Source organism: Lonchura striata, chromosome 4, assembly GCF_050655825.1.
Source record: "Lonchura striata isolate lonStrDom1 chromosome 4, ASM5065582v1, whole genome shotgun sequence".
Taxonomy (NCBI): domain Eukaryota; kingdom Metazoa; phylum Chordata; class Aves; order Passeriformes; family Estrildidae; genus Lonchura; species Lonchura striata.
Genome location: NC_140706.1, coordinates 7,737,551 through 7,807,679, shown reverse-complemented (window position 1 = coordinate 7,807,679; position 70,129 = coordinate 7,737,551). Strand labels below are relative to the sequence as shown.

Here is a 70,129-nt window from a genome sequence, read left to right as displayed (position 1 = left end):
TCCAGTGTTCTAAAAACACCCACCCAGTTCAGATGCACAGTTCTTCCATGCTCCTGGGCAGGCAGGGGTGCTCTGCAGTGCTTCCAAGGACCACTCAAGGGGCAAACTTATATCCTGCAGCAGAACACCTTGGGAAATCACTCTGATGTGCCAGTGGAAGAGAGCTGGAGAAACACAGGTCTCTGGGCCATTCACTTAAGAGTTGGGCTCCATGATCCTTGTGGGTGCCCTCCAACTCAGAATATTCTGTGAAATTCGATAGGAATGGATTTGTAAGACAAAGCTGTGAGATAATGCTGGCAAGCAGAGCATGCCCCATGCTCACAGAGGAGAGCAAAAGTGAGAAAATGCTTCTTACATCTACCTTCTAATCTGAAGGAAAGCCTGCCTCAAAACCCATCACTTCAAATTCCCTGGGCTGGCCTCTGTAGGATTTAGATGGACAGGGAACCCAGTACCCTAGACATGAGTGTGGACTAGTGTGTGCTTCTCCAGAACAATCTGGAAATGTCATTTCCTCAAATCTGGGTTAGCCAGACGCTGAGGTTTGTATAGGAAAGGATGGTCCTGCATGGCCCCAGTGCTAAAGCCACCACTGAGGAGGTTACAGCAGCTGTGCACATCTGCACTGTGGTACACGCAGAAATGTGGGAGGAAGAGCTGGGTGCACCAAAAAAAAAGGAACAAACTGTCCTAACCTAGCCTGTTTTTGCAATAAATCTGTGTTTTGTTTTGCTGCTACAGGAGCCATGGACTAGTGAACACAAGGAACAGATAGATTTCTCCCTCTCCTCTGCAGAGAGCAGGACCTGCTGTACTGGCAGCAGCTGAGCCAGACCCTACCAGCATTCATTAGACAGAGGTCTTGGAGAACAGATTGCACCTTATGGCTACATCCATACTAGAATCCTAAATGGAAAAATACCCAGTTTATGGTCCCATGAGTGTCCTTGGCGTCCCACAAGATGCTGGGGCATAACAAAGCAGCATGAGCCAGGAACTGTTTTTCCAATAGGTAGTGTGGATGGAAACCTTTACTCCTCCTGAGGAATTGTTATGAGCACTTTAGGGAAAGTGGTTATATGCAGTAGAACACCACAGTTTTGGGTATCCAGAAGCAGCAAGACACAAGTCCCAAAGCCATAACTGCAAAAATCCCTGGCAGGAGGGAGCAGAGATTTCCCAGGAGATGCTGAAGTGCCAGGACCACGTGTCTTTGATCTCGTTCACTGCCTCGCTCCCTGAGTAACAAAGGGCTGTATGGGAATAAATCAACATATTCATGGAAATGCTAATTGCAGCTGAATCTGGGATGGACTAAAATTTACACCTTCTTTTAAATTATTAATTCTACAACCCAGTTTGAACTGCACTTGGAAAAATTAATGAGAACAACTACTATTTTAAAGATCAACCATCCTTTCAGTGGCTTTGATATTTAGATTAAAATAAAAAGTCAGCTAACTGGACAGAGCCCCATTTCAACATCACAGCATAAAGCATTTTAAAATGTGCCTTTTTAAAAAGAGGCAGAAATGCACTTCTATTCCTATTTCTCCCTAGCTGAACAACTTGCAGGAATGTGTAATTGGCATTTCAATGCCCATGTGCAGTGACCACGTTCTTGAAGTGTCTGTAACTATACATAGATAGATAGATAGATATATTGATTGATTGATTGATTGATTGATTGATTGATAGATGTGTGTGTGTGTGTATATGCTGATTTCTTAGCACTCCTCCCTGTGCAGAGGAGTCAGGGTGTTACCTGTTATCCCATTCCAATTTCCCCAGCCCAGGATGGCTTCACAATGGATTTTAAACCTCTTCAGCTCTTTCTTTTCTTTTTAGATGGCTTAATGAAGCCTAAGGTAACTGAAGCATTCCCTCACACCCACAGAGCCCTCAGCCTTGCCTTGCCTCTGCCCCCACTGAAGCCAGCATGAGTTAACCAGTGTCAAAGACCACTCCCTTATGGGAGTCTGTCTCAGGAGGGGATGATCTTCAGGCACAGTCATGAAGGTTAAATGTGTCTTACAGGACTCTCCTGAGGGCAAGAGGAGAGGTGAGAAACCAGGTTCTGGATCTTCCCCACCTGATTCCAAGTTCTGCTCATTTTCTTCCTCAGAATAAGTTCCCAGTCCCCACGGTGTCCTGCAGCAGTGGGTTCCAAATGCCACACCAGCACTTGTCACTCAGTCCAATACCTTGTACGAATTACTCCCAGGCTTTGGTTACCTAATGTAGCCTAGTTGTCCAGTCTGCCTTCTCTTGTCAGGCCATTCTCCTGACAGGAGGTTTTTCCTCCCCTTTATTTTATTTATGGTTATAGTCACATTCTCCAGAGTGACGGTGTACCCCACTGGAGACCACTCAAGCCATCCGAGTCACATCTGCATTACACCCATGCATGGTCTAAATCTGCATTAGCTGAGTAGTTCTTGAGCTGGAGATATTTCCAGTGATAGAGAACTTGTGATAGCCCTTGGAAATAATTTTAAATATTCACTATTTCCTATTTTTCTATTGTCTTTCCTTTAAACATTCTGTAGGACTCAAAAGCACCCCAGTTGGGTCATTTCAGCCTTTGGCTGCCTGAGGTCCCAGCCCCAAATGGTTGTTTGTCACAAACACTTCATACCTTCATCCACTCCAAAATGTTTGCCTGGAAATTAAGACATTTGCCAATTTCTCCATTACAGCCTATTCTCATTTCTTTACATGTCTTTGTTCAGGATAAAGTGAATCTGTCTCAGGTGACAGCTCAAACCTGAAGGTGATTTAATTGTGGCAAAGCCCAGAGCTATTATAACATCTTAATCTAGAATATAGCTCTACTAACAGAAAAGGCTCAGAGACTAGGGCCAGGAATGCATACACTTCTATACTGAATTGAACTTTTGGTGTGTTGTCATATAAAGAACTGTTTAAGTGGAATGCTAATCTTCTTTAAGGTTGAGCTGTAATAACACTGGGATACCAAGAGGCTGCTGCACATGAACCACCTAAGTCAGATCTCTGCAGACCTTCTGCCCTGCAAGAGAGCCAGGGAAATTATAGCACTGCTGGTGTCAGAGTATGAAAATATATTGATTTCTGATTATTCTGAATATCCTGATAGCTCTGATTATCTATGCATGCATATGAAAATTAGCTCTGCAGCTTCATGTTACACAGGTATAGGCAGAGACTGGCTTTGTTTCTCTTGTAGGAACCTTGTGGCCGAAGCTTCCAGGTGGGACCAGAGAGGCCCCAGGGACAGTGGTCCTAAGTGACACTGGTGCAGGCACATGGCATACAGCCCCACGGGGATGGAAGAAGGAAAAGGCCAGAGGATAAGTGGTGCTGGGATGGCTCTGGATTTACCACCACCAAAAGGAGGTCTAACCTCTTTCAATAACTCCTTGTGGGCATATTCCAGACAATTATGGAAATCAGCCATGCCTTACAGCATGGGAATGCAAAAACCAGCTCTGAGCTCCCCTCGGCCCTTCTGGGGTTTTGACCCACCCCATCCTAAGGATAGGATGTTGAGAAGGTTGAATCCCCCTCCAGAAATGCCTTTCCCTCCCCAGGGACCAGGCAAAGGGAAGACAACAAACTCATGTCAAGCACGTCCCCACTTTTAAAGAGCTGCAGCCATCAAGAGTAACCCCCCTCATCCTCTGTGAGTGTGAAAGAGCCCTCTAGGAGAGATGTCCAAGGAGGGGGAAGATGCCAAATTCTGGCTGAGGACACGAGCCCACAGAGGGTTTTCAGCCCCAGGAAGGATCTCCAGCTGTAAGCCCCAGGCCCAGCAGTCCCCACACAGCTGTGGGAAGATGCTCACATCACTGCTGGAGGTCAGCAGGCTTCTCCATGCTTCAGCTTCACCATGCCTGAAGAGCATCTGGTTCTGAATATCTCACCAAATAAAAACTTCAGTTGCTTAAAAATAATTAAGCAGAAGGACCTCACCTCTAACCATGGCTTCACGAGCTCGCCCTGCACAGGCATGGCTGGAGTGAGTGGCCAGTGGTTGAACTGGGTAAACATGCTATAAAGTAAACACCAAAAGTATCAAAGTAAATAGTATGTTTTATAGTTGTTATATTTATTCTGCTGAGGTGTTTTGATACCGGATTCAAGGGGTAGAAGTTCAATTCACTTAATGGGAACTGGCTCCAGTATAAATAATACCCTTTCAAGCTTTGTCAGCCACTGCTATAAAAGGGATGGCAGGGTGGGTAAACACACCAGCTCTTCAGTCTTGCATGTTTATATTCAGTTTCGCAGCCACACTGATTCCAGCTCTCTCTAGATCAACATGCCCTTGGTGTGGGGCTCTGCTCCTCAAGCTGCAAGCCCTGCAGTCAAGTGCATAGGTGAGCTTCTCAGGTTCTCAGCTGCTGACAAAGAGTATAAGCTCTCCCTCTGTCATAGAACATCTCAATAGGGCAGAAATACTAGAGAAAAAAAATGCATAGTAAGCAAGAACATTAAGATTGGAAAAGGCCTCTAAGACCATCAGGTCAAACCAGTGGTGGACACTGCCAAGTCCACCACTAAACCATGTCTCCAAGTGCCCCATCCACACATTTTTTTGGACACTTCCAGGGATGATGACTTTCCTAGACAGCCCATTTCAATGTTTGGCCACCCTTCCGGTGAATAATTTTTTCTTAATACCCAATCTAAACCTCCCCTAGCACAACTGGAGTCCATTTCAAACACTAACATAAAAAAGTCACATAAGCCTTTGCTGCTGAAGCTTTCCTCATGCCTATTGGCTTTTCTGCAAGAGAAAATACCAGGAATACAAACAGGCTCCCATTTCATTTACTGCAAAAACAGAGCTTTTAACCAATGGTATTATGCAGCATACAAAAAAAATTAAAAGAGCTGAAGACCCTAAAAAAACTTAGCCAGGCCCAAGCCTACACAGCAAAGCACCATGGGATTTTAGGTCCGTATAAACCTTTACCAAAGAAGCATAGAAGCAAGTGCCTAAATTACAGCACAGGCCAAGAGAAATAAGACAAAAATATGTGAAAGTCAATGGAAATGCACTGGGGGTTGGAGGGCTCATTGGCTGCTCCCTAAGAAATGGTTTCCTGTGTTTTTAAACGTGCTAAAGAAGCAGCCAAAGAAAACCTGTGGGTTTTCATAAAGAAAACCAATGAGAGTAAATGTCTCTCCTTGGTGCTATCACACAAAGAATTTCACATTCAATGCCTTGGGATAAATTTTTCACATCAGGTGTGTCCTTCACCCTTGGGCTGGCAGATATCCAGCCAGGCTGCCCACAGGAACTGGCAGGACCCTCCTGCCAGGTCGTGTCCAAAGAATTCCAAGGTGAAGGTTTTCTCCTGCCAGGTCGTGTCCAAACAAATCCAAGGTGAAGGTTTTCTCCTGCCAGGTCGTGTCCAAACAATTCCAAGGTGAAGGTTTTAAAGAAGCTGCTGCTGGGCACAGGAGCAATAGGTTTCTACTGGGCCATAAATACTCACCCCAGTTCCTCTGCTCTCCTGGCCAGAGCTATCCTGGACCTGTGCTGGCAGCTCTCACTCCACTTGCGTGGATATTGGGCATTCTCTGACTTCTTCCAGGCACATCAGCCTATGTGTCTGTGATTTATAATGATGTGGGTCAGACCAGAGGTGCTCTGGAGCAGTGTGTTGGCAACAAAGCAAACCAGTGCCAGAGCTTCTGGAAGGGATGGATTTCTGGAGAAAAAACAAACCAAACAACTTTCAGGCCAATGTGGAAGCAAGCACATTGTATGTAATGGGCAGATGATGGGATAAAGGGGAGAAAAACAAAAATACAATGGATTTTACTTCCTCACTGTGATAAAAAGCATGTGAATTGAGAATGATGTCCCCAGGAGTGCAAAAGCTAAAGAGTCATTTGATGAACACTGAAACTCCATCAATGGGAAGAATGAAAAAAGACTGGAATGCTTTGGAATTTGGTTTCTGTTGTTGGGGCTTAGGTTTTTTGGCTTTTTTCATTTGAAACCAAAGAATGGAGGACAGAATAGAGATTTCTGCTCCACAGCTGAGAACTTTGGCATCTGCATACAAACCAGGAAGCACAAATGCTTCCTGACTCGAGAGAGACCTCTCTGTGGGACCAGGATTTTCAGGAGGAATTACTGCAGGCAAAAAGTAAGACCTGCAAACAGGAAGGCCATTAGAAATATCCAGGGTGAGGATGTCATCAACAAACGTTGGAGCTGAGCAAGGTCACAGCTTCAAGTGAAGGGAGACTGGGAATGGGGAAATCATCTACTGCAGGGCAGTGCAGGGATGTAGAAAAGTAAAAATGAACTTACATTTTGGACACCAGAGCAGGGGAAGGAATTGTACTTTGTGTCCCAGCTAGTTCTACTTGCCAGAAGTCAGGCAAGGAAAAAGTAGATTTTGTGAGTCCTTGGAACCTCCAATACTATGGCAGATGTTCAAGCAGGTCTCAAGGCCAGGTGGAATTGGACAGGGTTAGAGGATTTTTCCCCTCCAGTCCTCTCTCCTCCATGTAAATATTCTTTTACTCCAGGACAGGATAAGTCAGGGGAGAGGCTGTCCTGAGCTGTGGCTCTGAGGATGTGCTGCCTCCCCATGGAGCAGAGCAGAGCAGGACAGGCTGAGCTGATGTCTCTGGCATCCCAGACACTGACAGAAGAGCCTGCACCCTAAAGAAAAAGCAAATGTGAAGTACCTGAAAGCTGGCATCTCCCTGAACATATCCTTAGAGGTAAATCTCAAAGAGGAGTCACAGAGACAGACCCAGCTGAGGATGAGGCCAGCCCTAAACTACTGAAACAGAGCTGAGCAGCCAAGGCCCAGCGTGGGGAAAAGGCATAAGGATTAAACAGCCAGCAGCCCCCATGGACTCAGGTGAGGGAAGAACCCTTGAAGGTTCCAGTCCTTTAGCTTCATGAATGTGGATCCATCATAACTCCTCACCATTCCAAACTCCAGTTATGAGCCTGACCAACACAAGGAGCCCAATGTCCCAGGAGCTGCTCCTCAAGTCTCCTCCTCCCCTTCCCAGAGGTGTCTTCTCCAGGAGACCTCCCAGACCCCACATTTCACAGCACAGAAGCCCAAACCAGCAGGTGCCATTTCCCCAGGGCCCCAGACTGAGCAGCAGCACTGCTGTGCTCGCCCTGCAGAGGAGCCTGGCTGTGCCCTCACCCCTTGCCCCTCGTGGCACACGTCAGCCCCAGCCCCATGGCCCTGGCAGTGCCCAGCACTCGCTGGCAGACCTAGGGCAGCCTCCCTGCTGGATGGCTCAGAGTGTTTTAAAGCATATTCAGCTTTTATATTTGACGTGGCTTGCTATGCACATTACAGCATAAAGGATTTTATTCGTTCCCATTGTTGCAATGTTTATTCCCCAAACTCTTTTTAATAGTGGGCTTTTGACAAAGTGTTTCCCCAGCACTGGGAACTACATACACAGCCCAAAGCAAACACTTGCAAGATAAACATCCTTCACATCTCAGGCTGGTCCTAACCCCTTGGAGCTTGCCATTACCTCCCTTGGAGCAATTCAGCACAACTTAATCAAAGTTAAAAATGATATTGTGTGATTTTATTTTTTGTACTTGCTCAGAGAGCTTTTATTGGCAGCTGCTGCCAGGATCTGGGACTCTGCCAAATTCCCTGGATATATTGCTCCAGTGTGGACAAACAAAGAAGGCCTATTTAAAAGTTTCTTGGACACAAATAAGGTAAAAAACAACAAAATAAAAAACAATGTGTAATTATTTATTTCCTTTATGAAGGGCCTCCTTCAGAGTCCTTTGAAATCAGTTCTGGTTTCCACCTACTAAAGTCACCCAAGTGAATTATTTAATATTAATAGACATTCCTGAACCAGAATGCTACAACCAGAGGCACAAAATCCAGGGGGAAAAGGCCATCTACCTTTCCCTTTCATATTACACTTCCTGAGCCAAAATACTAATTTTAGCTCCTTGCCTTTCCCAGTAACATTTGCTGCTTCTAAACACAACCCAAAAACTTTGTAAATTTGTATTTAAATTATTTAAGCAAAACTGCATTAATTCAAAATTTTATAGTAATTAAATATTAAGGCCCCTGTCAACAACACATGTCTTTAGGAGCCTGGGTTGATCTCCCCACCTTTGGCATTTCTGCACGAGTGCTGCCACATTCCCATGTCCTTTTGCAGGTAATGATTGCTCCTGTGTGTGACACTGTGGGCCCTGTCACCTTGCTAAGGTCACTGCCATGGCAGTGGCTCCTTCAGCAGTTAAAATGTCAGAAACACAAAGGCACTGCTGAATCCACAGCCTGAAATTCACCCCTTTGCACAGCACAGCCCCTCACCCCATGTGCTCTACAAGAGGAAGAGGTGGAGAGAGGGAAAAGTAGGGAGAGGGACAGAGAGAGAGGAGAGAAGGAGAAAGGAGAGGAAAAAAATATCTCAATTCAACAAGGCTATTTGGCAGTATTTTGGAGACAAAGTGCCTCCTGTCAACAACACACACAATGTGCTTTTGAAAAAAATGAACATGTACATGTAGTTCCTTGGCAATTGGAAACAATAGTCAATATACAGACAAACAGATTTTGGAACATATGTTTTTGAACTCCCTAGAAACTGCAGCTTTTCCATTTTTTTTTTTTTTCAGGTCACCAATTTATTATGCAGAGGCAGTCACTTGCTAGTGTGCACAGTCCTGAGTCACAATAAAGAATAAGGGAAAAAACCACCCCTCTCTCCCAGCAGAAAAGTCTGAGAGCAATAGAGGGCTTAAAAACAAGCTTCTTGTTTCCTCACCAGTGGCTTCAAAAAAGAGATTAGGGAGTAAATAAAATCCCTGTTTTGCTTCTCCCTCTCAATCAGCAAGTTTGTGTCTGAGAGAGCATCTTAAAACTCATTTAAGAAGTTCCAAGTTTGAAAATTCCAAGTCAGAGTAAAATTCAGGTCATTTGCAAGAATTTCTTGGTCTCTGAAAACACCTGAATTCTCACCTGTAATAAATAGAAAGAAGGAGGTGAGGCATCTGCCTTCTGTGCTAGACCATCTTCCCCACCTTGACTCCAGCCTGGCTCAGCAGGTCCTTGTGTTGCCTGTGCCCATCAGACACGTCAGCCTGCTCCCAGCTGGGACCTGCCAGAAGCTGCCTCTGCCCATGGACACACTGCACTTTGGGCAGCCTCAGGGACATGGGCACAAGGGCTGGAAACCCTTCCAGCTGTAATTTGGCTTCCTCCACTCCTGGAGACAGAGACAGCCCAGCACCTGCAGTGTCTGTGCCAGGGACAGGCACCAGAACACCCAGGGACTTGTTCTGTGCCTCACAAAGATGCTGCTGTCTTACTCTAGCAAGGTGGGTTTGATTCCCCTTATTTCTGTGCAAGAAGATGTTGGCTCTTGGTCACTTTTGTCAGGATGGATGTGACTTGGGCTAGGGTGGAGGGGAAGAATTGAGACTTCACCTCACTGAGATGATGTTGGTTTCTGTTGGTGCTAACCCAGTCGCCCAGGTTTTGCAGTGGGAATAAAGCAAGCTGACAGTGCACAGTTTAACAGTGAAGGCAAAACCCCCTGACTCCTTCACACAGCCAGCTGCAGATGGTGTGGAATGCTGCCTTGAACTTTGCTCTGTCTTCTCTTGATTGTCACAAATTCCCAGCTCAGATCCCTCTAGGCACTTGTGTGGATGTGGAGACACACTCACTGCTAATCCAGGGACCCACAGCCCTGCCTGGGCCACATCAGAGGACCTTGAACCCAAATTGGCCCATCCAGTTAATTTCTCCTACAATCTTTATAATCTTTAAAGCCCTTACCTTTATATTCTACTCATTGTTAATCAAACCAAAACACAAGATGCTGTTGGTTTTACTTGCAAGATTGCAACTGTAAATCCCTTTTATCCATTTCTTTGACACCTTCTGAATTTCACAGCCACAAATCACAGCAAAACACAATTGAAAGATGCAGTCTGAAGTAATTACTTTGTTGGTTGCCAGGAGGATAAAGTTCCTATAAATAATATTCTTTACAATGCTGAGAAAGTGAACATTACTGTGAGCACAGCAAGTAATCAAGCACACAGTAATGTCACACTTGGACAGGCAGTACAGCCAGCCTTGTCCAAAACAATCAACCTGCTTTGCTCCCTGTCCATCCATGCAAATCAGCTGAAAAACACCTGGCACACATGCAAAGTGGTTTCCTGTCAGTGGATCAGGTGTTCTGGTCAGTGGTGTGTGCTGGTTTTGGCTGGGCTAGGGTCAAGTTTCTTCACAGAATCTGCACTGGGGCCGTGTGTGGTGCTGGAAGCAGTGTTGATAAGCCAGGGGGGTTTTGTTCTTGCTGCCCAGGACTCACACACAGCCAAGGCCTCTCCTGCTCCTCACCCCAGCCCAGCAGCAAGGAGGCTGGGGGTGCACAAGGAGCTGGGAGGGGACACAGCTGGGGCAGCACCCCAAATGACCCAAGGATATTCCACACCATAGATATGGCATCAGGCTCAGTATATAAAGCTGGGGGAAGGAGGAGGAAGGGGGGTTGGTCGGAGTGGTGGCATTTGTCTTCCCAAGTGACCATGAGGTGTGATGGAGCCTGGCTGTCCTGGGCATGGCTGAACACCTGCCTGGGGAAGTGCTGAATTTATTCCCTGCTCTGCTTTGTTGCACACACAGTTTTTGCTTGATCCATTAAACTGGCAGTATCCCAGCCCATGAATTGTCCCACTTTCACTCTTCTGAGTCTTTCCCCAAAACCCACTTGAGGGGTGAGGGAACAGCTGCATAGGGCTGAGTAGCCAGCTGGGCTAAACACCACAGCAGATTTTGGGGAGCTGGTGAACCCCAGTGGGGCTGTGAGGGGCAATTCACATCCCTGGCAGTGCAGGGCATGGGGGGCTAAGACTAGGCTGCCTGACAAGACCACTGCTGGTTTGTAGTGGGATCTCTGAAATAAACTTATCATCACCTGCCTGTGAACCTCTCTCCTCCACAGCACATGAAGATTTTGGGATATCACCTGTATGGTCAAGTACCTTGGCTACTTGTACTCAGGAGACAGTCAGGCCTTGACTAAAAGTTGTAAACCTATTTTTTACAGAGGGCTTTGAAACTTTCTTCTTGTGCAAAGGGGAGAAGTCAATTCTCTGCAGCCAGGTTCAAGCTCAGAGATCCCCAACAACACCAGAGACCAGCAGCTCCAGTCTGATTGCACTTGCCACAAGTGGCATTTTACCCACCCAGTGCTGGGATAAAAATGAATAGATGGATTTTAAAAACATGCTTAACTTCCTAGCAGAGAGATGCACACTTCATCTGCTTCTGATGTCCTAGGAAGCTGTGGTAAAACAGCAAGGAGTGAAACCTACAGATATGTGCATATACATATGGACACATGTACATCTATACATATAGATATGTATCAGAGATGAGCAGAAAAAAGACAAATATGCTGCCAATATTTCCAGCTGCAGTTCTTTTCCTGACCAGGTTATCATAGATGCTCAGATTAGATCTAATCCTAGAAATTAGGATTAGGTACTGCTAACCCCCAAGGTCTCTGGGAGACTCATTTCTTTCCAGATGGGATTCTTCCTCTCTCAGGAGCCAGCCAAACAAAACCAATGTTTACTCTCAAGTATACACAGATACTTCCTAATTTATTTTTTTGTGTGTGTGGTCTGAATGGACATAATCTTCTCAGTCCAGACCAAGGACAGCTCATGGTACATTCACACCTGGTATAGATATTTATCACACACACATTTCTCTGTCCCTCATTCGAGATCACCAACTGGTGTCACCACCAGCATCCTCCCTCTGCCTCTGAGCTCTGTCATTATCCAAGTGCTTTCCCAGGGCTCCTCAAATGGGTTTTATGGTAAAACAGGACAACAGCACTTGGAAGAATGAATTACAGATCCCTGCCAGACAAACAGACTCCAGGCTGCACTTTGCATAATTGTCACTTCAGGGACCTCAGGCTCCAGAAGGAAGTTAATAACTCTCACTGCTTGTGAAGAGCCACTCCAAATCCTGAGCTGGAGTAATGGATTTGTTAGTACCAGCTGCCCTGGGCTCTGTAAAGGGATGCCCATGAGGTGCTTCTGCCTTTCTCAGGGTCCTAACAGCAGCCACACCTTAGAAACTCCTTAAAAGCACTCATTTTACAGAAAATACGGAGCTGCTTCCATTTAATTTTGAAACATCACATTTTGCTCATTATAAGACTGTGATGTTTTACCACATGCTCTAAAAATAGACACAGCTATTACATGGCTTGTCGCAGGTAATGCAAAAAGCACCCAAAAAATTTAGCTCAGGTTTCTTTTTGGAAAGGGCATCACCTACATTAAAGAGTTAAATCCACAGCAAATCTACCAGCCCTGCTGTCAGAGATTCCAGTGATACTAGATCTGGTCTGGAGACTTCAGATTTGGGACCCAGATATGAGTTCTATTGTTTGGAAACCAACTGCTAATCAAAACACTCTTTTGGAAAGGATTTTATTTATTTACAGAAATCTCCATAGAAACTACAGCAGAGAGTTTTCAACCAGATGTGATGCTTCATTGTTAATTAGTTCATCTATTGGAACAACAGCTTTCCTATCATGAGATCTGGGCAGCTAAAATGTGAAGTACTAGCTCCAGGCTGCCCCTCAGATGGAAAATATTAGCAACACACTCAGCTTTTGGAACTGAAAACCTCAAGAGTGTGGTGTAAAAGCAGCAGACACTGTTAATCCCCTGACACCTCCATGGAAAAGAGAGGTACAGAGTACTAGAAGTGGTTTCTCCAAGAGTTTGTTACTACTCAACCCAGATTCCTCTGCTCAAATTCCCCTCCTATCACCTAGGTCATTACACCCTGAAATGAACTAAACCCCATCTTCGCTGCAACATCCAATAAACAACATTATTTACTGATATTATGGATTATATTTGGTGACTTTCTGCGTGTAAACTCTGGGGGCCAGGGTGAATACCATGAAAAAAGATCAGAGTGGCAGCAGATGATGCCGTGATTGGGAAAACAAAGCAGTCATTGCATTGAGTCTCCTCAGCTTAGGAGCCAGGCTGGGTGTGTTTTTAGACCAACATTTACCTCTCTTCCAACCCAAACATAGTTCTCCATGTAACACCAACAATGCCTTCAAACAGAACAGTGAAGCGTGGTGCTGTGATCATAAATACATTATCAGCTGTCAGGCACAGGCTCTCACAAAACTCCTCAGTGTAAGCCAGGGTAGCTCTTGTCACTCGCCTCCCAAGCACAGGCCAGTTGGCTTTGCCAATGGAAAAAAAGCATGGAATGGTGTTTAAAATGCCAAGAGACAGACAACCAATGGAACTTCCTGCATATTGAAATGTTGCATAACTTACTTCCCCAAAAATGTTCAATTCCTGGATTTACCATCCACTGTTGGTTTGTTTCATTAATGGTACCTGTCCATTAAGTTGGAGACAAATCCCAGACATGGAATTCATGGGAAATATTTGAATTTACTCTCCACCTTGACTGGCACCTTCCTGAGCTCCAGGAAGCCCAGTCTGTTCATACTGACTACTATGGGCTGCTTGATCCCCAAAGCTTTCAGTCAGCTTTGTTCTCTTTTTAGCTGGTGCATTCTCCAGGGGAAATAATGGATAACTGCTCTGAAGAACTTATTCAAAAGGAAATGGGTTCATTGAATTTGACACACACATTTACTTGTGGTGGGAGGGGGTGATATAGGCTCTTGATTTAGGGAAAGAAATTATAAGACACTGGAGAGAAGGTATTAGAAGAAATTAAAAAGAAAAAAGTAAATCAGTTAACTGGGCTTCAGGATACTATGTTGCTTAGCAAGCCTGGAAAACAGAGATTTAAAAAACCCTTAAATTACTCATTAGCTAATTCAGTGCCATCCTGTACCATTTCCTCCAGAAGAATCTGAAGTCAACCCTGGCACTGTACAAAAGTCATCAAGTTTGGGGCTGAAGTGATACAGAAGTTAGTCCTAAAGGGTTTGATCTTCCCCACATAGTCTTAAACTGCAAGTAGAATTAAAGAGAGGAAGATTCACCACATTTTTATCCCCAATGGCTCTTTCCTCAAGCCAAACAACACCAGTGAGCACACTGGTGCCACAGCCTGTGTCAGCCCCACTGAACAGCCACAGCTGGGCCACTGAGACCATCACACACACAGCCAGGCACGCTGGTCCCCAGCTCCAGCAGTGCTCTGACAGGGGCACTACCAAGGGATGTCTCCTTACACACCCCGAGCCAGGAGAGGCTCCACAGAGATGAATAAAGTTACACCACAAACCTCTTGAGGGCAGCAGAACTTCATTGTGAAACCCTCTCACAACAAGGAGAAAAAAAACCAAAAAAAAAATCAGGACATCACCAAGCAAGACAGCACCAGCAAAAGTCTGGTAGCAGGAGCTGAAAAGCAAATAGTTAATGTAAATTGCTGTTAATCTTACATGCACCATGATCAAAAATAGGATAAAATTCACAAGGAACTTCCTTCCCCGTGACCAATACAGAGGATTTACTTTGTCTGTATTAGATGTGCTGGAGAGGAAAAGAAATCTATAAGAAAGTAGTTGCTGTGACTGATCCATTTGTCAAAGTCAAACCATACAGATCTCTCAAAACCATAAAAGGATTAGTCATGTCATGATCTAATGACTTTTAAAGAGATGGAGAGCTCCTCATACAGCCAAAGATAGCATGCTGAAATTAAATGCTTTTAGCGTTTGTTTTCTAATGGAAACTAGAACTAATTCCCCTTTTCTGCTTTAAGATATTCTGTTGGATTTTGTTCAGGTAATTAATTCGTCCTCCAAACTGAGTAAAAAAAGGAGACTGTTCATTATTTCTCTGACTTGCTTGTTTTAATTTTTACAACAGGGAGGAAAAAAATACTTGATTTGGAGGTGTAACTTGCAACCTAAGAAGTAGAGCTGCATGTTTAGAAGTCCAGCTGAAGTCTGAGTTTGATTCAGCCCTTGCCCAGTTTTAATTTCACACCAAGGTGACTCCTGAAATTCCCTCCTGTCAAGCTGTAACATTTCTTTACATACTCTGTGCTGTCAAAACTGCACAACAGGACTAGAAAATTGGTCAACATATAACCCACTGACTCTAGAATCAATCTGGAGAGATTCCCTGACTCCAAAGATATTTAAACCACAATATCTGAACACAAGTATTTAATTATGCAAGAGACTAAAGTCTGTGCTTGGACCATGATGAATGTTCTGCTGAAAATTGGTTTTGGTGGAACAGGAATGGAAATGGCTGGGAAGAAGGTTCAGTACCTTTGCTCCACCTTATCCAGCTCTGAGATAAAAACATCCTCCCAAGTACTTCAGCTGCAAACAGGCTGTCTGGAGCAGGAACTGTCACCCTCTGTTTGTACAGCACCTAACAATTTTTCATGTAAGTAATAAATAAAACTAAGCAGGCAGAGACACCAAGTAGCATAACTTTTCTGTCCTATAACCTGCTTGCAGAGCAGGGAGTTCATCAGTAGCAATAATGCAAAAAACAAGACAGCTTAATTTTTATCTTAATAAGCAAAGACTAACTAATCCTACTGAAACCTGTTCCACAAAACAGTTCACACAAATTGACTAATATGTATTAGGCACCTCCCTTGTACACCATAAATGTGAGTTCTGAGGGGACTATCCAGCATTAGGATAGTAACAATTCTTTAACTAAGGAAGGCAACACTTAAATGATGCTTTCAGGTAGGAATTACACAACACCAAATTCTTACAGATGGTGTGTGTGTTAAGTTGGAAGTACACATTGCATCTGCAGAGAAAAATCAACCATTCTCTCTGAGCAGTTTAAAATGCAGAGGCCTTGCCTGGCCCCCAGCCTTTGGCAAGGAAAATAGTTATCCAAGGCAATGCATTGAAGTTAAGCCTCAGGGGCTCATACATACAAAAGCTGCTCACTCATCCTGCTCAGTGCCCTGGCATTTTATAGCCATCTCCATTCAATCTTGCTTTCCATGTACTGTCAGTTTTCTTGTAGGTACTGACACAAGCAGAAAACAAGAGAGCCCCCAGCAGATTTCCCAGGCAGGGGTCACAGATTACAGTAGGAATGTGGCAATTTCTGGTATTTAATATCAACAGGCAGTAAATAGTCAGACAAGGTGTAATTCTTAATAAAACTTTTGATATCAGACAATTTTCATGTAGCAAAACAACCCTTGCACCTGTATCTGGCATCCTTGTCTCTACCGGCTTTCTGTACTCATTGCCATCAACACACTGGGGGTGGTGGTGTCTGTACAGCTGCTGTATGCAAGAAACAACAAAATCCATTTTAAGTCTCGTCTCTCTTCACTCAGTAAACTGGACCAGAGATATGCTGCATAAATAGAAACCCAGGGGGAAGAGTAGAAAGTCATTTTACCCTGAATGAATACAGGAAGAGCCCAGTGCTCCCTGATGCAGCAGTTTCCTAAAGGTGCACACAGGTGGTGTAATGCTTTGGCACCTGTAGTACAAAAACTCCAGAGAGCATTGTCACTATTTATAGTTTACTATCTATCCTACATCCCTGTGTGGGTCTTTAGCCATTCTTACAGAAATCCAAAAAAAAAAAACCAATTGTCTTTCTAGCTTTAAGCACAACTCAAGAAGAGGGACAACCTCCAGTTCTGCAACGTGCTGAAGCACCAGCCCATAAAGCCCTTATTTCAAAGAGCAGCAGCTACATCTTGTGGAAAAATTTAGGATTGCAGGCTTATCCCTAATATCCATTTATCTCTGAAATGCTCTGCCCTTTGCTGCCCTCTTTTTATGCACAATGTACAAAGTGAACCTGCACCACACATTGATCAATTGTAGAACAGCAGCTTCAGCCAACCAATCAATCCCCCAGAACAGTCTGGCTCATCACAGCACAGCAGTGATGCAGCACCAGGGAGCAAAGCACAGGTCTGGTCTCTGGGACTGAATGCTGAACCTTTGCTAATTGCAGCCTAATAGTAGCAGCAACTCCAGTGCCAGCCTTGTGTGCTGCCCAGAGAATTTGTGGCCACCCCTGGAGGTGTTCAAGGCAAGGCTGGATGGGCAACCTGGTCTCATGGTGGGTGTCCCTGCCCATAACTGGGGGTTGGAATGAGATGATCTTAATGTCCCTTTCAAACCATTTTATTGCAAATCTGTGTCTATAACTAAGGCATTTCCCAAATTAGACCAAGTACAGTATTTCTCATCAGTATGGTAGTCTATTTACAAAGGAACATCCCAAGCGAGTCCTACAACCTGGAGTTGTAGGAGAGTATCCTCTGCCTCTTTTGTGTACTCTTCTATAGCTATTTCTTTCTCTTCCATCTGCCACTTTCCTAAGCTGCAAGTTAAAAAATACAGCACAACTTCAAGAGCTAGGCATTTAATATCATTGCTCACCCTCTCACATGAATGCAGAAATCACAAAGCCTCACAGATCACAAACCTGAAGCATGCTGATTAACTAGCTTTGATCTCTAAGGTGCTCCTGCTACCTGCACTGAGCAGTAATCGCCTCACAGAGTTGACTCTGGACTTGAAGGCACTGCTGCTCATTTTCCACCTGCCCAGGCAGACCACCCTGATTTAAGGGAAGGGCTCCAAGCACAGCCCAGCACACTCAGCAGCAACAGCCCTTCTGAGGAAGATGCACCTACAAGTGAGGGAATAATCCCCCAGGTAATTTTAAGAAGCCAGAAGCTGTAGCTTGCACTGAGACAATCCTGCTGCTATCTGTCAGATAATAACAGCTTATCCAAGACATCTGCTATTGCTTAGAGTTGACTTCATCATGGCCTGTGACCTGCAGCCTCACAGTACTCAAGGCTCTCCACTACAGGCAGGGTCAGGGAGATTGAAGATTTTGTAATCCATAGTGCCAGACAGACTAATGACATGGAAAACCCCAAAGGAGAGCAGCAATCAGCCCTGCCAATAAACCCTCTGCTTAGCTTATCTGCAAAACCATAATCACTCCAGCTCCTCTTAATAAAAACCCAAACCCACAAACCAAAGCCAAAGTTAAGTTACAAATCTTTTTACATTACTAAATACTTGATAGCATTTGTGCAGGTTCAGTTTTACTTCAGTCTTGTAACTCTGGAATGTCTTGATTTAAGTGAGAGAGCAACAAGTGTAAAATAGAGAAAATAGCCATGGCAACCCTTCCCAGCAAAGCCAGGTCAAGAGTATAGCACTCTGAAGTTCTTACACAGGGAACAGACTGAAGGTACACTGATTAAAAGTTTTTCCTTTGAGCAATGTGTGAAAATGCTATGAAAGACATTTTTACTTACTGGAAGCAGCAATTGAACTTCAGTTAATAGATGTTTCCTACAAAAGATACAGCCAATAATGTGGAAGACAAGTGTGAATCAAGAATTTTATTTTTTCCCCACATACATAAAAAAAGTGAGTGAACACACAAGACAGCAAGTTAGAGAAGATTAACATATTTACAAGACAGTTAAGAGATCAATTTTTTTCCATCTTCAAGATCAAGTCATCACAGATTTTCGTTAATTCATCATTTTCTTTAGTCTGTGGAAGAAAGAAAAACATGAGTTTCACGTATGTACAAACTATGCTCAACCTTGTAGTGAGCTGGTTGCCTAAGTCCTGTTTGCCAGTATATGCAATAAAAAGTCCAATTACATGATCGTGGCTCATGCAAATTTAATGCAAAGGACTAGGCCTAAGGTCACATGGCATCCTTAGGAGCCTCAGGAAATGAGCCAGAATCCACTATACTATTCCTGCTTCTTCCACAAACATTCCCATAATACATAGAGATCAACTGATCCAGGGAAACAAGACTTTTGGGGCTCAGCCTTTGTTAGGTACACCAAAATTCAGGACATGGACAATTTAGATTTTAATCTTCACAAGAAAAACTCTTTAAAATGATGCCTTGATACTTTTACTGACATGTGACAATTTCCAGTTTGCAGAATTTCTTATGGAACAGTTAAACCATTTTAATAAGAATTTATAGTGTTACTGTATTTATGACAAGACCAAACCTAGTTCTGTGTTAAATGGTTTATCTCTCCAGTTACAGGCCTACTGTTTCCTCTGCTGTGCAAACTTCAGCCATAAACCTTAAGACTCACAAATATGGGTTTTTTCCATAATAGGAATCTGTCAGCATTATCAATTTTTGAGTTGTCAATACCAGCACCAAAAACAATGCAGTAAAAACTAACAGCATACACTTCCAGCAGTGACTTTTAATCTTCAAAAAGCTTATTCCTTTGAAGGGTTGCAACAAAGAATGTCTTGTAAAGGCATATCCTAAGACGTTATCTATGAAACACTATAGAGTACAAGGACTAATGGCCTGAACAATATCAAAAACTTGAGTCATATACACTCAAATACATGCAAGCAGTGTACAAGTCATGCTCATGAACAAGCTGAGCCAGACAGTTATTCAAATTTACTCCCAGATCCTGCTCTGCATCATGTGTAACTGTTAATCACCACCTCCTGCAGAAGTTCCAGTAACCTCTTGACACAGGAGCCCAGACTGTTTTGGAAGCAAACCTTGTGCTCCAAAAAAAAAAAAAGAAGTATACAGACAAGTCCTGATATGACAGTTGTGTCTTAGGTCTCAATGCCAATTTCCCAAAGCCTGCAAGTACAACAGCTATCAAAACCTCCCAGCCCTGATACAAGGGAGTTCTTCACTTAGTCTAAGGCAATAGCTTGAAGAGACTCACCCACAGCACTGTGACTGACCTTTTGTTCAAGGCTCCTCTCTAAAGACTGGATCCTCATCTGCTCTTTGCGCAGAGTGGCTTGAAGCGCTGCAATCTCTGATTTAGCTTTGCTGCGAACCTGAGCAATTTCCTCATTGGCTCTGAAAGAGGTGCAAGATGATGTTTACATCCCCTTCAGACAGCACAGCAGAACTCTCACAGAATCACACTAGATGCTTGTACTTCAGATTAATTGCTAAATTAATATGTTTAAGCCAACCTTTGGCACTATTGAAGCACAGCCACTGTGAAAAGTATGTATGCCACTCCTGCTACCTGGCTTCTTGACATGGTACTTACTGCTGCAGCTTTTCTTCAGCATGTGCTTTGAGTGCCTGGTATCTCTGCTCCTCTTTTTTAATTCTAGCCAAGTAATCTTCTGCACATTTCTTCAGAACTTCTTCATTCTGTCCCAAAAACCCAAAGAAGTTCAGTCAGCTGTTTAAGCTAGTAGATGGAGGAGTCTCCCTACCTGACAAATGGGTTATTTAACTACACCTGAGGGGCAGTATTTGCTCACTGGAGTAACGGGAACAACTATGAAATCCCACAGGCCTATATGGACTAAACTTTCTTTCAACTATCTTAACTTTGCAAGCATTTTATTCACCCTATTTCTCCCCAGTACATTATTTAGTAGCAAACTCCAGTAGAGAAGGCCACTAAAACAACAGTCACTAATTGGTTTTGTTTGTTTTGCTCCAAATTATTTTTGAAGCAGCTTTGTACTAAGTTGCAATTGTCACAAGGATAGCTAGAAATCCAACTTCTCCAAAGAACCCACGGAAAGATTCAGGCTTTGGACCCTGATGTAAACAAATATAACACTAATAGCAAGAACATTACCTTGGTAGTCACACTATGAACATATTTTATTAGCCATTGTAGGAAGTTGGAACTGTTGAAACAATTGCTAAGACTCTACTAATTGCAGGTCTTGAATTTAGTTCTTCCAAGTGATGTTTATTTCTGTGCTGAGGGAAGGGTTTCTAAATTTAGGGTGGAGATGGAAGGGATACAAGAGAAAGGAAGCCTGACAGGTTAGCAAAGAAACTGAAGTTGTAACAGACACTATGCCTGTTTCTAAAACCTAGACTAACATGAAACTTCTAAGGGGCTAGTTTCTTAGTTTTAGTAAACAGGGACATTAAAAGATAAATGAATGAAAAAAAATCTGAAGGCACTTCTTAAAGCACCAAATCAATTTTTCTGCATTGCATGGAGTAAGAAACCATAACTTATACTCATTAGCTTCCTTCCTCCAGCCTCTGAAGAAGCTGCAGAACAAAGGCTTGACTTTAGCTTTAGAAAAATCCCACAAGCATCTTAGTAGGGAGCACCTAATAACCTATTTTTCTGACTTGCAATTGCACATCCTCTTCAACATTTATTCAATGTGATGTAGGAGAAACAAGCTGCTCTTATGCAGCAGTTACCACATGAGAGTATCTCTATGATTAGCAAAAAAGATGTGCTACAGCAAGAAACAGCTCACTCCTATTTGAAGAAACTCTGCCTTCTAGAATATTATCTTACTTTAAATCAGTCACTAAATACAATAAATAAGTAGGTATTTTCACTCTTTAAACAACTTAGCACCTGAGTTTACAAGTAGTCCCTATACTACCTAATTAATGGCTGCTCTAGAAATCTCACATCTCTTCACCAAATCTCATTTATTTTGGAAGGGTATTATTTGCATTAAATCATCTTACTTTGTGGTAACCCTCTAATGCATCTTTCTGTTTCTCAAGTCGTTTGAAGAGCTCAGAGAAAGACTTCTCCATAGAGTTCAGATCTGAAACAGCTTGCTGCTTTTCTTCCGTCAGCTTCTGTATTTCTTTCCTTGATGCTTCCTTCTGCTTCTGAGCATCCTCTAGAGAAAGTGGAGTCAACCCATGACAGTTACTGCTTTAGCATAGAACCAGTTCCATAGTACAGACAGATAACCCCCACACCTTCAATTCTTCCCCTTACAAAGGTTTCATAATATGGCCTCCCACCTGTAAAGACTCCACATCTGTGTTTTTTAAGAAGTCTTTTTATCTTTGTTACATATTACCTCACACCAAACTTAAGGCAATTAACACCATGACAGACAATGTGCTTGCCTAAAGCAATTTTCTCCTGCACTGTAGTCAAAAAACTCAAGTTTCCTGTAACAGGAGCCTCAAATGTTGTGATAGAAGCAAAGAATCCAAAAATATTTTTCATTAAACATACACAACAGCTGGAAGATCTGGCGGAGACTGGGACAACAAGTCAGACTAGCCTAGCAGACTTCCAGAAGAGGTTTGGGTTAGCACACCCAAGCTATGTTTCCCACAGACTCAGAGGAGCACAGAAGAGCTGGTAGTGTCTTTCCTAGTTTTGAAGCCACAAACTTGACTAAAGGAAAAGGCAAGATCTGTCCAGCAAGAACTTCTAGTGATACCTTGCTACTTAAATGATGTCAGAGAGTAAACAATTAAACACAAAGTGCTGACAACTGGATCTGCCAGTTTTAATTAACCAACAGCTCCAGTGAAGAATAAAGTTGTGTTTGTGCCTCATTCAAAAAGTTGTTACCTATCAAGTGATATGTCTGTATTAACATGCATAAAATTGTTAGCCTATCTTGTCTTAAGCCTTACATTTATCCTGGAAGTACCTGAAATATTAATGTCAGAGGTGAAAGAGTACTACCCTCATTTAGTAGCTCTGGGCTAAGCATGCCTCAGCCCCCCAAGGCACTCAAAGTGTAAATATGGAACTTACCCATAATTTGTGTTATTGTCTGTTCAAATTCAGCAACTATTTTTCTAAAAACCACAAAAAAGAAAAGTTGAACATAAGTTAGAAAAAGCATCTGGAATAACTAAGTAGATATAAAAGTCAGAACAGATTCATACCCCATTTCTTTGTATTCCATATGAAGCTTATTATACTTCTTATTCCATTCCTCAATCTCCAGCTCTTTCTCTTGAACCTTTGAGGGTGAAAAGGTAAGACTTTACTTGTTGCACAAAAAGAGATAAAAGATTTGATACTAAAAACAGTCTGAAGGGTAACTTGGGTATACTTTTAACTTAATACAGAGAGAGAAATAAGTTCCAATTGCTTAACAGAATCAGAATTGTTTTATTACAAACTTGACTCAAAATTTAGATTAATACATAGATTTTGCATATATGATTCCCAGCACTTTGCCAGTATCTCTTCAAGTGGCAAGATCAGAGTCAACTCAGCCAACCAACCTCTTGGCTACTCTTACTCAGTGTCTGTGTAGACTGTAACTTCTGAGAGAACACAATGGGCCAAGGAACATTCTCTCAAGTGGCACACATTTCCCTCTTATTTACAGGGCAGAGAAAAAAAAAAAAAAAAAAGCACTTCAGTAACCTGCTAATATTAAAACATGAGAGAACAAATACCAGAAACCTGTTCAAGATCAGATTGCTGTTTGTAGTAACTTATACTCAATACTAAATTAGGGAATGTGGAAGTGGGAGGATTATTATTCTCAAAATAATTGAGGCATCTTTTAATGATACCTATTTCACATCAGCTAAACTAAAGCAGAGCTCACAGTAACAGAATTAAGCAGCACAAAATAGTCTTTGCTAAACACTTTGTGCAAGCTCCATAACAATTTAAGAGCTGTAACCACAGAGCTGACTGCACTGTGAGAGGCCTTCAAAGACAAGAGGCTTAAAATACATAAAACAATCTGCAATTTAAAAAAGAGAAAGTGAAAGCACATGATTACTAGTAGTCACAAAACTACATAGTAAACTGTAGTACACAGATTTTTCAGTATTTTAGAGCAATCTCATTTTAAATATATTGCAATATTTCAGGTGACAGGAAGCAGGGCACTCCAAAAATAGAATGTACAAACTATTAAGAGAAGTAGTGATAGCTAAGCTAGGAAAAAATGTTACAAAAGCAAAAGTATGTGAAGATGGAAACAAATTGCACTTGCAAACTCAAAAAGGATTCAGTACACACCAAAAAAGCAAGCTTTCCTAAGTGCTGTATTTTCTCAGACAGAAAACAAATTTTCACTTTCCTCCTACTCCTGAGCTGTTTCACAGATGAAAAAAAAAAACATTAAGTTTAGCCTGTCTTCCTTTCAGGTTGATATTGTAATTCTAGGACTTTTTATTTAAGTGACACAGCTGGAGTCGTCCAGTCACACCAGTGTTTGCAGGTTTAAAGTAGTTCTTTCCAACATGAAAGAAAAGCACTTTAAAGATATCACAAGCTTTACCCCCTGCCATTATATAGGTTCTTTATTTTAGATCAATGCATTAAAAGCTGTCCCCTGTCAAAGCTACATTTACTTTCCTGTACTAGACAATATGCTGAGTGAAAGTCACCTTCTAAATGACAGAAAGTAAAAGCTATTCCTAGAAAAGCCACTATCTCTGTACTCAAAAAAAAAAAGAACTTAAGAAGCAAATAATCATAGGTGATCTTTGTTTAGTGTGTCTAATGCCACTGCCCGCAGTAGAGCAGTCAGAAATTTTGAAAGCTCCTTTTCTTTCTGAAGTGATGCAATTAGCTTTAAGGACATTTATGCTTAAATTCTCCTCTTACATAAATCAGAAGTCATAATGACTCAAGTAAAGTACTCCAGTTGTTGAACTAAGGGGATATCCAAGCCTTCTTACATCAGTCAGAAGATGGGCTTTTAAAGGCAATTTCTGCTATTACAGAACAGGCTTAAAATCTTACCAACTACTTCTTCCCTCCTTCACTAATGTCCTTACCCTCTGGAGCAAGCTCCAGAGCTCTTCTTCACTTTATTAGCTGGACATGCTCTTGTGCATTCAGGTCCCACAAGAAAAGAAATTATAATAGCACTGAACTGGCACTACAGTTTTATCTTGTTTTAGGGAAGTCACATAAGTCACTCTCTTCCATTGGCATGAAAATGTGTTCCTGCTTGTTGAATAAGAAGTATCCAGATCACTGATAGTAAGCCTAACTATCCCATCTGACAACATGTGCCTTTTAATAGTGACCAGATGTAAGGCAGAACTTGACTAATAATAAAGTTTGTCCTATTTCCCAAAGTGTTAGCTCCGAAAAGTTCTATACCTACAGAACCCATCAAGTCCACAGCGAGCTTTTCATAATGAGATATTTATGTCAAGTATGATGAGAAAAACTGCAAAGTAGAGATTTATCCCAGATAATCCAAACAAAAGGACCTTCCAAGGCTATGCCAAGTTCTGCTTTGGAAGGGCCACCGTACCTCTTTCTTCACCAGTTCAACAGCTGCATCCATGTCTTTTTGGCTATATGTTAGCACATCTATAATAGCATCCACTGCAGTGTTTGTAGAAGTAGCAAAAGGGACTGGAGGAACATTACTACTCAGGGAGTCTGGAATTAGGGGACCAGCATCCTGTAAAGAAAATAAAAATGCAAAAGTTTCAACAGATTACTATTGTCATACCACAGGTGCATGCACATTATTTGAAGTCAATCTATCTCACTTAAATACACCAGATACTTTCACAACTTTGTTAGACTAAAACTTCCTTACCTTGAAGTTGACCACATAGCTCTAAGAAACACCTACAAGGTAGAACCGAAACTGCTATCCCACCAATTATAGCTACCAGAAACAAAGCAGATGACACTATGCTGCTTGTCACAAGTGAAAGAGACCATTTCAGGATGAGCTGCTGCAGATAGATCTATTCAAACTACAAACCATAGGTACAAGAGCATCCAGTCTAACCTAAGTGTTTTTCATCCCACCAATGCAATTACAATACAAAGCTTCCCTTTTGTAGCTTGACTTGCATAAAAAAAATATTGCTTGACTAGAGCATTCTCAAAAACAACCCAGATTCCCTTAGACCATGTGTAATAGCATCAGTTTCTACAAAAAATAATTTGAATACTTAAGAAAATGTTAATCAAAGCTCAGCTTCAATATAAATGAGTATTCAAACTGGTTTAAATCAACCATTTAAGTAAACATTTATCAGATTCTTCAAACTCAAAAATACCTACCTAAGTCTTAAATCCAGAACCTAGGCTATCCCCTTCCTAAACTATCAACATTGAAACCTGATAGCATTCCAGATATCCTTACAGAAGCTGCATGTGTCCCCAGCAGATCTAGTCCTTTTGGTTTTTCTTCACTCTGAAGATTCACCAGAGGCTTTCCAGCTTCCTCAGGCACATTACTTAAATCAACAACAGGACTAAAAATGAACAAACATAACACCATTAAATTCAAGAGCTGTCTTTCTTTGCAAAGCTCTTGTACCAGCAACAGTCTGTACAGTGACTGTCCCCCTGTACCCAGCACTGGTGAAACAACACCTTGAATCCTGTGTTCAGTTTCAGGCATCTCACTATAAGGACACTGAGGTGCTGGAGCATGTCCAGAGAAGGGCACAGAGCTGGGGAAGGGTCTGGAGCACAAGTCTGATGAGGGCAACTGAGGGGGCTCAACCTGGAAAAAAAGGAGGCTCAGGGGGACCTTCTCACTCTCTACAACCACCTGAGGGGAGTTTGTAGTGACACGGGGGTTGGTCTCCCAAGGAATAAGTCTGGACAAAACAGCTTCAAATTGCACCAGAGGAGGTTTAGATTGGATATTAGGGAAAATGTCTTCACTGGGTGGTCAAGCATTGGAACAGGCAAGTCACCAGACCTACAGTTATTTAAAAGATGTGTGGATGGTGCACTTGGGGAGATGATTTAGTGGTAGACACCCCAGTGCTGGGTTAACTGTTGGACCTGACAATCTGAAAAGTCTTTTCCTATCTAAACAACTCTGACTTTATGTACAAAGTCAATACCTACCCAGGCTGAGATGGAGCTGTCATGATACTCTCTCTTGATTCAATAGTACCATAAACTGGTTTTCTTGGACTGTCTCTCAACAGAGGGTCAAACTTCAAATAGAGCGACTGTTTTCTCAAGGCTGATTCTTTGAACTGAAGAAGGGAAAGAGGCATAAACTGGAAGATCTGTTTCAGAACTCAACACACACATTCCACACACACACAAATAATCCTCTGGAGAGTGGGTGAGCCTATTCTTCAGTGGCCAGAGCACTGTTCTCAAGAGGAAAATTACATAAGAGAACTCCGTGCCCACATGCTTAAGTCCTTATGTAACATCAAGGGAACTCAATCTGCTCACAGACTGAATCAAAAGAGGAACATTAATGAACTATTCCAAACCAGAAGACACAGAAGGAAAGAATATTATAAGCTGAAAAAACAATGTATGCCCTTTTTTTCTTATTATAAAGTCATAAGGACAAACACAGCATGACTAAAACAATTTCAATTCAGCGCATTTATTGTTGAGAGATTCTCCTGCTTGGGTCCAGAATAACTAAACTGAACTGATTAAAACATGACAAGCCCTACTTAGAGACAGATTTTCTTAAACTGGACATAAAGCAAAAGGGCTTAGAAAAAATGTTTTTGAAGCAATGATCCTGCACTTTTAAACATCCTCTTCCAGCAGTTTTGGCCAGAAGTGAAACATCATTCACCTCAATTTTACTGCTATTAAATAAAAGTAACACCTCTGCACACAGACAGACAGAGATCTTTGATTTTTAGTTAAGTTTCTTATAACTACATTCCTTACACCATCACCCTCTACCCAAGCCTTGTCATCACATTTCTTTGGAATAGATGACTGTCTGTGGACAATTCAAGTGAAGTTAATTCATTAAAACATTCAATGCTTGACACTTCCATCTTTCCTTTCCTCTCCACACTGCCAGGAAGGCAAACAAAACATTTCAAGTCATACTTACTGATGAAGACCCAAACTGTTCCAGATAGTCTATGCCCATTCCAAAAACTGGAAAATGAGGAAACAATACAATAAAGATGCAATACTGCCAAATTTTCCTACCGCAAACAAACACATGTATAAAGCAAATAAATCCCAGCTCTCAGTATCATGACTTCCAGTTGATTCGTTAAAAATCCTGTCTTTCTATCCAGACCCAAAAAAAGCAAAGATTTCTAAGCTATGCAAACTTACAACTTCCACTTGTTCCCAAGTACTTGTAAGAATATGTAGGATTTAACAAACAGTTGAAGAACTTCTGTTGTCCTATGGCTAAAGTTGCAAGCACACTTAAATATTCTGTTACACACAATGCCCCATGAAAGAGCAAGATTGTCAGTCTCACCAATAAAACTAGCACACAGCTCAGATTTGAAGGATGAAGTTATAACCATTTCCCAATACAGTGACTCCACTCCAGTATGAAGGTGACAGACTGCTCTGCAGCCAAATCATTTGCTCATCCTTCCACACAATGCTTCTACCAGAAATAACCCTTCCAAATGGCTAAATCACAGCCATGTAGGAAGCTCTCAAGACAAGCATGCTTGTCAGGAAGATCATTCACACTGCAGTATGAAACCAGTAGAGCTAAGGCCTGCAGTAACCTCCAAGACTCAAACACACAGCTGTGGAGCTCATGAGCTCTCAATTTACAACAGAAATAATTTTAAGGGAGCAATTTTTCAGCACAGAAACTGCCACTGAAATTCTAAAAAGACCATTTCTGTACCAGCCTAAATTCCATCCTCACAGGCCACTGAATTCTAATAGCCAGCTCTTGAAACTTAGCTTAAACCAGAGGAAATTAGAAATAGGCTTAGATACATTTCCCATCACTGCTAGTCACTGTGTGTTCTGGAGTCCTTCCAGAAGGGCAGAATGAGAAAAAAATATCCATAATAAAATTTAAGTAGAAAAGTATCTATACACATTATTGAAACAATACATTTCTAATTGTTTAAAAGAAATGCCCTTACCTTCTGATGATGGTCTGAATAGCTCTTCAGGTTTAGCATTATCTGTCTCATCTGCTGTTAATTCAATTCTAGGGGAACTAGGTTTTATTTCTTCTGCAGACATTGACTCTTTTCCACTGTCAGTGGAAACCAAATTATCTTGACTAGGGGCAACATTAGCTGGAGACATTTTAGATGGGCTCATTTTCTTCTCCTGATGAGAAAAACAAAATACTTTTAATTGCTAAAATAATTATTTTAAAATGCAATTAAAATAATTTTAATTATCAAATTGGTTTGTCATAAACTCACTGGGCAGACAATATAAAAAAACAAGAATTCACAGGCATAAAAGATAAACTACCAACACTAATCACAGCTCAGGAGCCACTTTTCTAGAGTCCACACCCTTATGTTTGTCCTTATATGCGATTGCTGATCAAAAAAGATACTAAATACCAAGGCACCAGTTTGGCTGTCTCTGGTGTTACCTTCAAAACACAGGTCTGCACAGCTGACATTCCTTCTAGAGTTGCTAAAGATGCATAAACCCACTAATTCTTTGATAAAATATCAAAAATAGGTTTCACAAGATTAAGTCATTAAGCCAGAGAACTCTGTTTCATGGAATAGCTTGGTAAGAACTGGCTATCTTTCCTATACCTTACCACTTCTCTTTTTGCTGGAAGTTCAGCTTCTGCTTGAACTCCTGGCTTCTCTTCTTGAGCTATTGGCATGTCTTCTACCACACTCTGCTCAACAATTTCCCTTCACAAAACAAAAAGAATTTAAAAAATCAGTATTAACATCACACAGTTCAAATTCTGTATTACCAGATGAACTAAACAGAGGTAGCTCCTTTGAGAAATTCTATTGCCACAGCACAGGAAGCTTTACAGAGGGTGGGAATGTAAATTTACTGTCTTGCCTGGTGACAACTTGGGTGACAGAAAGCTCTCCCTCTATGAGAGGCAGTATTTCCCAGGAAGCAGAAAATCACAGCAGCATCACTTATTTCCATTCACTTAACACTGCTCTCTTATTTTCATTTGTTAGGCTCATTGCTTTTTCCAAGTTAGAATCTTTGTTTAATTAAGAACAGAATTACAAGCAGCCTGCCCCTCTTTCCAAGGCAATGCTGTGATTATTGATATGAACTTCACTAGAGAAGTCCAATACTCCACTTGTGCTGTCAGCAGCAAGTAAACTCACCTTGATAAATAGTAACTGATCACATTACATGGGGAGCAAGCCTGCAAACATTTCTGTCAAACAAACAATTTGTGCCAGTCTAGTTCTGGCAAGCACCTGACTGTCAACAGTAACATTAATAACTAGACTTTCTAGGAAAGGTAACAACATATTCCATCTGCAAGTTAAAAGTCTGTGCTGCCAAAAAAATGCAGCTTCAGAGCCAGGTCTTTTTATTGGATATAGCATTTAGATACAAAGAACATGCAGGGAAGAAACAGCACATGAAAGTTCAGCAGAGAACAAAATTGCCTGATCCCTTCCCATGCTGCACCATGTACAACACTGCTGCCTACTTCCCTGTTTTATTTAAAGACAGTAGCAGTCACCTGATTCTCCACACTTTAATCTTGGAGAAGTGGGGAAAGCACCACTTGAACAATGCTCTTTCCACCTAATACTGTTCTCTCCCATTCTCCCAGACTTAAGAACACGTTTTGCCTAAAGCTAGGCATCTCAAGAGTTTCCCGTTAAGATCTTTGCTGTTGCAACAAGATTACAACAGACTGCCAACCTGGGAGGGATGCACCCTAAGGAGTAGGAATGGACTAGAGTCTGAGATACTATCTAACTTTCCTCACTTGAATTCAAGGTGCTCCTGCATTCAGCTACAGATTTTTGAGATTCACTGTCACAGATTCACTTACAGATTTTTGGGTTCTTCTTTCTCAAGAGTTTCACTGGTACTTTGCCTGTTATCCTGCTCCACTGGAAGAGGTTCCCTTCTTGGTGAGGTACTCTCCTGTTCCTCTGGCAGGTGAGCTTTCTGAGGGCTGGGTTTAGAACGCTTGGGTGAGGTAGAAATTTTAGAGCCTCCTCCAAATGGATTAAAGTTTGGATCATCAAGTTTGTCCCAGTCAAACTTATAAGATCCTTTAGGAATAGGGATTTCATCCTCCACATTACTTTTATTTTGCACTTCCGTATTCCCCGGTTTTGTTTTGGCAATAGGAATTTTTTTGGAAGGTGTCTTAATTCCAGGTCTTTTACCTAGTTTCTTAGGAGGTGGTTTTTTAGCAGTGGTATTACCAAAGTCAAATTCCAGTTTTACTGGTCCAGCCTTGGTGACATCAGGCTTTTCTGCAGGCTTCCCTTTGGAGACACCCAGCTCTTCATCAGGCTTTGATTCTTGTGCACAGGCTTGTTCTGCTACTGAAACATTCTGAAGCTTTGATTCCTCAGTTTTAAAAGAGTTTCTTACATCAGAACTACTGGGACCTAAGCTGCCAGGTGACTGTACAGGAGGTGTAGGTGCCTCTGCTAATACCACTGAATTATCAGTTTGGCTTGCATCTGTGGAAGCAGACTTCACACCCTGCTCAGAGTCACCAACTGCTTGCTTAGGGGACAGCTTGGATTTGTTAGACTCCAGCTCGCTCAGTGCAGATTCTTTTTCAGAGATGAGAGCCTTGTCTTCACTTAAACACTCTGTACTTGCTCTGGTTGAAGCAAAAGGAGCTGCATCATCCCGCAGAAGAGAATCATTACTTTTTTCAATAGTTTTCTCAGGGCTGCTGGATACTTTTACAGGAGACTTTTGCAGATTTCCAGGAGAATGAGGCAACTGTACTGAACTTTGAAAAGGATTAATATCATTTAAGTTATCAAAATCAAGATTGTAGGAACCTCGACTCTTCACTGGCATCTCATCATCTGGGTAAGGAGCCACGCTGACCTTCTCTGGCATTTGTATATTGTTTGTTTCAGCTTCAGTCTTTTGTTGACATGTGCTGCATTAAAAAAAAAAAAGACATAGTTACCTTGCAGGCAGAGTTTGAAATTATCTTTAGAAAGATTTGTACAAGTAGCTTTGCATGGTCAGAGTAATAAGATTTCTTTTTCTTTCAATAAGACAGCTGACAGCAAAATAGAACAGCCAGAATTCAGTTGTCACCTAAACAGTCAAGGCTTATGAGCTCTGGTACACATGAAGCATAGGGAGATCAACCCTTGAAGTTAGCCAGTGTTCTTAAACTACCTGTTCTACACAGCCTTGCTATCTTATGCCAGTCATCCCTGGAGACTGCTGTACTCACCCCAGCATTTGGACATTGCCCTTTCACTAGGCAGTGAAACACACACTGCTTAGGAGGAGTTATTGACAGTCAGCAACTCAAACACAAGCACAACTTGTGGTACCATCTTCATGCAGATTCATCTGAGTCATGACAGACTCATGTCTGGGACCAAACCAAGTCATGATTCAGGCTCTCCCACACTAGTCATTACTTTGTCTGGGCATTCTGGCAAATATTTTCACCCTTGAAAGTATGCACCAGCATTTGATTTTTGAGGGCCTACATACAAAACCAGAACTTGGACTTCAGGCACTCTAAATTTTGTACAACAGCAGATCTGAAGAGCAGAGCAACATACAAGAAAACACTTCTCCAATAAGAGAATGGTTAAGACTTTCCAGTGAAAGACCGAGGTTAAAGACCTTGTGTACTCACTATTTCTGCGTATTCTACAAGTTATTGCTGTCCACTTTATTTCCCCAAACTCCACACAACTTCTGAAAGCTTAGCCTCAGACTACAGAGAGTTAAGCTATTACTTCCTGAAAGAGGATTTCCTCCCATTGTTTTGTCCCTCCATAAAGTTATTATTTCTATGTACCATCCTTATCTGCTGCAGAACAGAACATGATTAAAAGCCACTCACTAAAAACTCCACTTTGATAAATTCGAAAGCAGCGGCAGGAGATAAGAGCTGAAGAAGTTGTTCTCACCCGGTTTGAGCACCTCTTCCCGGCAATAGCTCAGCCCCAGGCTGCGACTACTCAGGTCCCTCCCACTCTTGTTCCGTGTTTAACCTAATAAATGCCAGTCAGGAGCGAGACACCTGCCTGGACCACCAACCACTTGTGAGGAGTCAAAAGTGACCCTGTTCAGCAACACAGAGCCCTTTCACTTATTGGCAACAAACAAATCCTTAAAACTAGAGAGGACACGTTCAGTACAAGCAATGCATTGATACAATCATGCCCCAACTAAAACAACTCGGTGCTGATCCTTTAAACTCACTTCCACTTTGTTTATTTGTGCAAGCAATGAATTTGGGGCATAAATACCATTGCATTATTTAATTGTGGTGGTTATTTCAGAAATAGCTTTCTGAACTAGACTATACATGGAAATAAACAGTTGAAGCATATATAGACACTTAAAGAACATTTAAGTGTTGCCACCTTTTTCCTTTTCTCCCTTTCCCAACAACAAAAACAGGGATCAAATGAAAGTATTGGGTAGTTAAAAACAAATAAAAGGGTGTATTTGCTTCAGAAGGCAAAATTAAGACATGAGACTTCTTGCTGGTGGAATTACAGGTGTCAGATGTTTATACTAGTTTAAAGGGGGACTAAAAGGCAGTAACGAAATTTGCATTTAATATTGTCACAACACCCCCAAACTGAAATGTTACAGATTTTATGATCTTCTACAAGCAGCTACTATGAGCCACTTTGAGATTCAGGCTGCTAGACTATAAAGGCATATAAACACATCTACACTTGTGACTGCTGTTTATTCACTTTGTGCTGCTAGATTAAAGAAAATCTCAATACTCTGACTCAATGTGTCCTTAACATATAAGATAAGATACTTTAAGGCTTAACTTCAGAATAGTTGTATTCTCACACGAAAACCTTACATCAAGTAAAGAATACAAAACTGTTTCTTACAGTATCACTTCTCAAGCTAATTATCCATACCATAAATTACCTTAATGAAATCAGTCACAGAGGAGTTAGGAATAAAGTCCAATAATTAATATTACAATCAAGATAAAATTTTCTTAAAAGTAATGACAGTTACCTTTGGAAAAGTTCATGCATTGGTCAGTATTAACATTGGCTCTCCTCTTGCACAGTTTACATCTTGTTATAGAATAAAAAATTATACTTTAACTATACAGGTTTAAAATAGGGAAAGTTAACTTGAGCATGTCCCACATGGGTAACACACCAAGCAGTGGATCCACTACTCACTCAGCGTCAGAGGGTGCAAATAAAACATCATCTGCCACATCTTCACGGCAATCGTCAAGTGCAAAAGCAGTCTGAAGTTTGTCTGTCATAGCAGGACTCAGGATTTTTCTAGTGTGAGGATCTCTTTGAGGAGTTTGAAAGGTTACCTTTAAGAAAGGGGTGGGGGGAAAGAAAAAGAAAAAACATAAGCACAGTATTTTTCAAGCACCAAATAGCACATGCATTCAGCAGCAGATATCATAGAAGGAGAAAGAACAGAAATAATACAAAACCAGAAGTTTACCTTCATCACTTTTCCCCCACTTTTTGGCGGCAGGTTTTCTTTCTGGGACAGGCGAAGAATAGAAGGTCTCCCTGTAGGTTCCGGCGGCGCAAAGAAAAAGTCACAGCCTTCCGCTGTTAAATCATCCTTAAGGCTTCCTCCATTTTCTCCATTTTCTGCATTTAAAATCTGCAGACTCATTCTAGAACATCAACACACACAGCACAGCAGCATGAATGAGAGGGTGTGGTCAGCCAGATGCACTTTGAGATAATGGAAGAAGTTGGCAGCCTGGCACTGACTAGCCAAGACTAACAGCTTCAAAGGGGAAGTTGGAAGCATGGAAAGGCTTCCCAGGGAAAGTCTATCTCAGAAGACTCTGAATTATCTAAAAGCAGCAGTGCACAGTCCCTCTCCTTTTGGTAGGGGCTTGAGAAGCTAATTGTTGATGATACGCCTTTCACAGCTCACATTCCAGCCTTACTAATGAAGCTGCCTGTCCTTTAAAGGGAGCTCTGTCACCTGCAAAGTTTCCTCATTCCCAACCTCTTCAGCCAGTGACGTACAGCCGTGTCTCTTGGAACAGGGCACCCAGCTAAGCAACACAACTGCTTCTGCAAGTGCAGATGAGACAGATGACAATCATCTGTTTACTCACATGGTCTCATTACTACATTGTACACCAGCAAACAGCAGAAACAAATTTGGTTAGTTAGGGTGTGTTTGGAATCAGAGTCCTGGAGCAAATTAGCCTTTTCCTGCACTGTCTGAGCATATGCTGCTCTTGTAAAGCACATAGTACTTAGGAATCCTTTGCAGCATAGACATCATTGGTATGCAAATGGGAAAAGTCATCATTAGAAAGGTATTTCTGAAATATTGTTCTTTCACTAGACATGCACAAGCTTTATTAGATTGTTAAATACTGATCTAATTGTACTATTTTAAGGATTTGAAACTAAGGCCTGGTCTGCTACTAAGACTACGGATGAGAAAATTAGAAATTGAGAAAAAACACACTTAAAATACACCAGGCAAGCCACCATGCTATATGTACTTGAACTCTGCCTGCTTTTTATTCCCATTGAAGCTGCTGCTGTTCTTAAATGTTTAACACTAACACTCTGCGATGCACAGCTGCTTTTGAAAAAAGAGCTAGAAGGCAAGGAAGATCTAAGCATTACCCCCGTCCATGAAGGATGACACCTGTGAAGTGCAGTTATTTATTGAAAAACTGCTCTCAAAGCAATTTATTTCATAAGAGCTGATGTATTATCTTTTGTCACCTGTGCAAGATAACTAGTATCAAGTGGAAGAGACTTAGCTTTCTGCAATGTATAACCATTCTAACTGATCTCAAATGCACGGTTTAACCAAACATGTAATACTTAGCCTGTTTTTCCATCATATATTCAGGATTAATCTATACATACAATTGCTTTCAGGACCATAAAGACGTAACAGGAACACTTGGATTGAAAATTTTAAGTCATATTTTTCAATCTCCCTGCCCCTATGTATTTAAATCTCTGTACATAAGCCTCCAACCATTTCTCCACATTAGTATAGGCATTAATCCTTATGGGAAAATTTGCTTCCTACTCTCCACAGAACTCAGCTGCTTTGTCTGCAAGCCTGACAGCAGTACTTTTAACCAGCAATGGAATGCAAACAATAGCTGCAGAAGCAAAGGCATGCAAAGCATGCCAGTATTAGCTATTTCTTCAGTCCTTCTTCACTCATCATATTAAAGGTCAGTACAGGTTATTTTTTTGTATTAAGTATATTTACATTAACCACTTGTAGAACTCAAAGTGAACTTCACTGCTTTCCTTTATTCCAAACTAAAATTGAGACAGCAGATGAAACAAATCTTTACAAACTGTATTTTTTTTTACTGGAATTACTTTAGAAGCAAGCCTAGGACATGGCAAAGTTGTCAACACCTTCTAAAACAAGCTCCATAAGCAGGGGAGGTCTGTTTGAAGACTTTTTCAGCTTTGTCATTGAGCTACTTACACACCATTGCTAAAGCAAATAAATTGACACCATATACATATACTACTTTAGCTATTAAATCTAAAAATCAAATTTCTTTCTAGGATTAAAATACTAAAAGTAATTAATCATTTTATTTTTCAAATTTGCAGTCAAGATTTGATCTAAATAATATTCCACAAGTTCATTCGCTAGTAGCTGTGATAAAGTGAAAGTGTGGCTTTATTCATAGCTTTGTTGAACATGGTCAGCATCCAAGGCACTTAATTATGAAAGGCAGCAGGTTTTCCCACTATAGCAAAACAAGTCTCAAGGCCAGGCTGGATGGGGCTTGGAGCAGCCTGATCTATTGGAAGGTGTCCATGTCCTTGGGAGGTTCTCTCCCTGTGAGGGAGGGTGGACCTAGATGATATTCAAGGTCCCTTTCAGCCCAAACTTTTCCATGGATCTATCAAAGGTCACAAAAATGAAGATGCTCCTTATTTTAGAAGGATATTTATGCAGGCACATGCAGGAACCTGCCATTCTACAGTAAAAAATCTACACAAATTCAGTGCCACAACATTGGATAATTAATCCTCAGTTAACCATCATTTGTAAAGTGCTTCAACCTAACCTGTTGTTTAATAAATACTAGGACACAATATCCAAAATACCAATGTGGTCTCAAATGCCTGAAAAGCCACTGAACATGCAAGGCAGAGATGGAATTTTTCTACTTAATTATCCTTCTGAACTCCTCCAGTAGAAGAGATAAAGCTCACTCGCTGATGGCAAGGCAAATTGGTACGTGCTGCGAATACTTCCATACAAACTGACACATACCTAACTGATGTATATATATATTTATTTTAGTGCAAATATCTCACTTCAGAACAAATAAACACTTCCTGAGAAGCAACTCTCTCATAATCACCTTCTCCTGACTGCAGGGGAGAAGCAGCAAGGCCAAGGAAAGCTTTTCAGGAGGCTCATCCCTGCCCATCATGGCACCAAGAAATGTTTTCAGTCAAGAAAACAAACTCCAAAAGAAACCCCAAAAAAACCAAACCCAACCCCGCCTCAGTCCCTCTTTATGCCTGACTCATCCCAGGCTCCCCATCAACCCCACAGCATCCTAAAAACACAGAGATGCTCCCAAGATCTTCACCCCCACTTCAGTGGGGTGGAACACCTGAGCTCCACCCTTGAGCTCCTGCCATTGCCCCCAAGTTCCTGCCTTCTCTTCAGCCTTAAATTGACAGAAATAGCCCCCAAATATCTTAATCTGAGGCTCACAGAAGTCCTAGACAAGGAGGTACCCCCGGTCCCACAGCATCCCAGGCGTGAATTTCGCAAAGGGGTCGCTAAACTCCCCAAGCACCCCAAGCTCGCTAAGGGGCCCTCAGCCAGCCCCCCCACCGAATTCAAACCACCCCAAGTCCAGAGGGGTCACCAAGCCTTCCCCCAAACTCACAGAGCAACCCCAGAGCTCCCCCGGCCCAGCATTCCAGGGTCACTGAAAGGTGCCCAAACCCTCCTCCAACCCCAGGCTCGCAGAGCGGCCCCCGAGCCTCCAATCTCACAAAGGGCCCCGGCACAGCCCCTCCCGGCCCACACCACCTTACAGAGCCAGAACCTCCCCTCCCCCGGTCACAAAGGGCTCACCGAGCCTCCCGCCGCACCCAATCCCACAAAGGGGAACCTGAACACCCCAGCCCCACACCGCCTTACAGCGGGGTCCCCAAAGCCCCCCGTACCTGGCGGCGGGTCCCGGGACGAGCCCGAGGGGCGCTCGGCTGAGACGGCGCACGCAGCCCCCAGCGCCAACCGCAGCCCTGCGCCGCCGCCTCACGATTTCAAACCCAACGGAAGCCCCGGCCCGCCAATGAGGGACCGGCGTTCGGGGCGCGCCCGCCAATCAGGAGAGCGTCCTGCGGGAGGGGGCGGGGACAGCGCCACGCGTGACCGTTGCGCCCCGCGCAGCCCGCCCCCGCGCGGGGCAGAGCGGGCGGTGCAGGCGCGGCTCCGCCCGGACAAACTGCCCCGGCGGCGCGATGTCCCCGCGTCCCCACCACAGCCCCGGCTGCGCAATGTCCCCGTGTCCCCACCACAGCCCCGGCGGCGCGATGTCCCCGCGTCCCCACGCACTGCCCCGGCGGCGCAATGTCCCCGTGTCCCCACCACAGCCCCGGCGGCGCAATGTCCCCGTGTCCCCACGCACTGCCCCGGCTGCGCAATGTCCCCGTGTCCCCACCATAGCCCCGGCGGCGCAATGTCCCCGCGTCCCCACGCACTGCCCCGGCTGCGGTGGCTGCCCCACCCCCGGCAGCGTGGGGCTCTCAGCAACCTGGGCTAGTGGAGGGTGTCCTTGCCCATGACACCCTTATTGGAATGAGATGAGCTTTAAGGTACCTTCCAACCCAAACGTTTCTATATGATTCTACAGTCTCAGCTGTTCTGCTTCATGCTTTTGCATGAAATCACAGAAGGAAAACTTGATGCTTCAACAGGCCTTTTTTTATTACTGGACTTCACGCACATTTAAACAGTCCTTACTGTTGAGTCACCAGACAGCAACAATGAAATTACTGTTAATAAAGTTGTTAACAAGGTTGTCTTTTAGAATGAAATAAGATGCACAGAATCTAAGCATGATTTTACTTATGTAACCATCCTCAAGAGTCATTAAACCACCATTAATTCCCGATCTCCACCACAGCAGCTGCACATCAGTCATCTGGCAGCGCTAGGATGTCACACTCCATGGGTGGTATCTACTATTGACTTGGTTTGCCATCATTAGTAGCATATAACATCACATAATGCTCTCTCTGCCATGTTTTTCCAGTTATACAATCTCGCCCTTCTCTAAAAGAGAGAAATGTGGACGTTTTGGGTTATAACAGGCTGCATGCAGTTTTCCTAGGTTCCCTAAGAAACAGGCTATTAGCTATTGTTTGTACTTCAATAGGAACAAGATATTCCAGTCAGGCCTCTCCCTCTACTGTGTCTGGGGGTGTACGAAGATACCTTGAAACATGCCTCCCTTTAGGGGATTTTAAGATGCTACATCCTTGTCTTACTAGAAAATATTAGAAAGCATTACATAAAATACACAAGGACAAGGAGAAGCAAAGAGAAGCTTTTCCCGACGCTTAAGTAAAACAGGCCATTCCCTGCTTCAGAAAGACGCTGCCCTCATCCAACAGAGGTCTTTTCCATGCATAAAGAACTGGAATCGGTTGCTTCTGCCAGGCCTGTGGAGCATGACCTGGAGGGCGGACAATGCCTGGGGCCGCGGGCAGGGGCTGCGCGTCCCGGCCGGGCTGGGCGGGCACGGGGTGCGGGCGAGGTCCGGCTCCGGCTGGAAAGGGAACGTGGCTCGGCGCTCGGGGCCGGGCAGGCGCGGAGGGGCGGAGGGGAGGAAGGAGATGGACGGAGGGGCGGAGGGGAGGGAGGAGATGGACACAGGGGCGGGGACCATCCGTGCAGGGGGAGGCGGGTCCCGCCCGGGCGGCCCCGCCAGCCCGGCAGCGCCCGCGCCGCGCATCCGGGGGTGCGGCGGGAGCTGCCGCTGGAGCGGGGGGAGCTGCCGCTGGAGCATCCGGGGCCGCCGGGGAACTGCCGCTGGAGCATCCGGGGCTGCGGGGGAGCTACCGCTGGAGCGGCGGGAAGCACCGCTCCCCGCTGGAGCATCCGGGGTGCGGCGGGAACTACCGCTCCCGGGGACCCCGGCGCCCCACGGGGCGCAGCATGGAGAGCCCCGCGGTGACCTTCACGCTGGCCTACCTGGTGTTCGCCGTGTGCTTCGTGTTCCCGCCCGACGAGGTGCGCTCGGCGGGGCTGACGGTGCAGAGCCTGCTGTCCGCCTGGCTGGGCAGCGAGGACGCGGCCTTCGTGCAGTACCACCTGCGGCGCAGCACCGGCACGCTGCTGGCGCACTCCGTGCTGCCCCTCGGTGAGTCGCGCTCGGCTCCCCTGGAGTGAGCACCCCGAGCGCGGTAACCAGCGGGCTGCACCGCAGCACACGCACTCACAAAGGAATTGCAGTTTAAGTACGGACTGGGGAGTGAGGGGCTGGAGGGCAGTGCCAGGGAAAGGGACCTGGGGCTCCTGGCCAGTGGAAAGTGGAAGCTGAGCCAGCAGTGCCCCGGCAGCCAGGAGGGACATCCCTGTCCTGGGGCAGCAGGCCCAGCATGGCCAGCCCGGCAAGGGAGGGGATTGTCCCGCTCTGCTCGGGCTGGGCGGCCTCACCTCCAGTGCTGGGGCAGCTCTGGGGGCCACAATGTCAGAAAAACATTAAACTATCAGAGAGTGCCCAAAGGAGGGCACGAGGATGGTGAGGGGTCTTGAGGGGAAGCCGTGAGAGGAGAGGCTGAGGGCACTTGGTCTGCTCAGCCTGGAGGAGACTGAGGGGAGACCTCAGTGCAGTTACAAATTCCTGAGAGGGGAAGAGGAGGGACAGACACTGATCTCTGCTCTCTGGTGACAGTGACAAGACCCAAGGAATGGCCTGAAGCAGTGTCAGGGGTGGTTTGTATTGGATATTAGAAAAAGGTTCTTCCCCCAGAGGGTGGCTGGGCACTGAACAGGCTCCCCAGGGCCTTGGTCACAACAGCTGCCTGTTGGCGTTCAAGGAGTGTTTGGACAATGCTCTCATGCACATGGTGTTACTCTTGGGGTGTCCTGTGCAAGGCTGAGTGTTGGACTTGATAATCCTTGTGAGTCCCTTCCAGTGCATCATCTTCTGTGAGTCTGTGATTTAACAAAGGAATGCAAATTGGCTTCCTTTAGCCATATAAGTCTCCTAAAACTAAGTAGCATCTCACAGGTAATTTTATTCAACAACCAAATTCAGATCACTTTCCTTCAGGTATATAATTCTGGTAAAAATCATTGATACCTAAGAATTTAATTCAGCTTGCTTGCGACCAGAGGCTTGAATTTCAAGTCATCCAGAAATGCAATAATACCTCTTCTGGAGGTGAGCTCACTGGTTAGATAACCATATGATTCAGGGGTATCTGCTTTTACACGTACTTAATTGTTTTCTGAAAGTAAGTTTTTTTTTCCTTGCAGGTTATTACCTTGGTATGTGCTTTGCTGCACCTGAAAAACATCTTTGTTTTTTCTACCTGGCTTCAAAAGAGTGGAAAACTTTCTTCTTCTTCGCCGCTCTCCTCCCAGCAATCACCAGTGCCCTGGCATATTACTGGTCACGGAAAGGTTGGAATAATCATCCGCTAGCCCGGACACTCGCTGTTCACGCCCTCCCGCAGTCAGGCTGGAGGGCAGTAGCTTCTTCCATCAACACAGAATTTAGGAGAATTGACAAATTCGCTACCGGAGCGCCAGGAGCGAGGGTGATTGTTACAGACACGTGGGTGATTAAAGTGACCACCTACTGTTTACATGTTGCTCAGCAGCAGGACATTCACTTGACAGTGACAGACTCCAGACAGCACGAGCTCACGCCAGACTCCAACGTGCCTGTGCAGTTCCTCACCATCCGAGTTGCCAGCGTTAATCCCTACATCAAGGCATTCGATATCCGGTAAAACAACTGCTAAACCTGTTACGTTACATGTGTGCTGTTTGATGGTGCTGAGGGAGCATTTTTGTGACCAATCTGGAGATTCCCTGGTCTCATCCCTTCCTTTCTGGTCCCTGCCTGGTGTTCAGGGCTGCTGTATGTGCAGTTCTGCCATGAAGTGCAGGGAAGGTTGTTTGGAAAGCTTCATACACATACAACACTGAATACACAACAGATAAACAAAGGGATTAGCCTCTTTGATCCATTCTTAGGGAGAGGATTGTGCTGGATGCAGAAAGAAGTAACTGGATAAAATTAGGTCAGAGATGGAGAAGAGGAATGAAAGGTAGAATTTTTGGTCTTCTAAATTTTGGGTGAGGAGAAATAGCTATTTGTCTAAAACTGTCTGTTGTTTGTCCACGACTTTGGATTTTAACTTGTGCTTAAGGGTCATAATATCATCGCTGCTCAGAAGTGCTCTCCCTGAGTGACTGCAAGCCAACTGCTCCTAAAACAAGGAAGAAATTTTGGTCCCTTTCTGACTTACGTGTTCTCATAGCAGTAGATCATAACAATTGTGAACTGTTAGGGCTCATTTTGCAAAGGCCTATGCTGTTTATCTCATTGGTCTCTGTGTAACCAGGCTAAAGTACAAGTTCAGCAGAAACCTCTGAGTAGAAGGGTTCTAAAGTCTTTGTTGTTGTGTTGTTAAAAGCCATCTTAGTGCTCCTAAAACTGTATTTGAAAAGGTGTCTTTTTGCTGTACATTTGTTTGTCAGGAGCATTTATTAGGTAATTAAAAGCATCCAGGTAGGTGTGCAAGTGAGACAAGCACAAGGAAAGCAAAGAGGTGATTATGGTAGAGATCCAGGTGAACAGAACTCAGAACAAGAGGTTGCTTAAGGTAAGCATGACAATACTAAGAAAAGAGACTCTTATAGACCTGTGACAGTGATGACCAAATTAGTATTAAACAACTAATGATTTTCTTCTGCAAGCACTTCAGTGCCAGAGTACACCCCAGCTGAGAAAATAATTACTTGTTTGGCAATTCCTTTTATGGAAAAAAAGTCCTAAGCCCAAACTATATTTTGTGACTAAGCAGAATAGCATCAAGAACAGTGTTTAAAAGCTGCTCTAATAAGATGTCTGTGATAGTTAATCTCTGTTAGAACGTAGCAGAATCATACAGGATCATTGTATATATCCAGAATCAGAATCAAATGCAGTGAGATATTTCTGGAGGAAAAATGCTTTTGTGCAGGTGGGCCACATTTCTCTGCATGTTCAGTGTGAATTATTCCTCTGGATATAAATGTTTCTGATTTGTATGGACAGCATCTGTTCAATGACATTATCCTGTAGCAGTAAAAACAATGGAGACCACCGAGAGCTAGAGCTAAGCCAGCCTTGCATTGTGCTGGGCTCTGGGAACTCGGACAGTGGTAGGAAAATTAGGGCAGTCTTCCAGGGACTTCATGAAAGCTGTTTAATGAGTGGAAGCATTGAGCTGGAGAGTTCTGACACTACAGTTCAGAACTGTTATGGTCAAAAGGGATGACAGCAGGGATGTATCACTGTAGGATCTGTGTGAGGTGTCAGGTGCCACTTGAGTGCTGTGGATATCACTTAAATTTAATTTACAGAAGCAGCTGGTGTGAAACACAGCTTGCTGCAGCCTTGAATCAGCAGTGGTTTGTGACCTTTGTGAAATTTCTGGGATTATGTTATGATACAGTCTAAAACTGTATTGTAAAACCACAGAACCTGATTGTCATTCCTCTACTACTTCTGTAGTACTGTATAACCTTGTGATGCCTGCTGCATGGTATAATTGCTCCTAACTAAATTCCTCAGGAGTTTATAATTGAGAATTTAGAAATTGTCTAAGTAAACAGGCATTAAAAAGGTGACAGAATGGTGCAAACAGCACTTTGCAGTTAATGTATGGTTTATATACCTATATTGCTTTTGTTCATACTGATTACTTCAAAAGCCTTTATTTCTGTATGATGTTTTAGCTGATTTCTGACATACCCTGCTGGCAATCTTACACAGATACGAATGAGGACAGCGTGTTCTGTTGACTAAGTTGTGCCAAAACCAGTAAGTAAACAGCAGAAGAAAACAAGAAAACAAACGCAATTCCGTGTATTTATTCTGACTAATAAGTACCAGCTTTTCTGTGGATTCACTTCAGTTAACCTCTGCAAGGTACTATCAAGGTATTTGGGTGGATAATCATGGTAACATTTTGCTCCATCTTCTCTTCTTCAGGTTGAACTCCACAGAGTATGGGGAGCTCCGGGAGAAGCTCCGTGCTCCTATCAGCAATGCAGCTAATGTTGTGATCCATCAAAGCCTTAGTGATTTATTTTTAGAAACCTTTACATCTCTGGTGGAAATAAACCAGACATACCATGTTCCAAGCACTCAGGTGAAACTTTCTATCCATGTGAGACTGTAACAATTGTACTTTCAAAATAGATGAGCCTGTGATTACTGTGTAAATGATAAATTTTTACCTAGGGCTATCTCCGGTGAATTATTAAGAGAATGTATTGTTGTGAGGTTAGCAAAAAGGTTTTATTAAAAATATGGATTAAATATCAAGTTATTATTAAATTATAATAATCATGTATTTACTGCTTAATAATCCTCATTTAATAATTAAGCAGTATTCAGTCAGTAATTAAATGGTAATTGAACAGCAGTTAAGCACCCTACTACTCGTTACACTTCTAATAATTCAGCTAGCTTGCATCCAATATGTTTTAGATCTAATATAAACTTACCTTACTTATCTTTCTGTAGGTAACAGATATCAAGTAAGGGATCTCTTGATCTCAGGAGATCCTTTGAGAGGTCTGCTGCCTACCTGAGGCTGCCCTACAGGAGAGCTCCATGGGCTTGGGGGCTGCAGTCACTTACTTAGAGAGTGGCTGATGGTTAAAGTGCCCCTTGGTGTGAGTGTACAGCTGTAGGACTTACAGTTTCATTTCATTAGCCCCTGATAAGACACGACCTAGATTCCTTAACTTTCTGAGAAGATACAGTCAAGCACAATTTCTTAGGGTCTGCACAGCCACGGTTGACTCCAGTCAGGCCTCCTGGTCAGTGATGCCAGAAAGCCAAGTGCTCTTTGATCAGTCAGGGTGATGCTTCCTTCACATATGTTCATCTGCTGTGTCAGTAAACTCACCATAAATGTAACTCTGGCTGCTGCTTCTCTTCCTGCTAGTGGAACAAGCTGTATTTGAGCATTACAGTTTTGAGACATGAGAAATAACATAATTAAATAAGGTCCCTGCTACTAAAATGTTACATGAACACATTTGGAAATGATAACCTTGCACTTGCAGAACTGCAAGGTCATCATTTATGGGCAGCCAGAGCCGCAGCTGCTGTTGCTGTTCTTTAGGCAGTTTGCTCTAATACAGCTTGCTTTTCTAGACAGCCAAGTTTTGCTGGATCTTCTGCTGAAATAAACTAATGATTCTTAACTGGGGTTTACTTTAGTTATAATTACTATAGCTATTACTATTTGGTGTTAATTATAACAGCACTGAGTCCTACTTCCAGTAATACTCACAGAAACCTGGTCATTATTATATTGTGGAGCAGTTGGACGTGTGCCTGGAGCACTGTCCAGTGTACCACAGGTTCAGCTAATGGAGTGAGGGGTTGATATCTTTGGTAGGGTTGTGTAGCTTGTATGGTTTATGAACTAGCTAAAATAAAACTGGATCAGGTGTGTATGCACATTATGTTGTGTGTTCTGATTGCACTGCCAGCAAAAAGAGATGGTCACAGTAAAGAGAAGATACTAAAGCTGCTTTCTTGCAGAACATTTAATTTGTGACACATTTAAGTGGCAGCTAAGACCTAATTTCACAAGTTAAAGCTGAGTAGCTTGTGTTCATCTGCACCTGCTCCACAGCCCAGCTGACTGCAGCTGAACAGACACTTGAGCTGACAAGGGAAGAGTCACTGCAGATGGCAACTAGAGACCACATAGAAAGCTGCTTTTTGTTCCACCAGGAGCATTTTGAAAAGATTCAGGTCTCCATCCCTATTCAGTGTGCTGTCTTTTGAGCTTTGTTGAGTTCTTGGACAGCTGGAAGGTGTGGGAAATGCTAATTATTGTTTATTAATTGTAAAACACTTCATAGCAAGATGTTGTCCCCATATGCAACTGTAAGTTCATGTGGCTTAACTAACTGGGGGCAAAATCAGTTATTCCAATTTTATCCAAAAACATGAAGTATATTTCTGGACCTTGAGGTTGAGCATCCATGTGTTCAGTACAGTCTTGGTTTCCTCATTTATGTCTCTTACTTAGCAAGATGGAAGATAGGAACAGCCATTTGCTATTTAAGTGGTAAGAACTGCTTGCTTGGTTTGTTTTCTTTATTTATACTGGTATGTTTTTTGAAAAATAGCTTGAATGACAAAGCTGGCTGCATGCTTACCTTGCTGTGGCTGCTGGAAGCTCTTCAAAGAATGAAAGAACATTTATTTTTCAGTAATTTTTGTTTAATCGTTAATCTCATGCAGCAGCTCTGGGTTTTCTGTTCAGAGAAAAGCTTTGCTGTCATTTGTTAAGAGTGTTCTAGTAAAACCATTTGATATCCTTTGGTGGGGCAGTTCTGCCTTGATTATTCTGCCACAGATGATTTTCTAAAAGCTTTTGAAAAACACTAAGAGGAGCCATTCTGTGCAGTTCACAATTTTGATGGTTTTTCTCCTCCCTCAGGAGCTGGAGCCGTGCATAGGGTGTATGCAGACTATTGCCAACATCAAGCTCATCAAGAACTGCCAGGAGCCCAACGAGGGGGAATGCCAGCAGTGCTACTGCCGGCCCATGTGGTGCCTCACCTGCATGGGCAAGTGGTTTGCCAGCAGACAGGACCAGCAGCACCCAGAGACCTGGCTGTCCAGCCAAGTGCCTTGCCCGACTTGCCGAGCCAAATTTTGCATTCTAGATGTTTGCCTAATACGATGAGTAGTAACTTGGGTATGTTTTAGCTTTTTTTATTTGACTGTGTTTCATAGTGGGTTTGGTTAAAGGCCTGCTAGATCTGTTTCTGGGACTTCATGCTTGACCACGGTACAAACTCTAAAGGTTTCTTTTACAGTGTTGAAAACAGATGTAAATCTTTTCAGTTCCTTTCCACCTTTACCTTATATGTGGATTTCACTCACCTGATGTCAGCTTCTGGATTTTAATTTTGTTTAAACCCCTGTTTTCCTTTCTTACATTTTGGATGGAATAAGATTATCCTTCTATATTTACAATACTGTTGTTTTTTCAGGTTTTAATGTAGGTTAAATTCTTTATATTTTTAAATTTAACTTGGGTTTTGATGCTTTAATAAAGGGCTAACTGAGAAAATTGCTTTGATTAGACTTCGTTGATACTTTTGTTATTCTTTAATCCAGTTGTAAAGTTATTATTAACATTTGAAGTTGTTTTTCAAACAAGTACACCAGTTGTAGTCCTTCAGCTGGAAGGAGCTACTTCCACTACATCTGCCACAAAGGGTTGAAGTAGGCTAAGAAATGCAGTCTCTGAAGATTTACATGTCCTGTATGGACCTTTTATTCCATTAATTTGCCTCTAGCATACTTTTTGATGGATGTCTTTTATTTCAAACAACGGAAGGATTTGTCAACCCATTTACCTACACTGCTAATATATGGTTAACATCTGTTGGTTTCCAGGAGCTGCCTTGCTTAGGGTTTCAGTGTCCTTTAGATGATGGGACTTTTTTTACATAAATTTGAACTGAGTGCAGAAAACATCTGAGCTTTAATTTGTAAATTAAAATCACAGGTGGGTCAAATGGAGAAAGGAATAATTTAAAGCTTTGGTCTACAAGAATAAAAGCTCTTAATACCTCCCAACTGAATAATCAAAAGGATCTTACCAGTAAATCTTGGGCAGAGGTGGCATGTCAGTGATTACATGATAACCTCTGATTAGATGATAATCTCTTGATTACCTGACTGGCAACTGGTTTGAGCAGGAACAGGTGGCAGGATATAAAAATGCTACAAGTATTGGAAGTACAACCATGAAACATTTTATGAGTCTCAGCTGAGCTACAGGTGGTGAATGCACCTACCTTGCACTTGCAACCAGCCAGAAAATGGTTACAAATGTGGCTGCAAGCAAGAATTCTTAGAGGGGTAAGGAACTGAAGACAGATCTGACAGCATTGCTTGAAAACTAACATTTAATTATTGGTGTTGGATTTTAACTTTAGAATTTTAAAATAATACTTCCGTGTAAAAATCCAAACTGGTTGAGTTTAAGAACATATATTGCTTCAGCATATCTCAGTTGCTTTATATACAACATCTACTATGCAATTAAGTAAACTACCTGTTAATAAGAATGGTTTCTCTGTTTCCCATTACCTGCTGTTTTGGATTGTATGGATGTACAGAGTGAAAATTTGACACTGAGACAGTTTGTGTGGATTTATCTCTTTCCCAAAGAACTCTTCAGTGGCATGTCACTCTTATCTGAATAGAATTATATGGAGCTCTGGAGTTTGAGACAGATTTGTTGGTAAGTCTGAAAACTAATAAAAAAATCTAGGAGTTGATTAGAAATTGAATTTAAAGTATTTTCTTAGTACTTCTGTGACAAAGTTATTTCTAGATTTAAAATGGTCTCTGCAGGATTTTTTAACCTTTGAAGGTTCTTACAGGGCTGGGTGGTGTTGTCTGACATGCACCTATCAGTACACAGCAGCCTTCACAAATAAGCATTTTGTAACATTTGCTTCTGAAAATTTACATAATGTGGCACTGATACAAGGGATGTGGCCCTTGAAATAGTTGAAGAAGAGAGAGTAGGATTTTGGAGCTGTGGTTTTGCCATCGCCAGTCATTCGGTTCCTACAGCACTTCACCTGGTCAGAATAAAAATATTCGTTGTAAAGAATGTGAGGCTAAAATCATAAAGTTCTTGAGAATCTTAGATGGATGTAGTTGCAGATGGTTTTATAGACTAAAACCAGGTCAGTTGCCAGTAGTATCTCATGTAAAAAAAAGCTTTAAATTCCTAATTGCTACTGCAGTAGAATCTAGTCTGAGTTGACTGAAAGTTTTCACTTCAGTGGAACTTCGCTTCTATTCATCCTACCTCTTTTGTCGATACAAAAGTACAACAGAGTAACAGTCATAAATGTTTCATACTCTTGCATCTTTTAATGCACAGAAGTGCCTCTTAGAAAACTTAATAATAATTACCAAAACAAAATTATGATCTATGTTAATGATAGTCCCTGCCTTACATTCCTTAAAACAAGTTGTTTTCCCAAGTTTAAATTCTCAAAGTAATCTGACATGCCTCCAACATTTGTGAGCTTCTTGAAAACTGTGTTAGACAAACAACTTGTTAAAAATCCATATGAACATGAAAATAATCGAGTACAAAAAAAGGGATTTGTCTTTGTGCTAGCTTCAGGTTATCATCCAAAGAGCCACAGGGCCATTTCTTTTCCCTTCCAACTCAAACCTTTCTCTGATACTGTAAAAGTTGCTAGACTGCAGCTAAACATCATCCCATTCAGGACAAACCTCAGTAAGACTGAGGTTCTCAGTGCCATTTTTAAAGTAATATTTGTGGACTTTGAGCTGTTTAAGGAGTAGTGATATAAATACTCAAGCTCTTATATGGATTACAAGACATTTTCTTCCAAAGACATACTGCAGGATTTCTCATTTGTGGTTTTTGAGGTTGATGGGGTTTTTCTGCTAGATGGCTTGCCTGTTTAAAATGAACAGTATTATTTGGATAGCCCTTAGGGAAAGAAGTTTAATAAATACATGCAGTTAATCTTAAAACCCTCTAAAGAGCTCAATAAAAATACAGTCAATTCTTTGTAAGACTTCTGGTTTTAATTTTAAAGCTATGTCTACCAGGTAAAACTTTATATGTGTGGAAATCAGTCTGGCTTATCTGTATGCAGTGTCTTACCTGAGAACATGGGAATAAATACAAATAGGGCTTAAATTCTCCTGAAGGTGTACATGGTAAGTCCTCCTTGGATGGGTTTTCCTGCTACAGCCTGAATGCAGAGGGTTGCATAAATGGAAGAAGGTGTGTATGAAATCTCTATAAGAAGGGGAAAAAAAGCTTCCAAATACTTTTCACAACCACCAGATGGGAAGGGGTAACACTGGATGTTATGAAATCAGCAGGGGCAATGACTAAAAATTTGTTTTTCCAAGGAAGCACTGGCATGTAGCAATAGTATGTCCTATATAAAACATTTAATTAACTATGACATTGCTCAGATTTATTACTGAGCACCAGCAATAAAGAATCTATTACATTCCTGTATCACATTCCTGTAGCAGAGGATTTACTGGAGTGTGTCCAGAGGAGAACCATGAAGATGTTCAGAGAGCTGGAGCACCTCTGCTATAGAGAGAGGCTGAGAGCAGGAGGTGTTCAGCCTGGAGAAGAGAAAGCTCCAGAGACCTTGGAGCACCTTCCACTATCTAAAGGGTCTCCAAGAGGGCTGGACAGGGACTTTTGACAAGGCCATGGCATGATAGGACAAGGGGGAATGGCTTTAAACTGAAAGGGAGTAGGTTCAGATTAGAGATGGGGGAAGAAATTCTTTACTATGAGGGTGGTAAGGTACTGGCAGAGGTTGACCAGAGAAGCTGTGGCTGCCCCATCCCTGGAAGGGATCCTGTTCAAGGCCGGGCTGGATGGGGCTCTGAGCATCCTGCTCCAGGGGAAGGTGTCCCTGCCCATGACAGGGGAGTTGTGAGGAGATGGTCTTCAGGGTCCCTTCCAACACAAACCATTCGTGATCTTGTGAAACTAGCTAGCCTGCAGCTAAGTACCATTCCAGCCAGCATAACCTCAGTAAGACTAAAGTTCAGAGTGCCTTTCTTGACTTGGAGCTATTTAAGGAATTGAGATATAAATATTCCAGCAAGTTATCTTTAAGGTTCTTTTCAAGCCAAACTGTTCTATGATTCCATTAATGGTATGAAATGTGGGACACATTCCTGTAGCGTGTACACTGTGGTGGCCACTAACGTCTAGGAGAAAAATTACTTGTCCCAAAACGAACTCTTGGCTATTGCGTGAGGTAACGCCGTGATGCGGGAGCTGGGTTTTCCCTGCATTTGCGAGTCGGGATGCAGCCAGAGGGACACGGCGTGAGGGCAGTGGTTCCGTGGGTGTGGGGGAAGCTGGGCCCGAGACCTCAGAGGGGCGCAGGCCGCTTTTCTTTCCTTTAGCCAGACCGAGCAGCGCCCCCGCAGCAGCACAGCGAGCCGGGGCTGTCCGGGCCGCGCCTGCGCTCCCCGCGGGGGACGGGCCGCGCCTGCGCCGCCGCTGGGCCCGCGCCCGCCCGGGGCCCGCGCCCGCCCGGGGGCCCGCGCCCGCCCGGGGGCCCGCGCCCGCCCGGGGGCCCGCGCCCGCCCGGGGGCCCGCGCCCGCCCGGGGCCGCCCGGGGCCCGCGCCCGCCCGGGGCCGCCCCGCCTCAGCCATGTCGGGCGGGCCGCGCCGGCCGCGCAGGTGGGAGCGGCCGCGGGGGCACGGGGGGCGCTGGGCGGGCGGGGTGCGCTGCTGCCCGTCCCGGGCGGCTCCGGAGGCAGGTGCGGGCTGTGCAGCCCGTGCTCCTCCGGCAAACGGCGCCTTCTCCTGCGGCCTCGCCCCCCGAGCCGGGGCTCCTTCGCCCTGCTCTGTCGGTGGCGAGTGCGGGACCCGCAGCCCCGGGCAGGGCGAGTGGGCTCGGCGAGATGCCCCAGCCCGGCTGGGAGCGCTGGGGCTTGGCATCAGGCTGGAGTGGGAGGCCAGTGCAAAGCAAATCCTGGAATGCTTCTAAAAGACATAATATTCGGTTATCGTTTCTATTTACAAACATTGTCGTACATACGCCACTTGTTGTAGTGTACCTAAGCTGGTTTAAAAATTGTTTTAAGTCGTTAAACGGAGTAATTGTTTAAGGTGGTTAGGGAAGGGTTTAAATCGTCAATGCCTTAGCGAAAACTGAGCGGGTTTGGAAGCGGACCATTTGTCTGTGATTCTGAGGAAGCTGTTTGTGCTGTTTGTGCCGTGTGGTGTCGGTAACTTGGAGCCGTCTGGGAGCAGGAAACTCCCAAAGCCAGGCAGGGTGGAGGAGGAAGAAAAAGAAAACATGGTCGGCTAACGCAAGAGTAAAACATCAAAAATGGTTTCTTCTCTCTTGTTGAGCTAAGAGCAGAGACCTGCCCCGTACACAGCAGCGTCTTTGCTGTTACTCACACAGACAAAAACCTCTAACAGAGGCTGCAGTGCCAGATCATTCTGTCGGGCAGGAGTGGCACTGCATCTGCAGCTGCCCTCCTTAGCCCAGAAGCCATGTCTGGTGTTGGTAGATGCTATGGCTGTGTTTTGTTTAGTAAGCTGTCATTTAAAATGTCAAAGCCACCAGAACCGAGGAGGAGAATGTAGAGAACTCAACCCTTAAGCAATCCCTGGCTGGCCCACCAGTGTGTTGTGAGCACTAGAGGCAGCTCCCTGTCCCAAGCCTCCTTGTGAGGAGCAGCTGCTTCTGGTCAAGAATGGCCTGTGTACAAGTGTTTCCACACAAACATTTGACCTACTCCTGCCTAGCCATTGTGTTGAAGTGTAGTTTCTGGACTTGCCTTGTCTGTGAATTTACTACTGGATGGGGCAGTAAATAAATGTCACTGCTGACAGAGGATGGAAATGCCCACAAGTCCATAAACACTGGTGGGAGTCCTCAATTAGGTTTTGTTCCCCACCATTTTGTTTGCAAAAAAAGTAAATTTTGTGTTATCAAAATATTAGTTGTTCATTTGAAAATTTTGATGTCTTAATTGCATTGATCAAAGATATTTCCTCAGCAATTGCACTAACACCTTTGTTGAGTATGTGTTGCCTGTGTAAGTTGGTAGGAATCACATATCCGTATGCCAAATCAAATTGTCCATCTTTGATTTTTATAGGCCATGTTCAGTGACTACCAGTGACTTGATTTCAGATGAAAATTCTTGTTTTCTAGTTCTATGCAACATCCACACTGCTGGCATCAAGAGCAGGAACGTAGAAGCTGCAATGATTCAGATTACCTGGTGTTTGAGGAATATCAGTGTGGCCATTCAGACCACTTGATGGAGAGGTAAGGAGTAAGTGTAAATTTTTTTTTTTTAAGTCTCCACTTTGCTGAGCTCTTCTTTAGGACTCCAAGAAAAGCTTAAACATGTTCAGGTTGAGTGTTTTCTTCTCATAGAGTAGCACAGAGTTCTTTAGGCATGCATCATGTCTAAAGAAGACCACTCAGTTTGTCTCATTGAAATACATGCCACGGTATTAGCAAATATTCAGAATGAAAGGGAGAAGGGCTATGTACTGAGGCAGTAGTTTAAGCCCTTTATTGCTGAAGTCTTAAGTGTTAGTATAAAATTCCCAATTAAGTCATTTCCTGTTATTCTTACATTTTGCTTTTGTATCTTTATGTGTAAATGTGGGCAGACCATCTTTGTCTCTTCACAGTCCATGTAATATATTCAGCTGTACTGCAGTTTTTAGTGAGCACCTATTTTTTTCCCCTGTAGTACATTACAGAGGACTCCTGAGTGTGAGACTTCAGTGGATGTGCCAGCAGGGTTTTGTGTTTTTCTTTGCTGAGTGGACGTGTTCCATTTCAAAGTGGAATCCTTGTTGTGTGATAAAATGACATTGTCAGCTTTCATGGCAGTTTCATCTGTTGATGTGAAACCGTTTAGAGAAAGTTAGACTATCAGCTAAATCTGCTTCTTGAGGCAATAAAGTGACAGAAGAGGGCAGGCTGAAGGTGACTAAGACCTGAAATAGAGAAGGAATATGCCCATGGTTTTACTGTTGTGGAGCTGGTTTTGTCCATTTTTGATGTTTCTGTTGATTAAATGTGTTACAAGCAGCAAATATTTCTGTTGAATTCCCATTATTTTCTAGCTCGACAACATCAGAACATTCTAGGCCTCTTTCCAGTTGCCCCAGTTGGGAAGGTAGAACTGAAGAAGGCAAGGCAATGAGAGCATCAAATAACAAAATGACCAGGTAGGTATTGAACTATTACTGCTTCTTGTTGCATTGGTTTTAGCAACAACCATGTGATGATCTCTGACTAGTTCTCATGATATAAAGCAGATTTGAAAACCCAGACAAGCTGTTTCATATCAGGCATGAGGGAAAGCTGAAGGAGGGAGTATCATTGAAAAGCTTTATCTCAAAAGCCACTTGTGTGATTATTTGAGATTGAGATTTGATTAGTACAGCGTTCATTTGTGTGAACTAGTGAGGTAAGAGTTTAGTTACAGTTGATCATTAAGAAAACATGGCAGTTCTAGAATATTTGCTTCTGTGACTTCTTAAAAAGCTATTAAGGTCCTTTTCAACTTAGTTTTTATTTTTCTTTTCAAGTTCTGTTTCAAGCAACTCTGCCAATCCAGCTGAAAGGGAAACGGATGAGGTGGTCCTGAGGAGAAGACAAAAACAGATCAATTTTGGCAAGAATACCCTCGCATATGACAGATACATTAAAGAAGTCCCAAAGTAAGCTGCCCTGTGTTGCAGATTTCCACATGAACTCTTAGTTGTTCCTGGTGTGTGTGTGTGTAGAATAGCACACAACCTTAGTTCTCTTGAAATTCTTCCTGTGGTTTTTACTGCTGAGTGTGACATGATGTGATGTGTGATAGCTCTGGGTAATTGGAGTCAGCTGTCCCAGCACTTTTCCCTCTCAACTTTGTGTTCACTCTCACCTTAGTGTCTGTGGATGGGGAAAGGAGAAGGCCTTGAAGCCTGGCCAGCACTGTTCAATACTACCCAATAGGCAGTGTGTTTATCAGCACTGTTTTAGCAGTTAGTGCAAAACACAGCCCTACAGGGACTGCTGGGGGGGAAGGTAACTCCATCCTTGACAGACTGAGTACAATACCAAATCAAAGAAGCTGCACTTGACTGAGGCAAAGTGAATAGAAGGAGCTGGAGGTTAGGATAATATTGAAGCAGTATGAGTTACGCTTCTGTTTCATCTTTGTTCATGGGCAGGAGGGCTGTGCTTTTAGCAGCTGTCAAGAGTGCTTGACTGGATGAGCCTCCAGTCTGACTCAGCACATTATAGTTAGTTGTTGCTTTTTTGATTTAGTTTTGGTGCCATCTTATGGTAGACACATTTCAGTAAGTGTTTAAAAATACTAACATTTTCTTTATTAGACCACTGATGCTTGTATGACCTGATGGACTAAGGATTCTTATTAAGGGAAACACTCCTTATGCTCTGAACTAACAAATGTCACTGTGTGTTTGCAGGAGCCAGCGACTTCCAGGAGTTCACCCTACAACCCCCAACAAGTTTAAGAAGTACAGCCGTAGGTCCTGGGACCAGCAGATCAAGCTGTGGAAGATAGCACTGCATGCCTGGGATCCTCCTGCTGAAGAAACCTGGGACCTGCAGCCTGTGTATGTTACCTGGGTGAATTAAGTCAGGGTTTAAGGAATCAAAGGAGGGTTCTGTAGTTCCTTTAGGGCATTCCGAACTGGGGGAAAAGATGTCAGACTCAGCAATGGAAGCCTTCTTTTATGTCTTGTTTTCCATTTGAATTCTGTTAGTTTTCAAGATATTGCAGTTATTTAGTCTAAGTTAATCTGCAGTCAGGTGTTATGGGGAGAAAGGCATTTGGTGTGCCTGCAGTACTACACTCCCTTCCCCTTTGTATTTACACTGCTGGGCACAAGGTAACATTACTTTTCTGGTAGAGGAGAGTTAATTTGGAGAAGAAGAGTGAATGGAATTCTCTTACATGTGTTTCTGCACTGTGTAAATAGTTTTACTTCTGTTGTAATTGACCTGTGGTATACGTTGCACTTTTTATACCATTTGGGTGTCAGATGAAGTGTTAATTCCTATTGCAGCTGAACAGTTTTCTATTTGGAGCGGTAAGGCAGATGGATAGTTTTTTAAAGTTTTTTGGTTTTTGTTTTTTGTGTTTTTTTTCTGCTGTGTTTAGTAGTACTGAACCTTCAGGTAGTCCCCAGGAATGGTTCTGCAAAGACGAGGATGTTCCTGGCTTCTTTGAGTTTGATGAAAAGCAGACAAGAAGTGAGTGTGGAGATGAATGCAGACAGGCTGCCCAGAGACCTGAGAGGTATGAGAGCAAACTTCTGTGCTTAACTTAGGAAAATAGTTCAGCACATGTCAGTGCCGTCAGGTTTTTGTAGGAAATGTTTAGTGTGGAAGGGCAGTTACTACTCAGCTTTGGAGTTTGACACTTTTGCTGTTGAATGTAATCCCCCAGTGGTACAGAGCTCTGAGTATGGAAAAATGACCAGCATTGCTGAATTACTTGGTTTAACAGAAAGAAAATGCAATGTTTTTTCAGCTTCTCTGTTTATACAGCAGAATCCTGATGCTTCTTTAACCCTTGCTGGAATGTCATGAAAGTAGAGAAGCTATTTCAGATGCTTTCAGTCCCCATCCTTCATAGTGTTGTGCCTGTCTACAGCACAGCAGGGAGGGTGACTGTGACTTGCATTTCCCTGTTTAGTGAAGTATCTTGTCTGGGGGGGGGATGTGTGTGAAGCTCAAAATGGTTTTGCTTCTAAACTGTGAGCAATTTGCTCCGTGTTCCTCTGAGTGACTGAAGAATCACACCCCAAAAGGAAACTTCCTCAGCAGCATATGCTGTTAGTTAGCAGAACACTGATAAGCATTTAAACATAGATACAAAATGTTACGTGTGTAAAATCTGTTTTTGTAGTTCCTGTTCTCCCAATTCTTCTCCAGTATGGAAACGCAGAAGAAGAAACAATTCTGACTCCTCTGTGGTTTCAGAGAGCAAAAACCATTATCTGCAGATGTGCCGCACACTGGAAAGGTATGAAATGATTCTCCATGTGGGAATTCATTGATACTATGAACTGGTTTTTGGTATATGACTGGTATTTTCTCCTCCCTTGGTTAATAGCTTTAATTTTATCTGAGTGTGTGCAATTTGATGAGGAAGGTAATCCTGTCAGAATAATTGTGCTGTATGAGAGCAAATATTTATAGTGCTCTGTTGCAAAGTATGAGAACACACAGCACAGGTTGTAATTTGAGTGTAGATTTAGGCAACACTAAAGATTTTGGTAGTTTAGTAGACATTTCACACTAACCTTGGTAAAAACGTTCATGTAGGTATGGTTTCTTCTCTCTGCTTAGCCTCCTTCTGAAAAATTAAGAGGAACTGTGTTACCATAGTGCATGGATTCAGAAATTTCCATTTCCTTTCCAGCCTTACTGACTCAGGACATCAGGATGCTTTTTCAAAGTGCTCAGAGTGGGAAGCCTTTGGTGAAAAAGATGAAGTAATGACAGTACAGCAAAGTGTGGGGATAATAAGGTAAATACCCCAGTGATTATGTTGTTATTTCAATTTGCTGCCTATGCTGTAAATGTGTCCTTTCCTTTTGTTTTTCATCTTTTCATTCACTGGTTACTACTACTATTTTTTTTTTGTTTGCCTTCTTGCATGTCCTCCAGCATGTGGTATGTTTGGTTGTTGTTTCTATTTTTTGGGTTTACTTGGCTTTTTCCAGTCTGAATCTCCTTCTTTTGCTTTCTGCTGCCTCTGCCATCCCAGGTAATGATGGAAAATGATGAGTCCCTTTCAAGCTTTGTCTTGTGGAAAGAATTGGTGTAGCCCAAACTTCCCAGCGTGCTGCAGCTCAACAGGTCTTTCTCAAAACATGGGTCATGGCTATGTTATTTATTTCTATCATTCATAGTATTCCAGTGTATATTAGGAAAATATGTTACCTGTTTTTTTTTAGGTTAACATAATTTGTAACCCAAAAAAGACAATTTTTTTCCAAGCAGGAGATATTTTTAATCCACGATATGAGTACAGTTTTTCTACCATGAGGTTTGGTGTCGCTTGAAACCAAGATACCAAATTATCATGGGATGTCTTCAATATGAGTATTTTTATTGTGTCTGCGTAAACTGGACTAAATTGACCAGAGTAGTTGTGGCTGCCACATTCTTGGAAATGCTAAAGGGATTGAAGAAGACTTTGAGCAGCCAGTTCTAGTGGAAGGTGTCCCCTCCCTTGGCAGAGGGTTGGAACTGGATGATCTTTAAGGTCCCTTCCATATCAAATCTTTCTCTGATACTGTAAAACTTGCTGGACTGCTGCTTAGCACCATCCCATTTAGGACAAATTTCAATAAGACTGAGGTCCTCAGTGCCATTTTTAAAGTAATATTTATGGACTTTGAGCTGTTTAAGGAGTAGTGATACATATACTCAAGCTCTTATATGGATTACAAGACATTTTCTTCCAAAGACATACTGCAGGATTTCTCATTTGTGGTTTTTGAGGTTAATGGTTTGTTTTTTTTTGTTTTGTTTTGTTTTGTTTCTGTTTTTTGCTATATAGCTTGCCTGTTTAAAATGAACAGTATTATTTGGATAGCCCTTAGGGAAAGAAGTTTAATAAATACATGCAGTTAATCTTAAAACCCTCTAAAGAGCTCAATAAAAATAGAGTCAATTCTTTGTAAGACTTCTGGTTTTAATTTTAAAGCTATGTCTACCAGGTAAAACTTTATATGTGTGGAAATCAGTCTGGCTTATCTGTATGCAGTGTCTTACCTGAGAACATGGGAATAAATACAAATAGGGCTTAAATTCTCCTGAAGGTGTACATGGTAAGTCCTCCTTGGATGGGTTTTCCTGCTACAGCCTGAATGCAGAGGGTTGCATAAATGGAAGAAGGTGTGTATGAAATCTCTATAAGAAGGGGAAAAAAAGCCTCCAAATACTTTTCACAACCACCAGATGGGAAGGGGTGACACTGGATGTTATGAAATCAGCAGGGGCAGTGACTGAAAATTTGTTTTTTCCAAGGAAGCACTTGCATGTAGCAATAGTATGTCCTATATAAAACATCTAATTGTGTGAGTAACACAGCTCACTATTTAAAATTTGTATAAAAATTTATTAAGGCATAAAAGAGATAAAATCCAGTACTGGGGTGCTTGACTCTTTGCCAAAAGCACACCTTTGACTTAAACCATATTCTCTATATTCTGTTACATTACAGGTGGTACATGCATATTCATAGGCATTTATACATATTCAAATATTGTTTTGAGTTTAGATGTTCTTTTGCTTTGTTTTAACCTTTGCCTTGTCTTCGTCTTGTAGATTAAACTAATTATGTTATTTTTTCTTGTGGTTCCATCCTGTTGTATTTTCACTCCATGCTATTGAGATTTAATAAATTCTTTCTTCTTTTGGTGCTCTGATTTCTGTTTCTGTTATCTTATCTTTTAGATAAGAGATTCTCCAAATGTGGAAAATCACCTAAATTTTTTTAGACCATTTTCTGAGTTAGTTACATGAAAAATCACTTCAGCATTTAACAGTCTCTATTATGATATGGTCTAAAATAGTATATATTACACTACTGTTTATAAAAGCTATACAATGCATATATAAACTGACTGATTATACCATATCAAAAGCAGTTAATTAGAAATCGTATTACAGCAGGACTTTTGTGATCAATAATAACTTGCAAAACAAAAGTTAATACAAAATGCAAAAGCAAATAACTCTATTTATTGTTTATAACTCACACATACAGAAACACTGTGTACTTACAGTGCAGAGGCAGCAGTGCCACATGGTTCTATTGGGCAAGTGCATCTGCAGCTGCCCTCCTTAGCCCAGAAGCCAGGTCTGGTGTTGGTAGATGCTATGGCTGTGTTTTGTTTAGTAAGCTGTCATTTAAAATGTCAAAGCCACCAGAACCGAGGAGGAGAATGTAGAGAACTCAACCCTTAAGCAATCCCTGGCTGGCCCACCAGTGTGTTGTGAGCACTAGAGGCAGCTCCCTGTCCCAAGCCTCCTTGTGAGGAGCAGCTGCTTCTGGTCAAGAATGGCCTGTGTACAAGTGTTTCCACACAAACATTTGACCTACTCCTGCCTAGCCATTGTGTTGAAGTGTAGTTTCTGGACTTGCCTTGTCTGTGAATTTACTACTGGATGGGGCAGTAAATAAGTGTCACTGCTGACAGAAGATGGAAATGCCCACAAGTCCATAAACACTGGTGGGAGTCCTCAATTAGGTTTTGTTCCCCACCATTTTGTTTGCAAAAAGAGTAAATTTTGTGTTATCAAAATATTAGTTGTTCATTTGAAAATCTTATGTCTTAAATACATTTATTAAAGATACGTCCTCAGCAATTGCACTAGTACCTTTGTTGAGTATGTGTTGCCTGTGTAAGTTGGTAGGAATCACATATCCGTATGCCAAATCAAATTGTCCATCTTTGATTTTTATAGGCCATGTTCAGTGACTACCAGTGACTTGATTTCAGATGAAAATTCTTGTTTTCTAGTTCTATGCAACATCCACACTGCTGGCATCAAGAGCAGGAACGTAGAAGCTGCAATGATTCAGATTACCTGGTGTTTGAGGAATATCAGTGTGGCCATTCAGACCACTTGATGGAGAGGTAAGGAGTAAGTGTAAATTTTTTTTTTTTAAGTCTCCACTTTGCTGAGCTCTTCTTTAGGACTCCAAGAAAAGCTTAAACATGTTCAGGTTGAGTGTTTTCTTCTCATAGAGTAGCACAGAGTTCTTTAGGCATGCATCATGTCTAAAGAAGACCACTCAGTTTGTCTCATTGAAATACATGCCACGGTATTAGCAAATATTCAGAATGAAAGGGAGAAGGGCTATGTACTGAGGCAGTAGTTTAAGCCCTTTATTGCTGAAGTCTTCAGTATTAGGATAAAATTCCCAATGAAAGTCATTTGTTGTTATTCTTACATTTTGCTTTTGCATCTTTATGTGTAAATGTGGGCAGACCATCTTTGTCTCTTCTTAGTCCATGTGGTATATTCTGCTGTACTGCAGTTTTTAGTGAGCACCTATTTTTTCCCTGTAGTATATTCCTGAGGACAATTTGAGACGAGATAGAATTTTATACTTGGGTAATTCTATGAATATTTTGCTTGGCTTTTGGGTGTTCTAGACTAAAGACCCAAGGTGGAAGAAGTGGTTGAGACTGGTTGAGACTTAGAGTCTGATAGCAAGGGTGAAAAGTGGTGAGTGCAGAAAACTGAACAGAATGTAAGAGGAAATGTTTTACTAAGGGAACATGAAAATATTTTTTAACATAATTTGTACGTCTCTAAGTTTTCCACTGTATGAAGGTGATTTTAATTTTTGATAGCATGCTTAATATTGCTTCATTAATGAATGAATGTTTTGAAAAGCTTAGGAAAGGCCTGGTATTCAGAAGTTTTTCTGTGTCTTTGATGTGGTCATAAAAAATCCTAAGCGTAGGGCATGAGTGTGAGACTTCAGTGGATGTGCCAGCAGCGTTTTGTGTTTTTCTTTGCTGGGTGGACGTGTTCTATTTCAAAGTGGAATCTTTTTAGTGAGTTAAAATGACATTGTCAGCTTTCATGGCAATTTCATCTGTTGATGTGAAACCATTTAGAGAAAGTTAGACTATCAGCTAAATCTGCTTCTGACTTGTTAAAGGTTGAGGCAATAAAATGACAGAAGAGGGCAGGCTGAAAGTGAGTAAGAGCTGAAATAGGGAAGGAACATGCCCATGTTTTTACTGTTGTGGAGCTGGTTTTGTCCATTTTTGATGTTTCTGTTGATTAAATGTGTTACAAGCAGCAAATATTTCTGTTGAATTCCCATTATTTTCTAGCTCGACAACATCAGAACATTCTAGGCCTCTTTCCAGTTGCCCCAGTTGGGAAGGTAGAACTGAAGAAGGCAAGGCAATGAGAGCATCAAATAACAAAATGACCGGGTAGGTATTGAACTATTACTGCTTCTTGTTGCATTGGTTTTAGCAACAACCATGTGATGATCTCTGACTAGTTCTCATGATATAAAGCAGATTTGAAAACCCAGACAAGCTGTTTCATATCAGGCATGAGGGAAAGCTGAAGGAGGGAGTATCATTGAAAAGCTTTATCTCAAAAAATACTTGTGTGATTATTTGAGATTGAGATTTGATTAGCACAGCTTTCATTTGTGTGAACTAGTGAGGTAAGAGTTTAGTCACTGTCTATCATTAAGAAAACATGGCAGTTCTAGAATATTTGCTTCTGTGACTTCTTAAAAAGCTATTAAGGTCCTTTTCAACTTAGTTTTTATTTTTGTTTTCAAGTTCTGTTTCAAGCAACTCTGCCAGTCCAGCTGAAAGGGAAACGGATGAGGTGGTCCTGAGGAGAAGACAAAAACAGATCAATTTTGGCAAGAATACCCTCGCATATGACAGATACATTAAAGAAGTCCCAAAGTAAGCTGCCCTGTGTTGCAGATTTCCACGAACTCTTAGTTGTTCCTGGTGTGTGTGTGTGTAGAATAGCACACAACCTTAGTTCTCTTGAAATTCTTCCTGTGGTTTTTACTGCTGAGTGTGACATGATGTGATGTGTGATAGCTCTGGGTAATTGGAGTCAGCTGTCCCAGCACTTTTCCCTCTCAACTTTGTGTTCACTCTCACCTTAGTGTCTGTGGATGGGGAAAGGAGAAGGCCTTGAAGCCTGGCCAGCACTGTTCAATACTACCCAATAGGCAGTGTGTTTATCAGCACTGTTTTAGCAGTTAGTGCAAAACACAGCCCTACAGGGACTGCTGGGGGGGAAGGTAACTCCATCCTTGACAGACTGAGTACAATACCAAATCAAAGAAGCTGCACTTGACTGAGGCAAAGTGAATAGAAGGAGCTGGAGGTTAGGATAATATTGAAGCAGTATGAGTTACGCTTCTGTTTCATCTTTGTTCATGGGCAGGAGGGCTGTGCTTTTAGCAGCTGTCAAGAGTGCTTGACTGGATGAGCCTCCAGTCTGACTCAGCACATTATGGTTAGTTGTTGCTTTTTTGATTTAGTTTTGGTACCATCTTATGATAGACACATTTCAGTAAGTGTTTAAAAATACTAACATTTTCTTTATTAGACCACTGATGCTTGTGTGACCTGATGGACTAAGGATTCTTATTAAGGGAAACACTCCTTATGCTCTGAACTAACAAATGTCACTGTGTGTTTGCAGGAGCCAGCGACTTCCAGGAGTTCACCCTACAACTCCCAACAAGTTTAAGAAGTACAGCCGTAGGTCCTGGGACCAGCAGATCAAGCTGTGGAAGATAGCACTGCATGCCTGGGATCCTCCTGCTGAAGAAACCTGGGACCTGCAGCCTGTGTATGTTACCTGGGTGAATTAAGTCAGGGTTTAAGGAATCAAAGGAGGGTTCTGTAGTTCCTTTAGGGCATTGCGGACTGGGGGAAAAGATGTCAGACTCAGCAATGGAAGCCTTCTTTTATGTCTTGTTTTCCATTTGAATTCTGTTAGTTTTCAAGATATTGCAGTTATTTAGTCTAAATTAATCTGCAGTCAGGTGTTATGGGGAGAAAGGCATTTGGTCTGCCTGCAGTAGTACACTCCCTTCCCCTTTGTATTTACACTGGTGGGCACAAGGTAGCATTACTTTTCTGGTAGGCGTGAGACGGGCAAAAATTTGGCAATTACTGTTCCTTGACTTGGATAAATTTCCGTCTTTCCTTCTCCTGAAGTCAATGGTGCCACATGTCTCCTACACTGATAATATGTGAGAGAATTTGAGCTATTTAAGAAGATGAGAGAGAGGTTTTTGTTCTCTCTGCAGGATGGTGGCAATTTTGTTTAAGAAGGAAATACTTTTATCTTCTCTAATGTTTGAACTTCTGTCACAAGGCTGGTCCTGCTACTTCTGCCACCTCGTATTTTACACATTTTTGGACTAGTAAATTGAGTTCAATAAAAAAATATTTTCATCTTTTCACAGTTCTGGATTTCTGTATTAAGAGTGGCTCTGCTACTTAATGCCACCTCACATTTCACAAGTTTTGGACTAGTAAATTGGAGGAGTAGAGTGAATGGAATTCTCTGAGCTGTGTTTCTGCACTGTGTAAATAGTTTTACCTCTATTGTAATTGACTTGTGATGGAAGTGGCACTTTTTATACCATTTGGGTGTCAGATGAAGTGTTAATTCTTACTGCAGCTTAACAGTTTTCTATTTGGAGCAGTAAGCCAGATGGATAGTTTTTTAAAGTTTTTTGTTTTTGTTTTTCGTTTTTTTTTTCTGCTGTGTTTAGTAGTACTGAACCTTCAGGTAGTCCCCAGGAATGGTTCTGCAAAGACGAGGATGTTCCTGGCTTCTTTGAGTTTGATGAAAAGCAGACAAGAAGTGAATGTGGAGATGAGTGCAGACAGGCTGCCCGGAGACCTGAGAGGTATGAGAGCAAACTTCTGTGCTTAACTTAGGAAAATAGTTCAGCACATGTCAGTGCCATCAGGTTTTTGTAGGAAATGTTTAGTGTGGAAGGGCAGTTACTACTCAGCTTTGGAGTTTGACACTTTTGCTGTTGAATGTAATCCCCCAGTGGTACAGAGCTCTGAGTATGGAAAAATTACCAGCATTGCTGAATTACTTGGTTTAACAGAAAGAAAATGCAATGTTTTTTCAGCTTCTCTGTTTATACAGCAGAATCCTGACGCTTCTTTAACCCTAGCTGGAATGTCATGAAAGTAGAGAAGCTATTTCAGATGCTTTCAGTCCCCATCCTTCATAGTGTTGTGCCTGTCTACAGCACAGCAGGGAGGGTGACTGTGACTTGCATTTCCCTGTTTAGTGAAGTATCTTGTCCGGGGGGGATGTGTGTGAAGCTCAAAATGGTTTTGCTTCTAAACTGTGAGCAATTTGCTCCGTGTTCCTCTGAGTGACTGAAGAATCGCACCCCAAAAGGAAACTTCCTCAGCAGCATATGCTGTTAGTTAGCAGAACGCTGATAAGCATTTAAACACAGATAAAAAATGTTACGTGTGTAAAATCTGTTTTTGTAGTTCCTGTTCTCCCAATTCTTCTCCAGTATGGAAACGCAGAAGAAGAAACAATTCTGACTCCTCTGTGGTTTCAGAGAGCAAAAACCATTATCTGCAGATGTGCCGCACACTGGAGAGGTATGAAATGATTCTCCATGTGGGAATTCATTGATACTATGAACTGGTATTTTCTTATCCCTTGGTTAATAGCTTTAATTTTATCTGAGTGTGTGCAATTTGATGAGGAAGGGTAATCCTGTCAGAATAATTGTGCTGTATGAGAGCAAATATTTACAGTGCTCTGTTGCAAAGTATGAGAACACACAGCACAGGTTGTAATTTGAGTGTAGATTTGGGCAACACTAAAGATTTTGGTAGTTTAGTAGACATTTCACACTAACCTTGGTAAAAACGTTCATGTAAGTATGGTTTCTTCTCTCTGCTTAGCCTCCTTCTGAAAAATTAAGAGGAACTGTGTTACCATAGTGCATGGATTCAGAAATTTCCATTTCCTTTCCAGCCTTACTGACTCAGGACACCAGGATGCTTTTTCAAAGTGCTCAGAGTGGGAAGCCTTTGGTGAAAAAGATGAAGTAATGACAGTACAGCAAAGTATGGGGATAACAAGGTAAATTCCCCAGTGATTATGTTGTTATTTCAATTTGCTACCTATGCTGTAAATGTGTCCTTTCCTTTTGTTTTTCATCTTTTCATTCACTGGTTACTACTACTATATTTTTTTTGTTTGCCTTCTTGCATGTCCTCCAGCATGTGGTATGTTTGGTTGTTGTTTCTGTTTTTTGGGTTTACTTGGCTTTTTCCAGTCTGAATCTCCTTCTTTTGCTTTCTGCTGCCTCTGCCATCCCAGGTAATGATGCAAAATGATGAGTGCCTTTCACACTCTGACTTGTTGAAAGAATTGGAAGTTTGCCTCTCACTTGCTCAGTCTAAGAGCTGGAAGCTTCCTCTGTCTGTCTCCCTAGAGATTAAGTTGTTTTCTAGTGACCCCTCTGATAGTTGTTTGTTTTTATGCAGTGACTCAATTCCACCCAGTTGTGCTTCAGGATGGAACCATCCAAAACAGAAGAAATCCAGCTTCTTTCTGCCTGACAGCAAGACTTGGAGAGATACAGACTTCAGGCTGGAGAGGTATCAAATGCAGCTCATCAGCTGGGTTTGAGAGGCATTTTTGTATGTTATTTTAGTTGCTTAGTTGCTCTCTTGCTGTAATTCAATCTAAGGATTTGTTATAAACATTTGATTTTATTTTTTAATTAGCTGTTTTTCACTATTTATCTTAGGGATGTCTTGATCAATATTTATATGTTTATTTATATCTATATGTGTGGTAAATTCTGGCCTTATGTTTTCATGTTACAAGCTGTGTTAATATAAATGTGTGAGAACCCCAGCCTTGCTCTGGGGTCTCATATGGTGGTGAAATTCCTCCTCCAACCCGTGCTTCCAAAAAAAACTCCACAGGCTCTCGCTGTTCGGTCTCAAGGCAGTTTATTGCTAGTTATCTAACAGATTATGTTCTTGGACTGCGGCTGCTTGCTCAGTGTCCTGGGCAGAGGCACACACACACCCTGACATCCTCTCTGTCTGCTGTCTTCTTCGTCTCTCTCCCCGCCCAGGGCTGCTGCTATTTTTTATATGATATATTACGTATAACATGTTTATAGTTTTCCCCAATACCTACTACATATATTACAAAGTGCTTTTCTACTCTAAACCAATCTGTGAGTGCTAACATCACCAAGAACATGGAGGTAAGGAAAAAGAAGGAGGAAGGACAGGATCAGCCCACTTTCCTCCATCTTAGAACTTTTGACCCCCATGTATAAGGTAAAAACCCCCCTGTACAAGTATTAAAACCCCCCTGTACAATACTAAAAAAATTTCCCCTCTACTTTGTAACTACTTTTACTATACTATCTAACCTTTTGTGATTGCTTGTTCCACCTCCAAAGTTGGCAATTCATTCTATGGCTCAAATTCAAAATCACAGCTGTTTTTCAGCTGTCTGCCAGGGTCTAAAATGCTTCTGACTAAGGCCTGGAACCTCTAAAAATGTCTGAGAGACATTTTGAGTTACCACATAAATGGATTGTTATTGTATTTAGTTATTAAAGTTACCACAATAAAGAAAATTAATCGTTGTTTTTTTGTTTCTTTATTTGTAGGCTTAAACTTTATAGCAGTTTATCAGATGGGTATCAGTCAGAACACCCTGACAGAGGATTGGAAAGTGCAAATGCTGAAGATACAATACTGAGGAAAAAAATCTAAATCCCAAGGTGAGTTCCTGCTGACTGCTTACTTGATCTGTGCTGTTTCAGTTGCCTACCCACAGTATCATTCTACAGAATGCAACTGTTCAGGTAGATCCTTTTTTCTTTTATTTTGTTAGTGTTTTATCCCATTCTCTTGCACTTAATACAGCACCTTAATTAAAAGACATAATGCTTCCATTTGCTAAATTGAAATTGTTACCTGTCAGCCCGAAAATGTTTTTTTTATCTCTCAAATGACAAGTGCCAATTTTTTTAAGTATTTCAATAGCACCTTTTCTGTCTCTTAATATTTCTGTGAAGAAGTAACAACTTGGCATTTGCAGCAGTAGATTTTAGTGAAAATTTTCTCTTGGACTGTAGGTTCCTGTGATGCATTAATAGGATGGGTGGTAATCTGGGTTAAACAGATTTTGTTAGAAGCTAGTCTTTGTGTAATTAGATTGTCTTTGATCTACATTTGATGCAGGCTATTAAACATGGTTATAAATGTCTATTAATCAGTGATCTTTGAAAATTTTGTCTTATAAAACTCATTAAGAACGTGGCCAAAATTAGTTTTACCCTTAGATTTTGGATTATAGCAATGTGAGAAAAAGGCAGCTAGAGCTTTTAAAAAATTATGCTGATGACATTTTTCTTTTGACTTTTTTGATTTTTGATTTAAATTCTTTGAGCATGAATAAGATTTAACATGCTTTCACTTTTCTAATGTGCTAATTCAATATTTGAAAATATCTAGTCTCTCTTTGTATATAGAAGTATTGAAGAAATAATTTTTCCTGTGGCAGAAAAAGACTTGAAGAATAGGATGTAGTCTGAGGTCAGATCAAGTCTTGGAAAACTGCTGCTGTCATGTAGGATCTGCACTGGAAGAGAAAGAGATTTGCAGTCAGCATACGTGCAATCAATATAAGGTGAAATTATTCAGGTAAAAGAAGCCTCTCTACATCACAGTTAAGAGTCTTTCTGGTTCCCACATAGTTGATATTTATCTTTTTTTTGCAGTGGTCTTTGTTGTAAATAAGGCTGTATTAAGGAGTGTATATAAAGAGTGGGTTTGTAATCAAATATTGTAATTGAAAAAAGGGCTCTGCTAGATGTAGAATGTATAAAGTGAATACTTTATCTGTGGAGCAACACATTGGCTTTCTGGGATGGAAAGATCAGTATTTAGAGAAGCATTGCCTTGGCTTTTTGGCATGATGAGCTCTAACTCTCAAGTGTCAGGAACTTTATCTGTGGAAGTTTAATCTTGCTTGAAAACCAGATAGTGGTTTACATGGTAGAATTCCACACTACCTTCCCTTTTGCTAGAATAAACATTCACATTTATTCCTGTTTAAGACAGAAATTGTCTGGTTGATTTCTAAGGAAAAACCTTAGTCAATAGGATACTTAAGATGTGTCAGAAATTTGTTAATTAGAATCAAGATAAAAGCATGTTTTATGAATGAATAATGGCATTTAGATGAAAACGATGCAAGGGGTTGGGAAAAATAGGCTCAACTGCTTCCTTGTCTCTGACAAATACTTTATGAATGTAGGGTATCTAGTACTGTATTTTTTTAGTAATTTATGTTCTCAAAATGTTCATATTAGCTGTAATACTTCCTTTAGTATGGACAGTATGAGTTTCTCCTTAATACTGTGCTATAAGCTCACCATGTGCAGTGCTCTCTTCCGTTTACTGCTACTGTAACACTACAGCTTAAAAGAGGAAAGGAGGGAAATGTTTTGTTGCTAAGGGCTGGATATAGCACGTTTATAAAATGCTGTTACCTGCTTTTTTGTTTAGGTTTCTCCAGATCTTTACAAGGATAGATTGTTTTCTGCAAGCTGTGCCTCAAGTGTAAAACTCCAGATTTCGTGAACCTGTGCTGCAATGACAATGGATGTTCCTTAAAGCTTTTGTGAGGACATTTCTGCTGTGCCTGCGTTGGCAGGTGACATGTGCATTATTTTTCAAAGGCTGCTTCAGGTGATGGATTCTGCCATTCCCTCTGGAAGTCTCATTCCTCAGGGTGTGCTGATGTTTTACCAGTGAATGGTCCAGTGTCAAGTCAGACTGAAATCCAACCCCTCCAATCAAGGAACCTCCTCTGCTCCACTGGACCAGAATTGGACATGCAGCCTGAAGAACTGCTTCAAAAGAATGTACATAATTTCAGCCTTCCTCCAGTCATTCAAGACAAGCTATTCATAATTTTTGGATTGGGTGATCACCCATTTGGCCTATTTATTGTTCTCTGAGATGTATTAAGGTGGCATTTGCCTAAGCCAGGTGAGAGAAGAGAAAGGAAAGGTGTATGGTTTATCAAAATCAGATCCTTTTCTTGAAGGGGTTGAGTGACTGTTAGAACAGAAGCACAGCTTAAATACCTGGATTTTGTGTTTATGTGTGTTGCAGCCTGACCCAAAGAGCCAGTCTACAGTTAAAGAATAGGAGAGGATGCATTCAGTGCCTGTTGTTCCTACAACTATTGGGGATGAATAGCAGTATTTGCAGGTGTGGAGCTGCTCTTGTCCAGGGTAAGGGTTGTGATGGTGTTGGGACAGGCTCTCCTTTATTTTTATTCTGTTAACACTGTGTGCAGAAGTTTGAAGTGATAGCTGTGGCTACCATGGTTTGGACTAAATTCACGTGCCAGTTACAAGAATTTTACAATCCTTGTGTAGCATGTACTGGGATACCAGTGGCTGCTAGACCTGGGAGTTGTCTCTGCAGGAATTTGGTTTTACTTTCCCTTGCTATAGGGCTGGCAGTACCCAGGGCCAAGAGCCCATTGTGCTGCTGATTTTGAAGCCAGCTGCTTCCTCAGAAACTACTCTCCCTCCCAAAATGTTATTTCCAGGCATGCTCAGCCTAACACAAGGGTGTATCAGTCACACACCACAGAGCACGGAGCATATGTGTACGAGGGACACATCTGTACAGCACTTTTCTAAGAGGTAATATTTAGAACCTTGTTGTTCCAGTGTGCATGTTTCCTTGTGATTTATGGTGCTTGTAAATAAAGGGAATGTGTTACATTTTTGGCAATTTGCCTTTATGCAGAAGAATTAAAGACTTGAACTTTAAAAATCCTTGTTAGTCTGTTTTTGCAGTTGTGTTGTCAGTTTGATTATAAAAGGAATATCTGGGTTCTTTCTTGTTTGTTTTAGGGTGTTTGCTTGGTTTGGGTAGTGATTTTGGATTTTAGTCTTTGCTAAAAGGGGAAAAGAGGAGTCTTCAGAGATTAAAATTAGACTCTTGAAGGCAGATTGCAATTCTGGTTTTGTCCAGCCCCTCGGTGTTAATGCATTGTAACATAGTGGGAGGGAGAAGCTGAAGTCCCAGCAC

The 70,129-nt window shown here is 42.2% G+C and overlaps 3 protein-coding genes across 13 annotated transcripts; 2 read left to right on the top strand and 1 right to left on the bottom strand.

Moving 5' to 3' along the window:
• Positions 1-18,386: 18,386 nt before the first annotated feature.
• TACC3 (transforming acidic coiled-coil containing protein 3) lies at positions 18,387-37,905 on the bottom strand. 4 transcript variants are annotated; one of them, XM_021535673.3, is made up of 16 exons: positions 37,799-37,905; positions 34,083-34,263; positions 33,800-33,945; positions 30,460-31,542; positions 29,230-29,329; positions 28,583-28,775; positions 27,565-27,611; positions 26,592-26,725; positions 25,873-25,984; positions 25,021-25,173; positions 22,670-22,746; positions 22,536-22,579; positions 21,494-21,654; positions 20,079-20,185; positions 19,759-19,879; positions 18,387-18,558 (listed from the first exon to the last, which is right to left on the bottom strand). In XM_021535673.3, exons 2-16 carry the CDS (start codon positions 34,260-34,262, stop codon positions 18,493-18,495), a joined length of 2,724 nt encoding a protein of 907 aa, XP_021391348.3. In that variant the 5' UTR covers position 34,263; positions 37,799-37,905; the 3' UTR covers positions 18,387-18,492. The 4 variants fall into 4 exon arrangements, with proteins under 4 accessions (XP_021391348.3, XP_085433700.1, XP_085433702.1 ...); XM_085577574.1 differs by lacking the exons at positions 33,800-33,945; positions 34,083-34,263; positions 37,799-37,905 and adding an exon at positions 33,627-33,765; XM_085577576.1 differs by lacking the exons at positions 33,800-33,945; positions 34,083-34,263; positions 37,799-37,905 and adding an exon at positions 32,476-33,549.
• A 1,387-nt stretch (positions 37,906-39,292) lies between these two features.
• Positions 39,293-48,195, top strand: TMEM129 (transmembrane protein 129, E3 ubiquitin ligase). Of its 2 annotated transcripts, none has more exons than XM_085577573.1 (4): positions 39,293-39,869; positions 41,121-41,595; positions 43,852-44,011; positions 46,331-48,195. In XM_085577573.1, the coding sequence occupies exons 1-4, from the start codon at positions 39,308-39,310 to the stop codon at positions 46,577-46,579; spliced, it is 1,446 nt and encodes a 481-aa protein (XP_085433699.1). In that variant the 5' UTR covers positions 39,293-39,307; the 3' UTR covers positions 46,580-48,195. The 2 variants fall into 2 exon arrangements, with proteins under 2 accessions (XP_085433699.1, XP_021391352.2); XM_021535677.3 differs by having other exon boundaries at positions 39,586-39,999.
• Positions 48,196-51,010: 2,815 nt separating this feature from the next.
• Positions 51,011-69,875, top strand: LOC110473273 (uncharacterized). 7 transcript variants are annotated; one of them, XM_077782707.2, is made up of 21 exons: positions 51,014-51,054; positions 51,092-51,130; positions 52,623-52,739; positions 53,555-53,659; positions 54,023-54,154; positions 54,914-55,063; positions 55,612-55,749; positions 56,362-56,478; positions 56,878-56,985; positions 59,993-60,109; positions 61,325-61,429; positions 61,793-61,924; positions 62,682-62,831; positions 63,766-63,903; positions 64,514-64,630; positions 65,013-65,120; positions 65,528-65,641; positions 66,679-66,792; positions 67,529-67,717; positions 68,585-69,070; positions 69,197-69,875. In XM_077782707.2, exons 2-18 carry the CDS (start codon positions 51,102-51,104, stop codon positions 66,782-66,784), a joined length of 1,983 nt encoding a protein of 660 aa, XP_077638833.2. In that variant the 5' UTR covers positions 51,014-51,054; positions 51,092-51,101; the 3' UTR covers positions 66,785-66,792; positions 67,529-67,717; positions 68,585-69,070; positions 69,197-69,875. The 7 variants fall into 7 exon arrangements, with proteins under 7 accessions (XP_077638836.2, XP_085433698.1, XP_077638833.2 ...); XM_077782710.2 differs by having other exon boundaries at positions 51,011-51,054; positions 55,615-55,749; positions 68,585-69,875; XM_085577572.1 differs by having other exon boundaries at positions 51,013-51,054; positions 63,769-63,903; positions 68,585-69,875.
• Positions 69,876-70,129: the final 254 nt, after the last annotated feature.

Excerpts from the sequence above, each read along its gene's own strand:
- TACC3 (XM_021535673.3), bottom strand. The coding sequence starts at position 34,262 with ATGAGTCTGCAGATTTTAAATGCAGAAAATGGAGAAAATGGAGGAAGC. Across the intron at positions 27,612-28,582 it reads ATTCAGACCATCATCAGAAG|TTTTTGGAATGGGCATAGAC; the intron begins GTAAGGGCATTT and ends CTCATTTTCCAG. Across the intron at positions 25,174-25,872 it reads TGGGGACACATGCAGCTTCT|GATGCTGGTCCCCTAATTCC; the intron begins GTAAGGATATCT and ends TTTTCTTTACAG.
- TMEM129 (XM_085577573.1), top strand. The coding sequence starts at position 39,308 with ATGACCTGGAGGGCGGACAATGCCTGGGGCCGCGGGCAGGGGCTGCGC. Across the intron at positions 39,870-41,120 it reads TCGTGTTCCCGCCCGACGAG|GTTATTACCTTGGTATGTGC; the intron begins GTGCGCTCGGCG and ends TTTTCCTTGCAG. Across the intron at positions 41,596-43,851 it reads ATCAAGGCATTCGATATCCG|GTTGAACTCCACAGAGTATG; the intron begins GTAAAACAACTG and ends TCTCTTCTTCAG.
- LOC110473273 (XM_077782709.2), top strand. The coding sequence starts at position 51,102 with ATGTCGGGCGGGCCGCGCCGGCCGCGCAG. Across the intron at positions 62,832-63,765 it reads ACCTGGGACCTGCAGCCTGT|TAGTACTGAACCTTCAGGTA; the intron begins GTATGTTACCTG and ends TGCTGTGTTTAG. Across the intron at positions 65,642-66,678 it reads ACAGACTTCAGGCTGGAGAG|GCTTAAACTTTATAGCAGTT; the intron begins GTATCAAATGCA and ends CTTTATTTGTAG.